The sequence below is a fragment of the Hyperolius riggenbachi genome, chromosome 8 (assembly GCF_040937935.1).
Source record: "Hyperolius riggenbachi isolate aHypRig1 chromosome 8, aHypRig1.pri, whole genome shotgun sequence".
Lineage (NCBI taxonomy): Eukaryota > Metazoa > Chordata > Amphibia > Anura > Hyperoliidae > Hyperolius > Hyperolius riggenbachi.
Window position 1 is genome coordinate 210,011,991 of NC_090653.1, and position 72,089 is coordinate 210,084,079.

A 72,089-nucleotide genomic window follows, 5' to 3' on the forward strand; every position below is an offset into this window, starting at 1 on the left:
TGCTTAACTATTGACTTTGCACATGACCTAACAAGCCCAGTCCCTGAGACCACTGAACATATTAGATTTTAAATCTCTAATTCTATCCTCCTACCTCGTACGTCCAGATCTGTGTCTCTCTGTGTTCCTAGACATATGAGGTATGTCCAGTGCAGAATGCCGCTATTCGAGTGGGAATGCAAGAACGACGGGCTTCGCACGTGCATGCATGGGACATGCATGCACGTGCGAAGCCCGTCGTTCTTGCATTCTTCTGATATGGAATGAGTGCTGTTACCAGCTACCTAACATAAAGTTAGGTGGAAAAAAAAGTTGTTGTTTTTTAAAGTGACAGTAAGCCCATTAAAAAATAGTGTTTTGTTTTTTTAAGTTTTAACCCCTACCAGACTAATAAACCACTTGTATCGTGTACATCTGAAAAGGGCTGCTGGAAAAAAGGGCTCCTGATATAGATGAAAAAAGCCAGATTAGGCTACAAAGGGTGCCTGGTGTAGCCCATATGCCAAATTCGGCTACAAAAGGCGCCTGGTGTAGGCGAAATGTCAAATTCGGCTACAAAGGGCGCCTGGTGTAGCCCATATGCCAAAGTGATTACTATGACCTAGCTTCTCCCTACTCTCACACAGATCCCTCCCCTGGTGGTGCCTAACCCTAAGACCCCCTCCCGGTGGTGCCTAACCCTAACCCCCCTGTTGGTGCCTAGCCCTAACCCTCCTTGGTGGTGCCTAACCCTAAGACCCCCTGGTGGTGCCTAACCCTAACCCTCCCAGGTGGTGCCTAACCCCTCCCTAGTGGTGCCTAACCCTAAGACAGCCCCTGGTGATTACTATGACCTAACTTCTCCCTACTCTCACACAGAACCCTCTCCTGACCCTTAACCCCCCCTCCTGTGGTGCCTAATACTAAGACTTCCTCTGGTGGTGCCTAACCCTAAGACTTTCCTGGTGGTGCCTAACCCTAAGACACCCCTGGTGGTGCCTATCCCTAACCCCCCTTGGTGGTGCCTAATCCCTCCCTGGTGGTGCCTAACCCTAAGACCCCCCTGGTGGTACCTAACGCTAAGACCTCCCTGGTGATTACTATGACCTAACGTCTCCCTACTCTCACACAGAATGCTCCCCTGGTGGTGCCTTACCCTAACCCCCCTGGCTGTCCCTAACCCACCCCTTGGTGCCTAACCCTATGAACGTGCCTGGTGGTGCCTAATGCTAAGACTCCCCTGATGGTGCCTAACAATAAGACCCCCTGCTGATTACTATGACCGAATGTCTTCCTACTCTCACACAGAACCCTCCCCTGGTGGTGCTTACCCTAAGACCCCCCCATTTGTGATGCCTAATCTAACCCCCCTTCCCCCCTCTTGCACCCCCGAATCAAAAATCTCGGCTATAAAAGGGCACCCTTTTGTAGCAGAATCAAAAACCTTGTAGCTGAATCAAAAATATAGGCTACAAAGGGGTGCTCATTTGTAGCCAAATCAAAAGATATGGACTACAAAGGAGCACCCATTTGTAGCCGAATCAAAAATATGGGTTACAAAGGGGCGCCCTTTTGTAGCTGAATCGAAAACCTTGTAGCCCTTTTCACCACCTTGTAGCTAGTGTTGGGCGAACACCTGGATGTTCGGGTTCGCGAACGTTCGCCGAATATGGCCGCGATGTTCGGGTGTTCGCGCCGAACTCCGAACATAATGGAAGTCAATGGGGACCCGAACTTTCGTGCTTTGTAAAGCTTCCTTACATGCTACATACCCCAAATTTGCAGGGTATGTGCACCTTGGGAGTGGGTACAAGAGGAAAAAAAATATTTGAAAAAGAGCTTATAGTTTTTGAGAAAATTGATTGTAAAGTTTCAAAGGAAAAAATGTCTTTTAACTGCGGAAAATGTCATTTTTCTTTGCACAGGTAACATGCTTTTTGTCGCCATGCAGTCATAAATGTAATACAGATAAGAGGTTCCAGGAAAAGGGACCGGTAACGCTAACCTAGCAGCAGCACACGTGATGGAACAGGAGGAGGCGCAGGAGGAGAAGGCCACGCTTTCAGGCGCAACCCAGGCCTTGCATGAGGACAAGAAGCGTGCGGATAGCAATGCATTTTGTCGCCATGCAGTCATAAATGTAATACAGATGAGAGGTTCAATAAACAGGGACCGGAAACGCTAACCCATCACAGATGTTCATTGTTCATGTTACTTGGTTGGGGTCCGGAAGTGTTGCGTAGTCGTTTCCAATCCAGGATTGATTTATTTTAATTTGAGTCAGATGGTCTGCATTTTCTGTGGAGAGGCGGATACGCCGATCTGTGACGATGCCTCCGGCAGCACTGAAACAGCGTTCCGACATAACGCTGGCTGCCGGGCAAGCCAGCACCTCTATTGCGTACATTGCCAGTTCGTGCCAGGTGTCTAGCTTCGATACCCAATAGTTGAAGGGTGCAGATGGATTGTTCAACACAGCTACGCCATCTGACATGTAGTCCTTGACCATCTTCTCCAGGCGATCGTTGTTGGAGGTGGATCTGCACGCTTGCTGTTCTGTGGGCTGCTGCATGGGTGTCAGAAAATGTTCCCACTCCAAGGACACTGCCGATACCATTCCCTTTTGGGCACTAGCTGCGGCTTGTGTTGTTTGCTGCCCTCCTGGTCGTCCTGGGTTTGCGGAATTCAGTCTGTCGGCGTACAACTGGCTAGAGGAGGGGGAGGATGTCATTCTCCTCTCTAAAGTCTCCACAAGGGCCTGCTGGTATTCTTCCATTTTGACCTGTCTGACTCTTTCTTCAAGCAGTTTTGGAACATTGTGTTTGTACCGTGGATCCAGAAGGGTATAAACCCAGTAATTGGTGTTGTCCAGAATGCGCACAATGCGTGGGTCGCGTTCAATGCAGTCTAGCATGAATTGAGCCATGTGTGCCAGAGTCCTGCCAGAATCCTCATCATCCTCTTGTGAGCGTTGTGATAGTTGATACCTTCTTCCTGGTCTGCTTCTGCTGACCATTCGCGCTGAATTGTGGAAGTCCAACGTGCACCGCTCTGGCCCTCGTCAGTGGTGGCATGAAATTCCTGCTCCAACTCCAGCTGTTCCTCCTCCTCTTCTTCGTCATAGCTGCTGAGGCCAGCGTTTCCTGAGGCAGATGGCCTGATGTTGGTATCATCACGCTGATCGTTTTCTCCTTCAGATTCCCCCAGTTGCATCATGACAGCTGTTTCCTTGATTTTCTACATTGACTTCTTCAGTAAACACAGCAGTGGTATGGTAATGCTGACTGAAGAGTTGTCACTGCTCACAAGCAACGTGGATTGCTCAAAATTTTGGAGGACTTTGGCAGAGGTCCAACATGTTGGCCCAATCGGATCCACGGAAGCTTGGCAGCTGTCCGGATGCGCCTCGGTACTGCACCGTCATGTACTGGACCACTGCACTCTTCTGCTCGCAAAAGCGGGCTAGCATGTGCAGCGTAGAATTCCAGCGCGTAGGGACATCACACAGCAAGCGATGGTGGGGGAGATTGAAGCGCTCCTGCATCTTGGCGAGTGCCCCCGAAGCAGTACTGGAATTTCTACAATGTTTGGCCACTCGTCGCACCTTCAACTGAAGATCGGCCACGCCTGGGTATGTCCTCAGGAACCGCTGAACTACTAGGTTCATCACGTGCGCCAGGCAAGGGATGTGTGTCAGCTTAGCCAACCTTAAAGCGCGAATGAGATTACTCCCATTATCACACACAACCATGCCCGGGTTTCAGGTCCAGCGGTACCAGCCACAAATCCGTCTGTTCCTTTATTCCCCTCCAAATTTCCTCCCCTGTGTGCTGCTTATCCCCAAGGCAGATCAGCTTCAGCAACGCTTGCTGACGCATGCCAACAGCTGTGCTGCACTGCTTCCACGATCCTACTGCTGCTGGGTTAGCGTTTCCGGATGAGGTACAGCTTTGAGATGCGTTGGAGGAGAAGGAGTCAGAGAGGTAGGTGCTGCTGTTGTTATCCAGTGGGAGGGACGGCGGTGCAGCTGTTTGCGGCATGGGCAACACCCGCGCCGTAGCAGGTGAGGAATCGCTGCCAGGCTCCACAAGGTTCACCCAGTGCGCGGTAAGGGAGATGTATCGACCCTGGCCGAACGCACTCGTCCAGGTGTCAGTGGTGAGGTGAACCTTGCAGGCAACGGCATTCTTCAAGCTTCGGGTTATTTTGCTGACCACGTGCTCATGCAACTCAGACACTGCAGAGCGCGCAAAGTGGTAGCGGCTGGGAACCACGTAACGTGGGATGGCCACTGACATCATGCCCTTGAAGCTGTTTGTCTCCACCACTCGATATGGCAGCATTTCGCAGGCCAGAAGCTTGGCTATGCTGGCTGTTAGGGGGTCATTTGCTGGCAATTTCCTCTTGCACTCAAACATCTTCGAGACAGACAACTGAACCGTAGGGCTGCACACTGAAGGGCTGTTGGTTGTTGTGTTTGATAAAGACTGGGAGACCTCAAGAGCACTATTCCGGAAAGTGACAGTGTCAGCGTCGTCTGATGTTTGTGAATGTTGTTGTGAACCACGCAATGGCTGGGCTACTGCTGCTGCTGAGGAGGGTCTGGTGGTGCGTCTGGTGACCCCAAGGGAGGCAGTGTTGCTGGTACTCTGTCCTGCCGCGTTTGCCCACAGAGTGGGATGTTTGGATACCATGTGGCGGGTCATGCTGGTGGTGGAGAGGTTGTTAATATTTTTCCCCCTGCTCAGGCGGGTCTTGCACACCTTGCAAATCACCATGGTACCATCCTCACTGTAGTCTTCAAAGAAAGGCCAGACTTTGGAGCACCTGCCTTGCTGGCGATTTCTGTTTGCGCCTCTTTTGCGTCTCATTTGAACTTCCACGCTTGTAGTGCCTGAAATTTCGCGCCGCCTACCTTGTGGCACAAGGCAAACTCGTGCAGCAGTGGGTTCTTCAACAGACTCATCTGTGCTGCTACGACGGCGATGTTCTCCTTCACATACAAAATCTGGGTCTCTGTCCACATTGTCCAAACCCTCCTCTTCCATCTCCTCAAACTCATCATATGTGATTGTGGGCCGCCGCCGTGGAGTAGAGCTCCTCAGAACAACCTCTGCGCAGCTCACTCCAACGTCGTCTTCCAGATCTTCTCGGCCGACCTCCTGCAATTAAAACCCCTCCTGCCCAACTTGCTCTGGGATTTGGGTTTCAAAGTCCTCGGACTCACCTTGCATTTCAGTGCGCGGTGCATTTCCCACAGTAAATGGTTGTGAACCCGGGCACAACATTTCTGGCTGTTCCATTGACCTTTGAAAGGTGGAAGTTTGTTGGGCTGGGAATAGCTCCTGCGAATACCCCATTGTGTCCTGAGGAAATTCTTCGGACTGGTTATTTGGCAGTTGTGTGCGTGGTGTCGCTTGCCGGTTGTGTCAGCTTTGTGCCCACTGGCTCCTTGTAACTGGCTGAGGACTCGGACCTCATGCGTGATGTGCTGGTGCTGCTTAACCCACTGCTGGACGCTTGAGAGGTCATCCAATTAATTATCTGGTCCTGTTCTTTTGGATTTGTGAGGGTTGTTGTCCTGGACAACATGGGCGGTATTGAGTGGGTTTTCTTCAGTGCTCCACTGTGGCCTGTACGTGAACCGTCAGGGGAAACACCTCTTCCCTTGCCCTGTCCCTCTTTCACAGGATTTCCTATACAGTGGTGGGTGAGCGGTGTACTACTATTCCCAGCAGCGACACAGAGCACATTGCTATTCAGTGGTGGGTGAGCGGTGTACTACTGTTCCCAGCAGCGACACAGAGCACAATGCTACACAGTGGTGGGTGAGCGGTGTACTACTATTCCCAGCAGCGACACAGAGCACAATGCTATACAGTGGTGGGTGAGCGGTGTACTACTGTTCCCAGCAGCGACACAGAGCACAATGCTATACAGTGGCGGGTGAGCGGTGTACCACTGTTCCCAGCAGAGACACAGAGTGGCAGTAAACACAATGCTATACAGTGGTGGGTGAGCGGAGTACACAGAGTGGCAGTAAACACAATGCTATATAGTGTGGGTGAGCGGTGTACTACTGTTCCCAGCAGCGACACAATGACTGGGGGGACCCTGGCTAGCCTGGCTGGAGAGAGAACTACCCTGCCTGCCTACCAAAAGCTAAACCCACAGACAAATGGCGGAGAAATGACGTGGATCGGGTATTTATTTACCCGAACCACATGACCCGTTCGGCCAATCAGAGCGCGTTTGTGTCCGAACCACGTGACCCGTTCGGCTAATCACAGCGCTAGCCGAACGTTCGGGGAACGTTCGGCCATGCGCTCTTAGTTCGGCCATATGGCCGAACGGTTTGGCCGAACACCATCAGGTGTTCGGTCGAACTCGAACATCACCCGAACAGGGTGATGTTCTGCAGAACCCGAACAGTGGCGAACACTGTTCGCCCAACACTACTTGTAGCCCATATTTGAAGAAATAACATTTATGTCTATGGAGGAGCCCTTTTAATACAGATGGCTGAGGAGCCCTTTTCAACTGATTCCCGTGTGTCACCTATACTTGCCACTAAGATTCATGGACATCTGTAATGGCGATCACTAGGGCGATAGCTTGGGACACAATGCTATATAGATGCATTGAAATGTTGTTGCCTAGTAATGCATCTGTGCGGTTCTGGGATCCCCAAACTGTGTGCCCTAGCAATTGCATGCAATCGCTACAGATGCACAGACTAGTGATAATGTTACGCTACATGCCCAACTAGTGATGAAATATGGCATGTACGGTATCGTTTTAACCGGGACGAGCCAAGTAATGTATTTGGAGGTGTTTTACAATTGTGGCACTTGTCATGTAAAAATTAGCAAAGGGGAACATGAAAAAATGTAGAATGTTTGTGTTGAAGCCTAATTTTCTTTGATTAAGGGCCTGTGATAGTAAAAAATACTTGGAAAAAAATATTACTGAAAGAAAGTCTAGTTTGTCCTGAGTAAACAATGTATGTATCAGTTTGTTGGTGTAGGTAATGAAAAGTTATTGCTGTATCACTAGTGACACAGCTGATTTTCCACAATTGTCAGGAACCTTAAGGGGTACAAACCCCTAAACCTAAAGTGGTTAAAATGTGCAGAGGGTATCACTTGTTTGTAACATGATGTGAGATGTGGGAGTGGAACCAATCAGAAGGAACTTCCTTTGAGGTTCCTGCAGGTCACAAATGACATCAGTCAAAAAGATTCTATCTGAAGAATTCAAGAATAGGAGGACAGAAATACCAAAGGACATCTATACACACTTTAGATTTGTGGTGAAAGATGATCAGAAACAATCATTTCAGATAAGAAAAGTGTGCACATAGCTTTAGCCCTGGTGGATGTTGGTTGGAGCCACATCTCAAATTTTATTACATCTCACGTTTACTACAATTTTTGCTTCTCTAGTACTTTTAAAACAATGTCAAGGATAGAGCTAATTGTGTCAAATCTTTAGTTCTCCCATTAATAACAGAGCACTGGCTGCAAAGTATATGACAATATCCCTGCAGTATTTAAAGCGGAATATAACCCAGAATTTTTTTCTTTGCTCTAAAAGATTATTTACAGCAAATAATATACTAACACAATGTGGTTTTTTTTTTTTTGTAAAACAGCATTCAAAGGGTTACATCACAGGGCTGACTCTTTCTTCTGCAGGGAGAACCCGCATCCAAATTGCTGTTAAGCTTATCTTGTGAACACATTCTTTACTTGATACATTTATGTAAACATTCTCTGGCTGCGCAGGACTTCAGCTGATGAGTCCTGGGGTGAAAAACAGATCAGAAATCGCTGGTGGCTGCATTCATAACAGAATTACAACAGTTATGAATAAAATGCACCAGCAGCTTTAAAAATAAATTAACTGAACTTTGGGAAGTTATAATGTCTAAATGAATAATAATACTTGTGCACAAAAGCAAATATGATAATTGGATGGGTTATAAAAAGTAGGAAAACACATTTTTGTTAAAAATTTTGTCAGAGTTTTAAACCGCTTTAATGTAGAAACTCCTCATTGAAAAAGGGAAACTTTTTAGCTCTCTAATCTATCATTATGTCTAAGAATATGAGACAGTGGAATGATGGGAGTAAAACCATGCAAATATTGAGGAAGCATGCAGCATTCATACAGTTGGTGTCTTGGCTGGGAAGAACCATGTATACTGGTGCTATTAGGCAAGAGTTCTATCTACTGTACTTAGAAATGGCCTCATGGTTCTATTGGCGCAAAAATAAAGCAATGTTTCCACACTGTGCATGAGCTGCTTTCTCATGCTATTCAGAGGCAGTCCGCTGTTCCATTCCTCCAGAGACAAAGTACTTCCAAGCAAATGTATTAAAAAAAAGGTGCACATCAGCAAAAGCTGGAGAATTGCTCTACGGGGAAGACAGCCATGTGCGAGTCTGTACATTTGCATATCAGGTCAAAACCTGCCTGCATTGTCATTCTTTCAAACATTTCAACATGACTAAAGCATGCTCTGTGAATATGATTTAAATAATTTTTATCATTTATTTTATAAAAATGTAAAGAAAAAATCTGGGTTACGTTAATAAAATATAACAGTGCTGATTATATTAGATCATAAGATCAGTAGGGAAAGTCCCCTTTCTCCTCCTATGCCACAGCTTGTAGAGTTTATGTACATAAGTTTGTCATCTTCAAATAATACATACAAACTAACAATGTAATGATCATTCTTAAAGGCAAATTTCACTTTTTGTTGGGAAAAGCAAAGTGCTTTCAGTTTGGCTCTATATGTTGCAAAGATTAACCACTTCACCCCAAGGCGGTTTTTACCCTAACGGACAAGAGTGATTTTCACCTTTCTCTGCTCATCCCTTTCATTTGCCAATAGCTTAATCACTACTAATCACAATGAAATGATCTATATCTTGTTTTTTTCACCACCAATTGGGCTTTTTGGGATTGATAATTATTATGTCCCTAGTACAAAGTATGGTGACAATATAGTATTTGGAAATAAAGGTGTATTTTTTTCTTTGGTGGTTTTTTTTTCCACTATTTTCACGTGCACATGCACGGGAATGCACGTACACATGTGGAAGCGCCCATGTGCATGCGCACAGCTGCAGCAGCAATGCCTGACTTCTAAAAATGTCCTGGAGCCATTAAGAGGCTCTAGCAGGACGTTTTTATAAGTCAGCATGTCATTAAGTGGTTAATTTAAAAACATAATCTTGATTAATTATTATGGGCATTTAAAGCAGTTCTCTTTGTTTTGCTTCTGTCCTGTGCAAGAGTTCAAGTCGCCTTTAAAGGATACCCGACGTGACATGTGACATGTGACATGATGAGATAGACATGTGCATGTACAGCGCCTAGCACACAAATAACTAGGCTGGGTTCCTTTTTTTCTTTTTCTGCCTGAAAGAGTTAAATATCAGGTATGTAAGTGGCTGACTCAGTCCTGACTCAGACAGGAAGTGAGTACAGTGTGACCCTCACTGATAAGAAATTCCAACCCAATTTCGTGCAGAAAATGGCTTTTGGGAGCAAGAAAGAGGTAAAAATGGGAATTTCTTATCAGTGAGGGTCACACTGTAGTCACTTCCTGTCTGAGTCAGGACTGAGTCAGCCACTTACATACCTGGTATTTAACTCTTTCAGGCAGAAAAAGAAAAAAAGGAACCCAGCCTAGTTATTTGTGTGCTAGGCACTGTACATACACATGTCTATCTCATCATGTCACATGTCACTTCGGGTATCCTTTAAAATAGTCATTCCACGGTGCATTCCAATGGGAAATAGGAGGGTCAAAGTTTCCAGCCAGTCAATGTATTAGGTATCAGGCATAGCAAATGAGTAGGGGTGGTAAATAAGATGCAAATATTTCTGAGCTGATGAAGGATTATGCAAATTCTGTATGGAAATTTATGAAGTTTTGGACCGATTGAATCCTGCTAATTGGTCTTGTTAGGAGTCGTAAATTGGCATTTCCAACTATCCATATCTGTCATCTCTCCTGCCCTCCTACACTGCACTCTAGTGGGAAAACACTCCTACACTTTCTCCTACATTGTCTACTACTTACATTATATTGCTGCAGCCCTTGAGATTAATGATTACTATACCATAGTTGATTTTGCAATATTGCACCCATTTTTCCATTCCGACGATTGCGTTTACAATTTTATTTGCGTTTTCCAGGCATGATTTTTCCTTTTTGTGTGTGTGTGTGTGTGTGTGTGTGATTTTGTAATTACAGCAAAACAGAATAGAATTAGCAATGGCATGGGGGGGGGGGGGGGGAAGCAGAAAGTTGCAGCAAAATGCATGATTTTAACATATATGCTACATAGACACAAGGAAATATCATCAATAAAAAATAACATTGTCTAAAATAAATCGGCCTGGAGCACTTACAAGCCAATCATTAAATTAAAAGGTAAAAGCCCAGTTCCCAATCCCAACACAGAAAAAATATGTAACCCCAATAACACAGTCAACCTCTACTATCCTTGACTGATTTATTATGCTCATTTAAAAAATGCAGAAAATAGCTTTAATAATTGTCAGTTAGAGATTGAATAGCCACATGGCCACTACATTTTAGTTGAGTTTAAGACAGCATTCCCTATCCGTGTCCTCAAAGCCTACCAACAGTGCGTGTTTTGCAGAAATCCGCAGCGGTAGTTAATCAGTAGTGTTGGTGATTGAATTCAGGACCATGTGGTTTGGAATCGAAACAGAGGCATTCAGCACCATTTCAGCACCGGACAGCAGAATGTGGAGCGTTTCATTTAGCTCTAATACTTCCTGATTCCAAGCTGGAAGGAGGAAGTATCAGCGCTAAATGGAACGCATCCAGCCCTACTGTCCGGTGCTGAATGTGGCTGTTCAGGTTCCAAACCACTTGTTCCCGAATTCGAACACCAACACTATTAATCAGCTCTGCTGGCACACTAATTACCTATGAATGTGTGTGTGGTTTCCTGCAAAACATGTACGTTTGGTGGGCCTTGAGGACAAGGTTTGGGAACTCTGGTTTAAGTTATGAAGATATATTTTCTTAGTAATGCTGGGAATACACGGCTCGATTCTGATCCATTTAGATGGCTCGATAGATCATTTCTGACATGTCCGATCTCCTGCCCGATCGTTTCCGCGCTCGATTCCCCATTGAGGTCAATGGAAAAAGATAAGAAAAATTAGTGGAAGATAAGAGAATCGCCTGCGGAATTGAGTGGGGAATCGATTGGGCAGGAGAATTGAGCAGCAAAATCAAGCCGTGTATGCCCAGCATAAGAAAGACAATGGCAAAGGGTAAGTGGGGTATGATATTTAATATTTACAGAGCTCAGTTTCACTGTATCATAAAAGGTATTTTTATTAAAAAATTATCTGATTGTCTGATAGGATTGCTGCCCAATACAGATTTAGGATTTTTTTTTGATTTGCATTTGGAATGTGACAGATTTAGTTATTTTCCATACAGCAGCTCCTCTTACTATACAACATAATACTGTATATTTTATATTTCTCCCTGTAATAGGCTACCAACAACCTCCCTTTTCAGCCAGTAGAGAAGATACAACCTCTCTCCAGCAGCACATCATGTTTTGGGTATAGGGAGAAAGGTAATATTTCTTGTGCTGTAATAAGCTTGCATGGTATGTTTTTCAGCAATTAAAGTCTGAATATAATAAAAAACAATAATAATGTTATGTCATGTGGTTCTCTCCCTAGGTAGCTGCTGGGATGTCTCATTTTCTAAACAATCCTTTGAATAATGCTCTGGGGTTTTGCATAATTATATAGTAGCAAAGGCATTCTGTATCAAAGACGCGGGGCCAAATTAAAATTCATAAATATTGACAATACTGAAAAAAATATGCTTGTTTGAGATCTCTCCTGTGTTACCTTTTCATTTCACAAGGACTGGGTTTAGCAAAAGCATATTTTACAGGGTTTGGGGGCATAGGGAATGGCTAGTTAAAGTAGAACCTTATTGGCAACAAAACCAGACACATGGAAGGTGTAAAGCTGTGTTTCTGTTAGTATATGGTCAAATGTATTTGAATAATAATGTTTTTCTTGCTGCTAGTATCAGCAAAAATATTTTTTCCTTCAAATGGTATCTCAAGGCAAAAACAATCATTTGAATAATATAGTCCTACTTTCAATCACTGACAAAAACACCATCCAGAAGGGGTAATATGTCCTCTCGGTGTCTAAGTTTTTTCTGAGGAGTCTGGATTCCATCCTAAAAGCAAATGGGCTTCCCTACATAGCATAACTGAATTCTCCCTATATTCAGTTGTAGCTGGTAATAGGGGCTCTAAATTGTAACCCCCTTTGAGGGACACTTGTGTTCAGTAATCACATATGCAGAATAACTAGAACTAGGTTTACTTACAAGTTACTGCAGTTCTTTACATCAAGCCATGCTGTGTTTAAATCTCCAGCACAGAGGTGGTCATAGGCCCATGCAGGCCTCACAGGGGCCCCATGTCCTCTAGGGCCCATGTAATTGCACCAGTTAGGGCCTGATTATCCTCTAGGCTTTTCTCTGTGTATTTCTCTCTGAAACTCAAGAAACACATTGATAATAAGTCAGTCAGATACAAGTTTAAAATGTGTGCTACATTAATACAGTGCCTGCAGAATGTGACCTAGGTTCATGTACTTTTATCATACTGGCAATGTTTGGATCCAACTATGATCTGTTATGACCACACCCACTCACATGGGACCCGCTTCATTTATTCTGCACAGGGGCCCATCGATGCCTTTGTCTGCCACTGTTCCATCACACACAGAGACAGAATCAGAATCAGAATCAGAATCAGAATCAGAATTTATTATCGCCAAGTACAACGGTGGATTGTACCCGGAATTGGTTTTGGCGCATACAGGGTCGTCGATGAAAAGAACAAGAAACAGCATACGGATAAACATGGTACATACATGGACAGGGGACAAGCATACATAGGACAACATTACAGCTTGTGCATACAATTAAGCAGAGTACAACATTGCATACAGTTAAGCATGGTACATACATGTAAACAATAAAAAGCAAAAATAAAAAGCAAAAACAGAGAGCATTACAGCATACATGTACAGTTAACATAATACGGACATAGCAAAACATACACTGATAGCAGGAACAGAAAGAGTGGGACTGGAGGAGCAGCCTGAGAGCTGATATGAGCGCTGCCATTTTCGGCACTGGACGCTACACAGCGACACGCTCCCAACAAGACAGGTGCTACCGATTGTCCACGGAAGTAGAGAGAAGGCTGAGAAAGCTGGGGGACATCATGATGGAGGCGGACAGCAGAGTTCACTCAGACCAGGTTGCCCGAGGAGTAGCACTCCGGATTTCAAGTCCGCACGGCTGGTAATGAGGGTGCAGACACATTGGGGGCCCTGTGGGGCCAGGAGGCACCTTTGCTGGGCCGCAGTGGTGGTGGACGTGGGGCCAGGGGCAGCAGTGGTGGACAGGCCAGGGGGGTTTACCTTGGTGGTGGCAGGACACTGGGAGTGGGGCAGCATCACCTCCTCTGTGGCTGTGATGGGGCAGCAAGCAAAAGTAGTGGACCTGGAAGCCAGTGGGAAATTTAGCCCCTGGCTTGTGGCCTAGTGCAGGTAGGATGTAGGTGGCCAGGAGGTCAGCAGCACAGACCTTGTGAGCACAGACCTTGTGAGACGATGGTGTGTGTCCGAGGGTGGTCTGGAGGGTCCAGCAGCAGCAGCGGTGGGCCAGTGCAGCTGCAGATGGATGGATGGATGGATGGAACCGGCAGTGGTGGTGGTGTGCTGGTGGATCCAGCAGCGGCAGACCTGCACTGAGGAGCAGAAGAGCCCGCTTCTCCCCAGCAGGCTGTGGCAGCAACGTTATGGCTGGCAGGCTCCCTTCCCAGCTTGGAGCACATGGCACTGCGGTGATCAGCTGACTGTCGGGCGCATCCCGGTCAGCTGATCCCGCGGCAGCCAGCAGTGGGCCAGGAACCGTAGTGTCGAAGGAGCCAGCGCTGCACCCGGCCGACACATGTGGCGATCGCGGGGCGTGGGCGCGATCAGCGGCAAGGTTCCCCAGGCTGTGCGACGGTGTCTCAGGCGGCTGGCTCACGATGGGCTGCTGAGAGTTCCCGCAGCAAGCTGAAGCCGAACACGTGGCTGATCAGCTGGCACTCCGCGGCCTGATCAGCTCAAAACCCGCTGGCTGGATGGGAGTCCGCATCTCACTCCCGCGACCTCCGCCATTCCCGCATCCTTCCCAGAGGGGGAGAGAGAGCAGGCGAGGGACCCAAGGGGGAGAAAGGAGAAAAAGACCGGAGCCCTGTGGCCGCGGCGTCCTGTCATGGCGCCATCTAAGACAGGCAGGACAGAAATCAAAAAGTCACTAGAACAGCATAGATAGATCCCATGAAATCATGCAACATTACACAAATATCACAGTGCCATCTACAGGCCAGAAGCACAAACACCACATTTCCCCTCTTGTTACAAAATCTTCTTTAAATGAAATGTCAAGTATGCAAATATTTATTTATAAAACAAAGCAATGCTATGCAAGTTAACTACATCACATAGTCCTTTGTCCACATAGGTGGTCTTCTGACTGTTTGAGTAGATCTGCTTAGTTCTGTCTCTGGTTCTCCAATTTGGTCATCGTCAGTCGCAGTTTGACCTTACCTTTCATCAAATTAAACACCGAACATGTCCTGCCTAACAGGTGCAAGCACTGCCAGATCTACCATGAAGTGACCTGAGGCAATATTTCAGAATGGCACAATCTAGAGGTTACGTAAAAATTAAGGGCCCATTAAAAAAACTGTCTGCATTCTGTACCAATGTTCTAATGACTGCATGTGCCCACCACACAGATAAGGAATTAAACAAATGTTGGAATGTGTACACTGTCCCTGCTCCTTGATGATGCATGGGGTAATTATTGCAGTTTATATGTGGGGTGATTGCTGTCAGGGATGGACCTAGACCAAGTTGCGCCTGGGGCAAGGTCAGGTTTTGGCGCCTAAAGGTCAGGCTTTGGCGCCTAAACTGCCATTCATTTTGCCCCTTTTTAAGAATTTAACAAACTGTGCCTGGGGCTAGAGACGGCCTGCCCCTCCTAAATCCATCCCTGATTGCTGTGTGTCATATGTGGGGTAACTACTGCATTTCAAATTTGTGGGGGCAGGATGGGGGGATGCACATCCTCATAATGTTTTCTTCAGGCAGCAAAAAGTCTAGAACCAGCCCTGGGTGCAAGATGACTGTCATTCCATATACGTCCATCAGTCAGTTCATAGGGGTAAGGTCCTTGTTGCCTTGTCACTCAGATTAGAAAATTTGTATTATCCCTGTTTCTATATTCTAGGGGGTTGATTCACTATAACAAATAGCGTGCCTTGTCAGAGTTAACATGCCTTATTAGAGTTAACATGCCTTTTCAGAGTAGCATAGCGCGTGCTGCGCACTTATGCCTGCTAATTGGCAATGACGAGAGCTCCACTCGTCCTGCCCTGAGCCCCTGCAGGTCCAAAGACTTTAAAGGACATTATCCCTGCACTTTGACCCATATACTAACCTTTAAAACAAAAAAAGAAATTCTTTGTCACAGCCGATACAAATCCTGTAATAAATCTACAGTGTGTCTATGTCCTCCTTTCATGGAAACAGACGTATTTTTAACATCCTGTGTTTACCAAATAGCTGCTCTGCCATGGAAATCAGCTGACACAGCTGTGTATACACACATACACACACATGTATGGTTAGATGAAAGGCTTTCAATTTTATACTACCTTTAAAGCAGACCTGAACTCAGAATGTCCTCTCTGCTCTTGAAGATACACAACACAATATCCTTTAAACAAAAAAAACATTTCTTTGTTACAGCTGATACAAATCCTAAAATAAATCTGCACTGTTTCTACTTCCTGATTCATGGAAGCAGACATATTGCCTGTGCTTTCAAATGTGCTTATCTGCCATCTCTGCCGTGGCAGTCATTTGACACAGGGGAGAGATCAAATTACAACTTGTGATTAGACACAAATGAGGGGGAATTAAACAGGCCAAGCTCTCTAAATACATACAGGGTGCATTTCTCTATGTTTTCCTTATGTTTTGTGCAAAAGTTCAGGTTCACTGAGTATATAACTCTATTGGTCAGGTGAGTATATAAATCTATTGCAAATACTCTGGCTTATGCCGGAATTAAGGAATTTTTTTTCTACACAAGCTGACCTGAATGAAAACTTTGCTTTACCAACTTGTTCTGCAACCAGGGCCGGATTTACCAAAAGGCCCTGTAGGCACGTGTCTACAGGCGCCTGATGATGGAAAGGCAGCTTACGCCTCTCCCCGAGTCCCTCCCTCCCTCCTTTCCTAGCTACCTAATACTTGGGGGCATCTATAGTTATTTAATATTAAGGGCACTTCTGGCTACCTAATACTAAGGGGGAAAGGAGAAGTGACAGCTGGGCCAGCCAGCATAATTGCTTTTGGCCCATGAAAGTTCGGTTGGGGGTTGGGGGTTCATGGAGGGTGAAATCTAAGCTTCCAGGACATCTGTGCCTATAGGCTCCTGTGAAGGTAAATCCAGGCCTGTCTGCAACCATTTTTCACACAGAAAAAGTCAATTTATTTCACCTCCCTCATCATGTTCTCCCGAAGCAGAAAGACACAACGCTGGAGTTTTGAAGGCTGTGTGAATCATATAGAATTGCAGGAATAACATGATGAATGCAAGAAGAGTCATGCATCTCTTGGTGAATAATCTATCTTCCCCACACATATGCACAATGACATGCACACAGTAAAACAGTCACACACTTTTTAGGGTGAGGGGTGCTTTTTTAAAATAAGTGTAAATAATGAAAATAGCATGGTTGTTATTTTTCTTCATGCAGTTTTTAAATAATACTTACAATGTTCTAAAACACTATAATCAGCACTTTTTGGCCACTAGATTCCATTCCTGATTGAGGTTCAGAAGTTTGAGTCATTGGAAAACAAAGTAATGTTTCTGAGATCACATCATGTGTCATCATGTTTTAATTACATTTAATGTTCATTACTGAGTTTCAGACCCTTAAGCCTGTTTTATGCAGTATCTTTGTAATAGAAACTCAGCATTGGGTTGGAAAATAACATTTGTTATCAATGTTAAAGTAGAGGAAGTTCTTGTTTTTTCAAATTCTCTGCATTCCTTAGATATTTCTAAGGAATACATGTTCACTTTAGTTCACCCGTTATGTCTAAGGCCTATAGTAGTGTATGAAAACTCTACATCACCAAAACATATGCTGGAGCAGGGGTAGGGAACCTATGGCTCTGGAGCCTGATGTGGCTCCTTTGATGGCTACATCTGGCTCACAGTTAGGGGTTGATTCACTAAGCTACACTGCTCAAGCAGCGCAGCAGAGTTTGGCAGCGCAAGTACAATTTTCAAAGAAGGCACACTACTGCTGTAGCATGCACTACTAACTTACTTGCACTCCCCCCAAAACTAACGGCCGCTCCATTTGTCCGACCCTGGATCCTGTCAGGTCCAGTGACTTTGTAGAGCGAGATCCCCACACTTTGATTGGCCCAATAGGCTGCCTGGCACTTGCCAAAAAGGTTCCTGACCCCTGTGTTTGAGTGTACACATGGCATGGGACACAGAAATACTGTGGTTAGGTTTCAGGGGAGGGTAGGACTGGGACCATTTGGCTTGGGGAACACACAAGAGTAGGCCTTGCATGTGTGAGAAGGGGTTAAAGAGTGTTTAAAGATGGGTCATGATGGTTTTTCATTGTTATTAAAAAAAAGTGGTAGGGGGGTGTAAAAAGAATTTACCTGCCTTGCCTTCATAGCTTTTATTAACCCTTTCTCACCCATGCAGGCTGGTATAGCAACCTGTTTAGTCAACCTGCATGGGGCTCTGCCATACTAAGCTATACCAGCCCACATGGTATGGGGGCTCTGTAAGAAAAGGGTAAAAACCTCCCCCCTCTCCAACAAAGCCCAGTCAATATCATGGACAAGAGGCCATCCCCACCTTCAGCACTAAAGGATAGGTCATGAAGGGATTTAAAGGACAACTGAAGTGAGAAGAATATGGAGGCTGCCATGTTTATTTCCTTTTAAACAACATTTATTATTTTGCCGTAGTAGTGTCTGAACATCAGAGACAAGAATGCAGCTAATATTGTCATTTCTGACAATAATGTCCGCGATATCTGATCTGCAGCATGTTTGTTCAGGGTCTACAGCAAAACATATTAGAGGAAGAGGAACATGAGGACTGCCAGGACTCTGGTACTGTTTAAAAATAAATAAATATGGCAGCTTCCATATCCCTCTCATTATATTTGCCCTTTAAGATGGAATTTAGGCATTCCAGAGCTCACCATTAGTTCCTGGTCTGAACCAATGAAAATCATTTATTAAACTGACCTATGAGAATCTTCCTCAGTGCATAAATATTTTAAGTTAGAGCTGGAGCTTGAAGCATTACAGGAGATTAAACTCACTGTACAAGGGTCATTTATCCTCCCTGCAATGTAAGTAAGTTAACAAGTGTTCTTAGATGTGTGGGTGCGATAGGTGAGGGCAGGCAGGGAGAACACCAGGAGTCGTGGTAGCAGCATCCACACAGGACAGGGGCTCTAACTGTACTAAGTATAGCTAAACTTCTTTAAAATTTAACCACTTAACGACCGCCTAACCCCGATAGGCGTCGGCAGGTCGCAAGTGGTTTTGCATGGAAACGGCCGCTCGTCCGAGCGGCCTTTCCATGTCAGTTCACGGAGGGTGTCTCCATGAACAACCTGCGAGCCGCCGATCGTGGCTCGCAGGCAAAATGTAAACACGCTGTTTACATCATACGGCGCTGCTGATTGGCCGGGGATCGCCGCAGTCTGATAGGCTGAAGCCTTGCCTAGGCGGCGCAGGACGGATCGCCGTCCTGTGCCGCCCACAGCAAGGAGGGGAGGGAGGGAAAGGGAGCGAGGGCGAAAAACGCCCCCGCAAGGCTGAGATAGCCGGCGGTGATCAGACCCCCCCAGCAGGACATCAACCTAGTGGGGAAAAAAAGGGGGGAAGTCTGGTCACCCTGGCTGAAATACGATCTGTGCTGTGGGCTGGAGAGCCCACGCACAGATCGTACCTTAAGTGGTGCAGGGCTCCCCACTGGTCCATTAACAGACCAATGGGAATCCCCCAGATTCCCATTGGTCTGTTGATGGACCAATAGGGAGCTCTGGAGGGAATTTTAAAGATGCTCTACCCTCTAGCTATATGTAGTATAGCTCATTTCACCTGGGGAAGAGCCAGAATCTGGGGGTAACCTTCTTAAAGGGGACTCCCAGATGCCACCATGAACCTTCCTCTGGATATTGACGGTCCCCACATCCTCCTAGGCTTTAGGGGGAGCAGGAGGCTTGGCCTCCCCTCTCTTCCAGAGCTCCCCCATGGTGTACTGGCACCAGGGCTTTTTGGTGTAGGGTGAGCCAAATGACTGCTCACCCTGCTGCTGCACAAATTCGGGGGGGGGGGGGGTTAAATACTATTACCCCTCCAAGTTGTTGCAACTCGGAGGGAGCAGTAATTCATGCTGGATCCCTGTATTACCCCGTGCGCGGGGGACGGATTAGAGCATTACTACTATAGCTGTGCCAAGCTTCGGCGCTGCGTGGTCTCGGAGCATGTACTGAAATGCCCTGCTTCAATACTATTGGCCATGCGGGCTAGTATAGCACAGGGTGAGGAGTCCTACATGGCTCAGCTTGCATGGGGGACAAGGGGTTGGATGGGGGAGGGACTCCGCATCATTTTTTTTTTAACATTGTTTAATTGTCCCAAAAAACAGATACCCCCTACATGCATGGCCGGTTCTCTCATAACACAAGGTGAAACATTTGCCTCAGGCGCAGAGATTACAGGGGCATCATGTTTGTACTGTGTTTACACTAACAGCAAGCAGTCAGAGAAGGAGGAGAAGCGAGAGGAGAGTGAGGTGAAGAGGTCATCATTGGGGAAAAGCAGCTTGTTGTGCTGTGTGAGGAGGAGTCTGACAGTGAGTGAGGAGGGGAAGGCAGAAAAGCAGAAGTGTCATTTGAGTAGCTCAGCAGAAGGGAGGAGGTGGCACTGCTGTCCTGACTGAGGAGGAATGGAGTGGCTGACGGTGAGCAGTTTCTTTGTTTGTTACAGACTCACAGCCAGCAAGTGTGTTATTTTGTTGAGCTGCAGAATATCATGTGAAAACATTAAATAAAGCAGAGTAAATTATTGGGTGATGTGCGATCATTCCAAACCGGGGGGGGAGGGGGGGATTCGCATTCTGACAAGTTTTCCTCAGGCAGCAAAAAGACTAAAACTGGCCCTACCTATATGCTAGATTCACCAAATGTGTAGGGTATGTTAAAGAGAATTGTAGGAACAAGGGAGACATGTTTTTTTTTTTTTTTTTCAAAAAGACCTTGTAGTTTTTAAGAAAAGTTTAAAGCTATAAAAGGAAAAAAGTATTTTTAAATGCGGTTAAATGAATGTGAAAAAAAGCTCTTATGTTTGACAAGGTGTGGTTTCAGTACAAAACATTTCCTACACTCAGCACATGAGAAGGGCTTTTCACCAGTGTGAGATCCCTTAAGCTATGTACGCACTACCCTTTGTCGCAGAGGCGTAACAATAGACCTTGTAAGGGATGCATCCACAGGGTGGCCCAGAAGCCACAGGGTGCCCCATCCTGAGAGACAACTAAGGGCGCAGAGAGAAAAAACGTTCTGCTCTCTGCACAATTGTTCTAATGACTTCATCTGCTCATTCACTGATAAGCAACCAATCAAAGTTTTGCAGACTAAAATTTGTAGATAGTCTCTATTCAGTGTTCAGCAGGCTCTATTGTACAGCAGTCATTCCCCAACCTCTCTACCCCTCCTCAAGTACTGTGTACTGTAGTGATGCTAGAGAAGGCTACAGAGTGAATGTAATAACCTGAGGCTGGGAGCACACTCACCTGTCAGTCTTCTGTATGTGTTTTTTGCACACCATATGTGTCAGTATGTGTGAAAGCATGTATGTTTGATCACAGAAGCTAATGTAATTCATAGAGAAAATGCATGCAGTGCTTCACTACTGTCTGTTTTCATCTGTGGGGGGGGAGGGGGGGGGGGGAGTTGGCAGGAGGGTGCCTCATCCATATTTTCACAGCGGGGGCCCATCAATTTCTAGTTATACCCCTGCTTTGATGAAGGTCATTAAGTGTCGCCTCTTTCTGCTCGCAACATCACGCAGAGTGCGAACGGGCAGTAAGTGATCACGGAACTTTGCACGGAGTCGTGGGGGATATTAACAATCCAATCCACCGTGTCCATTGGTTAACGGTTCGCGATTACCACGGGGCAATATCGTTCAACATGCTTATATGATACTATGTTGCACAATGTCGGCAGGCTGATAAGGCTGGTTTTCACTGATCCACTCAGCGGATCAGTCAAAACCAGCCTTATCAGCCTGCCGACAGACTGTGCACACGGGGAAACTGTCTTCAGAATGGCTGGATCGCGGGCGGGTCTGACGAAAAGTCGTTTGAAGAAATCAGGCATGTGTATATACGCCTTAAGAAGTTTCTGAATCAATTTGAAATAATACTTCAATTGCAATTGCAAAGCCAGTTCCCGTCCCTGCTATATTCTGTGCTCAGGAGATTTGTCATTTTTACAGATAAAGATGGGCAAAGACGAGTAGGATAACTGCATGGGCAATAAAGGTTAGGACTTAGGAGCATATGTTTTTTTTATGAAATGCTATACCAGATTCTAATTTCAGTTTAGAGCAAACCTGAAGTAAAAGTAAGAAGAGAAGATTAAATGAATGTGTTTTAATAAAGTGAAATATAAAATAGAACTGAGTTGCGTATTTTTTTAAATTTAGTTTAAAGACTTCAGTTTATGAATGAATTATAAACAGCCGCTTTGACAAATCTGTCTTACTGGCCTGAAAAGCAAACAGAAGTAATTACACTTTAAACTTTCCAGCATTTAAACCTTATATCACATGCATTTTCTTACTCAGAAACACTTTCTTGGCTTCCAATTACTTTTAAGGAAACAGGCTCAATTCGAAAAGCTGTTGGGCAAGTACATGTTATAGATAACAACCCTAGTTTTTTTAACACTTGCTATACTAGAAAACAGAAAGGGAATTCAGACATTTTTTGTAGAGCTAGTACTACATATATCTTTGTGTATCTCATCATGTCACTTCAGGTGTGCTTTATGTGTAATATTTCATACATTGCTAATTTAAGATTATTTTGTATTTGTCTTTGGCAGTGTTACCGTCAATAAATAAATTAATACAACATGTACATAAAAATGCAAGTTCCCTTTAAAAAGTGTGTGGTCTAAAATGGGCTTATTACAAGATGACATGTAGGCATATGTATAACATGAAACATACATCAAAAATTAGGGGAAGTTTGTTTTTTTAGCTATCTTTGATTTCCAAGTATATTGCCTCTTGTTTGATGTGGTTTAGCCTGCACATAAGAAAATCAAGATTAAGCAACAGATCTGTTGCTGCATTTAAATAGTGACAGCTCCCTTTCTCCGGCTCAGCAGTCAGACCGTGTGTCATGGAGAAGGATTATTGTTACAGTGCAAGTAACACGCTGAACTGTACAGAAACAAGCTCTTCCTCCTGGGAGATGCATTACAAGAACAGAGGCCATAAATTAACATTGCATGCCAAATATTCAGGCCGGGACAGTCAGCCACCAGTGTAAGTTCGTCCACAGCTTTCACAATTCAGCCTTTGTGAAGGAAGAAGAGGAAAAAAACCTGAAATCACTGCTGACATTTAGGCTATTTATATATTTAGAGCACACATATAATGAACACACCATATAATATATTTAGTTTGTATCTTAATTAGGCCCGGTTCACATGGCAGCTAAAACGGCCCATTTAGTAGACCCTAAGAAATGCAAATGGATCCAATGTTAACCTATGAATCCGTTCACGTTGATCCATTAGATCAGATCCGTTGGACACGTTCCACCGAATGGACTGCAAGTTTGGGGAGAATGCAATAATTCCGGAGTGATGGAGGGAACGCATTGACCGCTCAGTAATTGTAATGCTGGGGGGGCATACTTTCTGGCCACCCAGCGCAACAAGGCTAAGCAGATGGATAACGGAAGAGGCTACACAGGTTGTCCAGAGCAACTGCAGCTCGGGGTTTCCGATATCGCTACAAATAAGACACAATGGCAGCGCAGTGCGATATTGCACTGCCTATGGTCTGAGTAACCAGACAAAGAACGAACAGACAGACAGAATGCTAGCAAGACTAAGCGCTGCCCTAGCAATAGCAAGCATTCAGACAGATACAAGACAGGACTATAGATTGGAGTGTAACTAGTAGCAACCACTGCTCACAGTCACGTCCACAGAAGCAGAGCAAGCAGGTTAACAATCAGTCACCAGCAAGCATCCACACAGGCAAGACTACAGGAAAGAACGTAACTAATAGCAACTGCAGCCAATAGTTACGTTCCCAGAAACTAGAGTAGCAGGAATACTACTAGTCACCAACGTGGTGATGGCAGAATCCAAGCTATCAGGATAATAGACTTCACTGATCCACCGCGAATGCAGCGAACATCCATCAGGCATGGAAACAAGGCAATACACAATAATACAGAAAAATAACAAACGGCTCAACTAATGGATAAATATATATTAGCCATTCTGCATATATATCTATCAAGAAACTAGCTAAAGCACAAGTAATAAGGTTACACTGAACTACAATAACAGATCTATACAGAGTGACAAAGTGCCCAGCAGACCAGCGTACTGACCGCTATGTCGGGCAGAGTCTAAAATGGGAGGCAGACTTTTATGCCGGCATCAACCAATGGATGCAAGTATGCAAATTTCCACACAGCTGAATGGTAGTCATTCAATCCTGAGCTGGCTTGATTACCATTTGCTAGCTGGCTGTGAATGCAAAGGACTTTCATAAGAAATACATGCAGTATTATGTAACAACATACATGCAGGAAATCCAGGGATATCCGGTCGCAGCTCAGCTGCAGCAAGAAATTGGTGGAATGATGACAGCATCCTGAGCTGCCCAGAACTGCAGAGTGATTGAAAATGACAATGAGACTAACTGCGAATGCACAACCGAATGCAAGCAGATAAGCCAGAACTGTCAATTTTTTACATAGTTACATAGTTACATAGTTACATTGTTATTTTGGTTGAAAAAAGACATACGTCCATCGAGTTCAACCAGTATAAAGTACAACACCAGCCTGCTCCCTCACATATCCCTGTTGATCCAGAGGAAGGTGAAAAAACCCTTACAAGGCATGGTCCAATTAGCCCCTAAAGGGAAAAATTCCTTCCCGACTCCAGATGGCAATCAGATAAAATCCCTGGATCAACATCATTAGGCATTACCTAGTAATTGTAGCCATGGGTGTCTTTCAACGCAAGGAAAGCATCTAAGCCCCCTTTAAATGCAGGTATAGAGTTTGCCATAACGACTTCCTGTGGCAATGCATTCCACATCTTAATCACTCTTACTGTAAAGAACCCTTTCCTAAATAAATGGCTAAAACGTTTTTCCTCCATGCGCAGATCATGTCCTCTAGTCCTTTGATAAGGCCTAGGGACAAAAAGCTCATCCGCCCTCTGATGTATTTATACATGTTAATTAGATCCCCTCTAAGGCGTCTTTTCTCTAGACTAAATAAACCCAGTTTATCTAACCTTTCTCGATAAGTGAGACCTTCCATCCCACGCATCAATTTTGTTGCTCGTCTCTGCACCTGCTCTAAAACTGCAATATCTTTTTTGTAATGTGGTGCCCAGAACTGAATTCCATATTCCAGATGTGGCCTTACTAGAGAGTTAAACAGGGGCAATATTATGCTAGCATCTCGAGTTTTTATTTCCCTTTTAATGCATCCCAAAATTTTGTTAGCTTTAGCTGCAGCTGCTTGGCATTGAGTACGATTATTTAACTTGTTGTCAATGAGTACTCCTAAGTCCTTCTCCAAGTTTGATGTCCCCAACTGTATCCCATTTATTTTGTATGGTGCTAGACCATTAGTACGTCCAAAATGCATGACCTTACATTTGTCAACATTGAATTTCATCTGCCATGTATGTGCCCATATAGCCATCCTATCCAGATCCTGTTGCAATATGACACTATCTTCCTGAGAGTTAATGATTCTGCACAATTTTGTATCATCTGCAAAAATAGCAACATTGCTCACTACTGCATCTACTAGGTCATTAATAAATAAATTGAAGAGCACTGGACCCAGAACAGACCCCTGTGGGACCCCACTGCTAACAGTCTCCCATTTTGAGTATGATCCATTGACCACAACTCTTTGTTTTCTGTCCATTAGCCAGTTCCCTATCCATGAACACAGACTCTTCCCCAGTCCTTGCATCCTCAACTTTTGCACCAGACTTTTGTGGGGAACAGTGTCGAAGGCCTTTGCAAAGTCCAAGTATATCACATCTACAGCATTCCCAATATCCATATTAGCATTCACTACCTCATAAAAGCTGAGCATGTTAGTCAAACAGGACCTGTCTTTAGTAAACCCATGTTGATGCTGAGTAATAAGATTATTTTCTACTATGAAGTCATGTATAGTATCTCTTAGTAACCCCTCAAATAGTTTGCATACAACTGATGTTAAACTTACAGGTCTATAATTTCCTGGATCAGATTTTTTGCCCTTCTTAAATAATGGGAAAACGTGGGCTGCACGCCAATCCACTGGGACTCTGCCAGTTGCAAGAGAGTCACAAAAGATAAGATAAAGGGGTTTATCTATAACTGAACTTAATTCCCTTAGGACCCGAGGATGCATGCCATCCGGGCCAGGTGCCTTGTCTATTTTTAATTTATTTAGTCTTGCCTTCACTTCTTCCTGCGTTAAGTATTTAATATTACAGTTAGAAGATTGAGACTCTTCCGCCTCTGTAGTTTGCAACAGTGCTGTTTCTTTTGTGAAGACAGAAGCAAAGAAAGCATTTAATAACTCTGCCTTACCTTGGTCATCCACCATTAAGTTCCCATCCTCATCCTTTAGGAGTCCTATACAGTCAACCTTTCTTTTTTTAGAGTTAATGTACTTGTAAAACTTTTTTGGGTTAGATTTGATATCCTTAGCGATTTGTTTTTCAGCTTCAATCTTTGCCTGCCTAATTTCTTTTTTACAATTTTTATTGCACTCCTTATAATTGCTTAGTGCAGCCTCTGTCCCCTCCTGTTTTAAGACCTTATAGGCATTGTTTTTCCTCTTCATTTTATCTTTAACCTTTCTATTCATCCATAGAGGCCTTTTTTTATTCCTAGACATTTTGTTTCCATATGGGATATACATACTACAGTATTGATTGAGTATAAGTTTAACCACTTGAGGACCTAGGGCTTTCTACCCCTTAAGGACCGGCCACTTTTTTTCCATTCAGACCACTGCAGCTTTCACGGTTTATTGCTCGCTCATACAACCTACCACCTAAATGAATTTTGGCTCCTTTTCTTGTCACTAATAAAGCTTTCTTTTAGTGCTATTTGATTGCTCCTGCGATTTTTACTTTTTATTATATTCAGCAAAAAAGACATGAATTTTGGCAAAAAAATGATTTTTTTAACTTTCTGTGCTGACAGTTTTCAAATAAAGTAAAATTTCTGTATACATGCAGCGCGAAAAATGTGGACAAACATGTTTTTGATAAAAAAAACCCATTCAGTGTATATTTATTGGTTTGGGTAAAAGTTATAGCGTTTACAAACTATGGTGCAAAAAGTGAATTTTCCCATTTTCAAGCATCTCTGACTTTTCTGACCCTCTGTCATGTTTCATGAGGGGCTAGAATTCCAGGATAGTATAAATACCCCCCAAATGACCCCATTTTGGAAAGAAGACATCCCAAAGTATTCACTGAGAGGCATAGTGAGTTCATAGAAGATATTATTTTTTGTCACAAGTAAGCGGAAAATGACACTTTGTGAAAAAAAAAAAAAAAAAAAAAAAGTTTCCATTTCTTCTAACTTGCGACAAAAAAAAATGAAATCTGCCACGGACTCACCATGCTCCTCTCTGAATACCTTGAAGTGTCTACTTTCCAAAATGGGGTCATTTGTGGGGTGTGTTTACTGTCCTGACATTTTGGGGGGTGCTAAATTGTAAGCACCCCTGTAAAGCCTGAAGGTGCTCATTGGACTTTGGACCCCTTAGCGCAGTTAGGGTGCAAAAAAGTGCCACACATGTGGTATTGCCGTACTCAGGAGAAGTAGTATAATGTGTTTTGGGGTGTATTTTTACACATACCCATGCTGGGTGGGAGAAATATCTCTGTAAATGACAATTTGTTAATTTTTTTTACACACAATTGTCCATTTACAGAGATCTTTCTCCCACTCAGCATGGGTATGTGTAAAAATACACCACAAAACACATTATACTACTTCTCCTGAGTACGGCGATACCACATGTGTGGCACTTTTTTGCACCCTAACTGCGCTAAAGGGCCCAAAGTCCAATGAGTACCTTTAGAATTTCACAGGTCATTTTGAGAAATTTCGTTTCAAGACTACTCCTCACGGTTTAGGGCCCCTAAAATGCCAGGGCAGTATAGGAACCCCACAAATGACCCCATTTTAGAAAGAAGACACCCCAAGGTATTCCGTTAGGAGTATAGTGAGTTCATAGAAGATTTTATTTTTTTGTCAAAAGTTAGCGGAAATTGATTTTAATTGTGTTTTTTCACAAAGTGTCATTTTCCACTAACTTTTGACAAAAAATAAAATCTTCTATGAACTCACCATACTCCTAACGGAATACCTTGGGGTGTCTTCTTTCTAAAATGGGGTCATTTGTGGGGTTCCTATACTGCCCTGGCATTTTAGGGGCCCTAAACCGTGAGGAGTAGTCTTGAAACGAAATTTCTCAAAATGACCTGTGAAATTCTAAAGGTACTCATTGGACTTTGGGCCCTTTAGCGCAGTTAGGGTGCAAAAAAGTGCCACACATGTGGTATCGCCGTACTCAGGAGAAGTAGTACAATGTGTTTTGGGGTGTATTTTTACACATACCCATGCTGGGTGGGAGAAATACCTCTGTAAATGGACAATTGTGTGTAAAAAAATCAAAAGATTGTCATTTACAGAGGTATTTCTCCCACCCAGCATGGGTATGTGTAAAAATACACCCCAAAACACATTATACTACTTCTCCCGAGTACGGCGATACCACATGTGTGGCACTTTTTTGCACCCTAACTGCACTAAGGGGCCCAAAGTGCAATGAGTACCTTTAGGATTTCACAGGTCATTTTTGTTTCAAGACTACTCCTCACGGTTTAGGGCCCCTAAAATGCCAGGGCAGTATAGGAACCCCACTAATGACCCCATTTTAGAAAGAAGACACCCCAAGGTATTCCGTTAGGAGTATGGTGAGTTCATAGAAGTTTTTATTTTTTTGTCACAAGTTAGCGGAAATTGATTTTAATAGTTTTCTTTCACAAAGTGTCATTTTCCGCTAACTTGTGACAAAAAATAAAATCTTCTATGAACTCACCATACTCCGTACGGAATACCTTTGGGTGTCTTCTTTCTAGAATGGGGTCATTTGTGGGGTTCCTATACTGCCCTGGCATTTTAGGGGCCCTAAACCGTGAGGAGTAGTCTTGAAACCAAATGTCGCAAAATGACCTGTGAAATCCTAAAGGTACTCATTGGACTTTGGGCCCCTTAGCGTACTTAGGGTGTAAAAAAGTGTCACACATGTGGTACCGCCGTACTCAGGAGAAGTAGTATAATGCGTTTTGGGGTGTATTTTTACACATACCCATGCTAAGTGGGAGAAATATCTCTGTAAATGACAATTGTTTGATTTTTTTACACACAATTGTCCATTTACATAGAAATTTCTCCCATCCAGCATGGGTATGTGTAAAAATACACCCCAAAACACATTATACTACTTTTCCTGAGTACAGCGGTACCACATGTGTGACAATTTTTTGCAGCCTAGGTGCGCTAAGGGGCCCAACGTCCTATTCACAGGTCATTTTGAAGCATTTGTTTTCTAGACTACTCCTCGCGGTTTAGGGCCCCTAAAATGCCAGGGCAGTATAGGAACCCCACAAGTGACCCCATTTTAGAAAGAAGACACCCCAAGGTATTCCGTTAGGTGTATGGCGAGTTCATAGAAGATTTTATTTTTTGTCACAAGTTAGTGAAAAATGACACTTTGTGAAAAAAAAACAATAAAAATTAATTTCCGCTAACTTTTGACAAAAATAAAATCTTCTATGAACTCGTCATACACCTAACAGAATACCTTGGGGTGTCTTTTTTTCTAAAATAGGGTCACTTGTGGGGTTCCTATACCGCCCTGGCATTTTACAGGCCCAAAACCGTGAGTAGTCTGGAAACCAAATGTCTCAAAATGACTGTTCAGGGGTATAAGCATCTGCAAATTTTGATGACAGGTGGTCTATGAGGGGGCGAATTTTGTGGAACCGGTCATAAGCAGGGTGGCCTTTTAGATGACAGGTTGTATTGGGCCTGATCTGATGGATAGGAGTGCTAGGGGGGTGACAGGAGGTGATTGATGGGTGTTTCAGGGGGTGGTTAGAGGGGAAAATAGATGCAATCAATGCACTGGGGAGGTGATCGGAAGGGGGTCTGAGGGGGATCTGAGGGATTGGCCGAGTGATCAGGAGCCCACACGGGGCAAATTGGGGCCTGATCTGATGGGTAGGTGTGCTAGGGGGTGACAGGAGGTGATTGATGGGTGTCTCAAGGTGTGATTAGAGGGGGGAATAGATGCAAGCAATGCACTGGCGAGGTGATCAGGGCTGGGGTCTGAGGGCATTCTGAGGGTGTGGGCGGGTGATTGAGTGCCCTAGGGGCAGATAGGGGTCTAATCTGATAGGTAGCAGTGACAGGGGGTGATTGATGGGTAATTAGTGGGTGTTTAGGGTAGAGAATAGATAGAAACACTGCGCTTGGGTGGTGATCTGATGTCGGATCTGCGGGCGATCTATTGGTGTGGGTGGGTGATCAGTTTGCCCGCAAGGGGCAGGTTAGGGGCTGATTGATGGGTGGCAGTGACAGCGGGTGATTGATGGGTGGAAGTGACAGGGGGTGATTGATGGGTGGCAGTGACAGGGGGTGATTGATGGGTGATTGATAGGTGATTGACAGGTAATCAGTGGGTTATTACAGGGGAGAACAGATGTAAATATTGCACTGGCGAATTGATAAGGGGGGGTCTGAGGGCAATCTGAGCGTGTAGGCGGGCGATTGGGTGCCCGCAAGGGGCAGATTAGGGTCTGATCTGATGGGTAACAGTGACAGGTGGTGATAGGGGGTGATTGATGGGTAATTAGTGGGTGTTTAGAGGAGAGAATAGATGTAAACGCTGCGCTTGGGTGGTGATCTGATGTCGGATCTGCGGGCGATCTATTGGTGTGGGTGGGTGATCAGATTGCCCGCAAGGGGCAGGTTAGGGGCTGATTGTTGGGTGGCAGTGACGGGGTGATTGATGGGTGATAGGTGATTGGCAGGTGATTGACAGGTGGTCAGTGGGTTATTACAGGGAAGGACAGATGTAATTAATGCACTGGCGAATTGATAAGGGGGGGGTCTGAGGGCAATCTGAGCGTGTGGGCGGGTGATTGGGTGCCCGCAAGGGGCAGATTAGGGTCTGATCTGATAGGTAACAGTGACAGGTGGTGATAGCGGGTGATTGATGGGTGATTGATGGGTAATTAGTGGGTGTTTAGAGAAGATAACAGATGTAAACAATACATTTGGGAGGTAATCTGACGGCGGGTTTGCGGGCGATCTAATGGTGTGGGTGGGTGATCAGATTGCCCGCAAGGGGCAGGTTAGGGGCTGATTGATGGGTGGCAGTGACAGGGGGTGATTGATGGGTGATAGGTGATTGGCAGGTGATTGACAGGTGATCAGTGGGTTATTACAGGGAAGAACAGATGTAATTAATGCACTGGTGAATTGATAAGGGGGGGTCAGAGGGCAATCTGAGCGTGTGGGCGGGTGATTGGGTGCCCGCAAGGGGCAGATTAGGGTCTGATCTGATAGGTAAAAGTGACAGGTGGTGATAGGGGGTGATTGATGGGTGATTGATGGGTAATTAGTGTGTGTTTAGAGGAGAGAATAGATGTAAACAATGGATTTGGGAGGTGATCTGATGTCGGATCTGCGGGCGATCTATTGGTGTGGGGGGGTGATCAGATTGCCCGCAAGGGGCAGGTTAGGGGCTGGCTGATGGGTGGCAGTGACAGGGGGTGATTGATGGGTGATTGACAGGTGATTGACAGGTGATTGACAGGTGATTGACAGGTGATCAGGGGGATAGATGCATACAGTAAACAGGGGGGGGTGGTCTGGGGGGGGGGTCTGGGGAGAATCTGAGGGGTGGGGGGTGATCAGGAGGGGGCAGGGAGCAGGGTGGGGGATAAAAAAAAAATAGCGTTGACAGATAGTGACAGGGAGTGATTGATGGGTGATTAGGGGGGTGATTGGGTGCAAACAGGGGTCTGGGGGGTGGGCAGGGGGGGGTCTGATGGGTGCTGTGGGCGATCTGGGGCAGGGGGGGGGGAAAAATCAGTGTGCTTGGTGCAGACTAGGGTGGCTGCAGCCTGCCCTGGTGGTCCCTCGGACACTGGGACCACCAGGGCAGGAGGCAGCCTGTATAATACACTTTGTAAACATTACAAAGTGTATTATACACTTTGTATGCGGCGATCGCGGGGTTAACATCCCGCCGGCGCTTCCGTATGGCCGGCGGGATGTTGCGGCGGGTGAGCGGCGCCAGGCGGAGGCGGAGGATCGCGTCACTGATGACGCGATCGCTCCGCCCATGCCCCTACAAGGACCGCCGCCAATTGTCAATACGGCGGTCCTTGCGGGGTGCACTTCCCGGCCGCCAATTGTACATACGGCGGTCGGGAAGTGGTTAAAAGCTTGCCATTTCCCTTCAGTGTCTTCCCCTTGTAGTACATTATCCCAGTTCACCAAACTTAGTGCCTGCCTAATTTGAGTGAACTTTGCTTTTCTAAAGTTCATAGTTTTAGTGGTCCCGCTGCCCCGTGGCCTATAAGTCACCAGCTCAAACGTTATCATGTTGTGATCGCTATTTCCCAAATGTTCTTGAACCTGCACATTTGATACATTATCTGGTCTATTAGAAATGATCAGATCCAGTAACGCATTCCCCCTAGTTGGTTCAGTTACCATTTGAGTCAAGTAATTGTCCTGTAGTGCTGCCAGAAATCTGCTGCTTTTACCAGAATGGGTAGCCTCAATACTCCAGTCAATGTCTGGAAAGTTGAAGTCGCCCATAATTATGACCTCATTTTTACCTGCAGCTTTTTCAATCTGCTGTAGTAATCGCAGTTCTGCAGCTTCATTAATAAGAGGTGGCCTGTAGCATACCCCAATAAGCAATTGGCAACTTTTATTTCCACCATGAATATTTACCCAAACGGACTCCACATCTTCGCAATCTTCCTCCATCTCATCGTTGAGGACAGCTGTAAGAGAATTTTTAACAAAGAGACAAACCCCTCCACCTTTTTTCCCTGTTCTATCCCTCCTAAACACATTGTATCCTTTTAAATTAGCTATCCAGTCATGGCTTTCATCCATCCATGTCTCGGTTATTCCCACAATGTCATAGCCTTTGTCATTCAGAATGAACTCTAGTTCGTCTATTTTATTTGCAAGGCTCCGAGCATTGGTTACCAAGCACTTTATATTTTTACCACCACATTTACCAATTTTGTTTACATGAAATTGGCTACTTGAATTTTTACCAACCTCCTTAATCTTTACACTGTCCCCACCCCCCTCTCCACCCTCCATAATGATAGGTTCCCACTGTCTTTTTACCTCATCTTGTCTATGTATTGAGACTTTATCCTCCCGCCTCCCCCCAGATCCTAGTTTAAAATCTCCTCCAACCGTTTAGCCATCTTCTCCCCCAATGCAGCTGCACCCTCCCCATTAAGGTGCAGCCCATCCCTGCTGTAGAACCTGTAGCCGACTGCAAAGTCTGCCCAGTTCTCCAGGAACCCAAGATTACCCTATCTGTGCGCCTAATAATTGAATCCCCTACCACCAGTACCTGTCTAGCCTTAGCTGCACTCCTATTCCCTTTCTCGTTACAGCAGTCTGCCCCTTGGTTGCTAAGGAGCACATCCTGCTGCAGCATTGCTACTCCTGAATCATCCTCCCCAATATTACGCAAACAAGCATACTTTTTAGTGAGGGACAACTCGGGACTAGCCTCCCTGCCACTTTTTCCCCTACCCCTTCTAACTGTGACCCAACTAGCGGCTGCCTCAGCTTCTTGGTCCGGCTGTACTCCACCCTCCTCATCTTCAACGGTTCCATCCAGTGTCTGGATCGTGAGATCCAAGCTCTTCTCCATGTTGTGTATGCTTCTCAGTGTTGCGAGATGCTTATTTAGCTCTGCGACTTCCGCCTCTAACTGAGCAACACGCACACACCCAGGGCAACAGTAAACACCCTCAATCCGCTGATCAAGGCATGCATACATGTTGCAGGATGTACACTGTACAGCATAGTCCAACATGATGACTTTTGTGTGGGGAAAAATTATTTAAAGTAAACTGTGGTGGTAAAAGATGAAATGGGAGAGTGAGTGTAGCTGGGGAGGAGGAAAGGGAGAGTAAGTGAAGTTGGGGAGTGAGTGAAGAGGGGGGCGGGGGGAGGGGAGGAGGGGGAGGGGGGGGAGGAGGAGGGGCGGGAGGGGGGGAGGAGTGGAGGTGGAGTGAGTGAAGTTGGGGTGGAGTCCTCAAAATTTAAAGACTACACCACAACGTGCCTAGCACATTCTAACCAATGCAAAAAACCACAATATTGATTGAAGGGTTTTTTTTTTTTTTTTGTCCTTACCTACTTCCTCTCACCACTCTCTTTGTGCCTGTGTTGTAACGTCTGTTTTTAACGCCTATGCCACTTGTGTCGCAGCCACTTAGTGAGCAAGCCACAGACTGAGCAAGCTCAGTACTGAGTCCTGAAGCTGACCAAATACCTCCTGTTGCAGCTAGTCCCTCCCCCTAGCCAATTGCCTGCTGCAAAACAAACTAGAGGGAAAAGAAAAAAAAAATTGTACTTTTAAAAATTTGCAGCTCCATTGCAATGGACAGAACATGCTACAGGAGGTATCCTGACAGTAATGGAGCAGATCAAAAACTGATGTCAAATAAAAGCTAATAAAAGGATCCGTTTTTGATTCATCCAGTGTGAACCGGGCCTAACATAACAATTAGGCCTAGTGCACACCAGAGCGGTTCTGCTGCGGTTTGCGATCCGCTTGCGGGTGCGGATCTGCTAGGGTAATGTATTTCAATGGGCTGGTGCACACCAGAGCGGGAGGCGTTTTGCAGAAACGCTTACTCCCGGGCTGCTGCAGATTTTGGATTGCGGATGCGTTTCTGCCTCAATGTGAAGTATAGGAAAAACGCAAACCGCTCTGAAAAAGGGCACTTCAGAGCGGTTTGCCAGGCGTTTTTTGTTGCAGTAGCTGTTCAGTACAGCTTTACTGTAACAATACATGAAATCTACTACACCAAAAACGCTTCACAAAACTGCAAAATGCTAGCTGAAACGCTGCAGAAAAAGAAGAAAAAGCGATTCAAAATCTGCTAGCATTTTGCGGATCTGCTAGCGGTTTTTGGTGTGCACTAGGTCTTATTTCTGTGTTTTCTTTGTGAAAAGTTTAAATTTTGTAATGTAAGTGAGGCTTCTTTTACACTGTAAATTGCATTGCAATTCCTTTCAGATTCCAGTGTGATTTCCACTAGAGGCTAGGAACACAAGGAGAAAACAAAAGAAACAGCATGCAGGACTTTTGAAATCCACGTCTGAATCACATCTAAATCAAATTGCAGCAAAATCACGTGTAATGTAAAAGAGCCCTTATTCTGATTTTAATACAACTTTATTACAAACATTTCTGAACTTGCATCTTCTTAAATAACATTATAAACCACAGTAATTGATCCCAAAATACTATGTTGTCAACCAAAATCTTTTCTGTATGTCCACTCAAAAAAAAAAAAAACATGCAAAATACACCTTACAGTAACAGCATCAGAGGGCCACTATGTACTAGTATTTCGTTACGCCAATAATGCTACATAATTACCATTTAAAGGGTACCTGAAATGACGTAGCATAATTAAATAAACATATAAACATGCAGTACCAGTCATACTTAGGACTTGCTTTTGATCACTTTGTATTATTTTCCATTTTAAGGGTTAATAAACCAGACCTTTTTCTATGCAGTCAGAGCAGTCTCCTGAACATTAATTACAGGCCATAAAACCTCTGTGTGGATGTAAAAACATTGAACTTGATTAAAAATTAAATTGGTTATCTTGTCTCTGTGTGGGAACTGAATAAGTATGGCGTTCGAGGAGCGTTCTCTTGATGATTAGTTCTACAGATATAATTGCTTGTTTTAAAAATGTATATTCACATCTGGATTGCTTTGAATTACATTTCCAATTTTGTTTAGGAACAAGCAGTTCTTTCAGTTCTGCTCTATACATTTCCCAAATTAGTCACAAACACTATTTCAGCTTGCTTACTATCCTTTTATACATATAAAGCACACCCATTCCACAGTGCTCCAAACAGAGAGTTTTATAGTGCAGTGGTAGGCCTGGGACCCGCCGGCAACATTTTAAACACGTTTGTTCCACAATTTGGTACATTGCAGGCTCTCTTGCCAATTACTGAATTCCAAATACGAGAACTTCCCAGCATGGATATGCGCTGAACAACATTTAGGGCAACAATTAGCAACAATTATGAAATTATGGAATACACTAAAGAAAACATCCAGGTGATTACAACTAATTATTTTTCTTTTTTGGGGGGTGGGGGTGAGGGGGAGTTCAGACGGCCTCTTGTTAAGGGACCACTATTGTGAAAAATGTTTAAATTTAAAATACATGTAAACACATACAAATAAGAAGGAGGTTTCTTCCAGAGCAAATGAGTCATAAATTGCTTTTCTCCTATGTTGCTGTTGCTTACAGTGGGTAGTGGAAATCTGACGGAACTGACAGATTTTGACTAGTCCATCTCTTCGTGGGGGATTCTCAGTATGGCCTTTATTCTTAATAAAGACAATTCCTGAAAAGCATTTATACGCCCGCTGGACACTTTTTCTTTTTTTGGCAGTTGGATGGTGCAACTGCCATTCCCTAAGTGCTTTTGAAAATAAATAATAAAACCATGAGAATTACCTATGAGGAGATAGGCTAGTCCAAAACCAAGGTCGGTTCTGTCAGACCTTTACTACCTATTGCAAGTGACAGAATCATATGAGAAAAGTAATTTATCGCTCATTTTACTCTGGAAGAGACATACTTATTTGTATGTTTTACATGTATTTAAAATGTTGCGATTTTCACGTTAGTGATCCTTTAATTCCTGACATATTTTATTTGCTAGAAGAGCCTGTGTTTAACCAGTTAATGGCATACTAACTTATTAAAACGTCCTGCTTGAGCCTGTTAACAGCAACAGGACGTTTCAATAAGTTGCTCGTTCCCACCGCCGCTCCACACGTCTGTGCGCTGCTTCCGCCGCTGTTTCCAACGGGACTCTGCGTTTCATGATTGGGGAAGAGGACCGAGCAGTCCTCTACCCAATCGCAATGCCTGGAATCAATGGACATGACCACGATCAGCGGCCACGTCCATTCATAAAACAGGAAAGTGTAGTTAAATGTAAAAAAAAAAGTGAACACTACCTATAAAACAGGGGAGTGTTCACTAGCGCCATCTTGTGGCCAAAAAAGTAAAATTACACATACAGGCACATACATACACACACAATATTAATAAAATTGATAACATACACTTCCAAAGCCCCCCCCCCCCCCCCCCCCCCCCCCAAAAAAATAAAAACCACTTGTAAAAAAAAAATCAGTTAAAAAAAATACATAAACAGTTGCCTTAGGGATTAAGCTTTTTTAATCTATATTTTAGGAGGGAGACAAAACAGAAAAATAACACCTATATTTCCAAATATTATATTGTCGCCATACATTGTAATAGGGACATAAATTAAATGTTTTAATAATCGGGACAACTGGACAAATAAAATATGTTGGTTTTATCCACAGGAGAATGTTTAATTTTAAAAATATAATGGCCGAAAACTGAGAAATAATGAATTTTTTCCATTATTTTTGGATTTTTCCTGTTAAAACGGATTTAGAATAAAAAAATTCTTAGCAAAATGTACTACCCACAGAAAGCCTAATTGGTGGCGAAAAAAACGAGGTATAGATCATTTTGTTGTGATACGTAATATTAAAGTTATTAGGGAATAAAAGGGAGGAGCACTGACAAGTGAAAATTGCTCTGGTCCGTTAGCGTAAAAACCCTTGGGGTGAACTGGTTAAGTATAACGGAATAGGAGAAGTTAGGACCATTGGCACACACAGCAACAGCAACTTTATAAGTTCTCCCACAGCTTAAAGAGAAACTGTAACCAAGAATTGAACTTCATCCCAATCAGCAGCTGATACCCCCTTTCCCATGAGAAATCTTTTCCTTTTCTCAAACGGAACAAAAGGGGGCTCTGTATGGCTGATTTTGTGGTGAAACCCCTTCCACAGTGTGATGTCAGTGCCTCACAGCTCTGAGGTACTGACCTCACACTGTACTAGCCTCCTTGCATTGTGGTAAATAACAGCTGTTTCCAACTGCCAAAAAAGCAAGCAGCATCTCCTTCCAGTGACATCACCAGCAGTAAAAATGTCACTATTTGATAAGTGTCAGAATGTAAATAAGGGAGAGGAAAGATTTTAAGCAAACACTGACTAAATCATTTATACATAATTATTGTAAAAATTAAGCACTTTATTACAATATTTCCACTGGACTTCCTCTTTAAACATGTATCTGCAGATACCTGCACATAGTTCCTGTGTTTTTTTCCAATCTGTAGTGACAGAATTAGTAGTAACTGGCAGGGAGCTGCCTTGTTTAACGATGCTTAACAGTAACCAGTCTTTTGAATGATCAGCAGTACTAACTTTTCCCATATGTTCTGCTTAACCATAACTGATCATGCTCGACTAATCTACGTTTTATCTTAATGCTACCTAAATACTCATAATAACCCTCACCTAGCTCTAACCTCACCTGACTTTACTTATGCTAAAACTAGTCATGCAAAGGAAGAGCTTCACTATATAACGTCTTCCCTTCTGGAAAGGGGAAGCGGGAAATTTGGGCGCATGAGGCAAGTGAACAAAAAGGGCGTTTGATGGGTGCCCAACAGGAAACTTGGGCTCCCGGTGACTAATAACGTTTTCAATGGGCGCTCGGTGAATAAAAACATTTACAAACATACTTACCATAGTTATCGCTTTTATCTACATAAGGTTTTATAACTAAAACGATATTTAGTGGAATAGTGGAAAATCCTAAATTCCTCAAATAACTAAATACACTGATTTAAGAAATAATTTGATAAACGATATGGGAGTTTTTGAGTTAGGCACTATTAGGGGAGTTTATAACTAAATATATAGATATTGGAGTTTTAGGGTTAGGCACCACCAGGGGGATTTAGGGTTAGGCACCACTAGGGGGGGGTCTTAGGGTTAGGCACCACCACGGGGGTTCTAAGAGTTAGGCACCACTAGGGGGGGGGGTCTTAGGGTTAGGCACCACCAGGGGTAATTTAGGGTTAGGCACCACCAGAGGGGTCTTAGGTTTAGGCACCACCAGGGGGGTCTTAGGGTTAGGCACCACCAGGGGGGTCTTAGGGTAAGGCACCACCAGGGGGGTCTAAGGGTTAGGGATAGGTAGAGGGAGGATTCTGTGTGAGAGTAGGGTTATGTTGTAGTAAAATGTTAGTAATATTTACTGTTTTACTACAGTTATAACAAGCGTACTTATATTTTTTTCATTGTTATAAATGAGCTTTCAAGATTTTATTACATGAAGAAAAGATAAATGAAGGTTATACACAATATTATACTATTATAACGATTATACATATATTATCGCTTTCAGTGTTATAAATGATATTTTCAGATTTGAATTACAACAAACGATAAAATATGGTTATTGACAGAATCATTAAATTTTGTCTACACCACACGCCCTTTTTTACAGGCGCCCTTTTTTTTATGTACGCCTGGCAAGGCCTCTAATTCATATCTTCATTAATCATTGCTAGTCATGCTGTAATGCTGGGAATATACAGTTCATTTTTTAGCTGATTAGATGGTGTGGTAGATCATTTCCGACATGTCCCCTTTCGATTCCTTGGCCGCTCGTTTTCTGATAGAAGTGAATGGAAAAAAAGAAGAAAAACGAGCGGAAGATAAGAGAATCGACTGCAGAATGGAGCGGCAAAAACGATCGAGAGCAGAAACGCACGGCAGAAACGAACCATGTATTCCCAGCAATAGTTTCTCCTCTTCTACAAAAGCCACCTGACTTTATCTTGCAAAACCCAGAAATATCAATAACTTGGATCACTGCTCTGCCCTTTGCTATGGTCAGCAGCAATGCAAGCCAATCCCATTCCCACGCTCTTACAATATCTCTTTTGTAAATCTGATTGTGTACTTTGTTAAGTAAAGCTCCTGATGTTCAGTTACTAGGTCAATACAAGTAAAATATTCTACTTGGAATTGGAAAACAAGCCACCCATTTAGTATATCAGTGAATTTGTCTCTTGTTTGCCAAGTCAGCTGCAACTTCTGATATCCCACAGGAGCATGAGCGGTTGCACACAAACAACACTGCCCTTGGGATTTTCCCCAGACAATGTAAAATAATACCAATAATAACAACACTTTTAATTTCTGCTAAATCCTTAGAAGGCAAGGGAGACATGGAAGTGTCAAAAAAAAATAAAATGATTAAACAGCATGTTAGAGAGAAACTGTTAGTCTGGCATCACGCTGCAACAATGTACACTGAAAACTCAGTTTCTGGAAACTAGTTAAAATATAGCTATTCAAAGGTCTATCAAATAAACTCTCGGGAAACACAGCATGACTGCCTTACAGTCAAATAGAGAAACAAGATTATTACATTAAATTGCATTCACTCACAGCATTGATCAGCTTTTAGTTTTAAGGGTTGTTTGTAAAAATTTTCAGTGACCAAGCCAAGCAACAGGTTTATGTATGTCCAACTGGTGGTGATCAGAGATGGTAAAGTTCTCCTACATAAATTCTGTCCTCACAAGGAGAACTTATAAACAAGCGATGCTGATGACTTCATAATGAGGTTAAGTTGCCATGGGGATCATTGTGGAACTTGCTATGGACACCACATTTTGGATATATGGTTTGGGCTTGGTTTTGCTTTTGGCTGTATGTTGATGTATTCATCAGACGTTTTGATGTTTGCCCATGAAGTTAGACACCTACCCCTAATCTTCCAACTTAATGAAAATCCCCCTCTTGACATCTAATCCTCACATTCAACCTTGATGAAATTCTCCCTCCTGGGCCCATATGCAATAACATTTTTCTCCTGCGTTTTCTCCAAGGTGGTATTTTCAAAATTGTCAATAAATGCATTTTTAACCACTGCAAGCAAGAAAATACTCAAAATAGGTTTGATAGTACTTTTTCACCTATTGTTTGGTACTTTTCAGTGGCAGAGTGTTGAAACGTTATTTTAACCACTTCCCGACCGCCGTATATACAATTGGCGGCCGGGAAGTGGACGCCGCAAGGACCGCCGTATTGACAATTGGCGGCGGTCCTTGTATGGGCATGGGCGGAGCGATCGCGTCATCTGTGACGCGATCCTCCGCCTCCGCCTGGCGCCGCTCACCCGCCGCAACATCCCGCCGGCCATACGGAAGCGCCGGCGGGATGTTAACCCGACGATCGCCGCATACAAAGTGTATAATACACTTTGTAATGTTTACAAAGTGTATTATACAGGCTGCCTCCTGCCCTGGTGGTCCCAATGTCCGAGGGACCACCAGGGCAGGCTGCAGCCACCCTAGTCTGCACCAAGCACACTGATTTCCCCCCCCCCCCCCCTGCCCCAGATCGCCCACAGCACCCATCAGACCCCCCCCCTGCCCACCCCCAGACCCCTGTTTGCACCCAATCACCCCCCTAATCACCCATCAATCACTCCCTGTCACTATCTGTCAACGCAATTTTTTTTTTTATCCCCCCCTGCCCCCCGCTCCCTCCTGATCACCCCCCACCCCTCAGATTCTCCCCAGACCCCCCCCCCCCCAGAACCCCCCCCATGTACTGTATGCATCTATCCCCCCTGATCACCTGTCAATCACCTGTCAATCACCCGTCAATCACCCGTCAATCACCCCCTGTCACTGCCACCCATCAATCAGCCCCTAACCTGCCCCTTGCGGGCAATCTGATTACCCCCCCACACCAATAGATCGCCCGCAGATCCGACATCAGATCACCTCCCAAATCCATTGTTTACATCTATTCTCTCCTCTAAACACCCACTAATTACCCATCAATCACCCATCAATCACCCCCTATCACCACCTGTCACTTTTACCTATCAGATCAGACCCTAATCTGCCCCTTGCGGGCACCCAATCACCCGCCCACATGCTCAGATTGCCCTCTGACCCCCCCTTATCAATTCACCAGTGCATTAATTACATCTGTTCTTCCCTGTAATAACCCACTGATCACCTGTCAATCACCTGCCAATCACCTATCACCCATCAATCACCCCCTGTCACCCCCTGTCACTGCCACCCATCAATCAGTCCCTAACCTGCCCCTTGCGGGCAATCTGATCACCCACCCACACCATTAGATCGCCCGCAAACCCGCCGTCAGATTACCTCCCAAATGTATTGTTTACATCTGTTATCTTCTCTAAACACCCACTAATTACCCATCAATCACCCATCAATCACCCCCTATCACCAACCGTCACTGTTACCTATCAGATCAGACCCTAATCTGCCCCTTGCGGGCACCCAATCACCCGCCCACACGCTCAGATTGCCCTCAGACCCCCCCTTATAAATTCGCCAGTGCATTAATTACATCTGGCCTTCCCTGTAATAACCCACTGATCACCTGTCAATCACCTGCCAATCACCTATCACCCATCAATCACCCCCAGTCACTGCCACCCAACAATCAGCCCCTAACCTGCCCCTTGCGGGCAAACTGATCACCCACCCACACCAATAGATCGCCCGCAGATCCGACATCAGATCACCTCCCAAATCCATTGTTTACATCTATTCTCTCCTCTAAACACCCACTAATTACCCATCAATCACCCATCAATCACCCCCTATCACCACCTGTCACTTTTACCTATCAGATCAGACCCTAATCTGCCCCTTGCGGGCACCCAATCACCCACCCACACGCTCAGATTGCCCTCTGACCCCCCCCCCTTATCAATTCACCAGTGCATTAATTACATCTGTTCTTCCCTGTAATAACCCACTGATCACCTGTCAATCACCTGCCAATCACCTATCACCCATCAATCACCCCCTGTCACCCCCTGTCACTGCCACCCATCAATCAGCCCCTAATCTGCCCCTTTGCGGGCAATCTGATCACCCACCCACACCATTAGATCGCCCGCAAACCCGCCGTCAGATTACCTCCCAAATGTATTGTTTACATCTGTTATCTTCTCTAAACACCCACTAATTACCCATCAATCACCCATCAATCACCCCCTATCACCAACCGTCACTGTTACCTATCAGATCAGACCCTAATCTGCCCCTTGCGGGCACCCAATCACCCGCCCACACGCTCAGATTGCCCTCAGACCCCCCCTTATAAATTCGCCAGTGCATTAATTACATCTGGCCTTCCCTGTAATAACCCACTGATCACCTGTCAATCACCTGCCAATCACCTATCACCCATCAATCACCCCCTGTCACTGCCACCCAACAATCAGCCCCTAACCTGCCCCTTGCGGGAAAACTGATCACCCACCCACACCAATAGATCAACCCCAGATCCGACATCAGATCACCACCCAAGCGCAGTGTTTCCATCTATTCTCTCCTCTAAACACCCACTAATTACCCATCAATCACCCATCAATCACCCCCTATCACCACCTGTCACTGTTACCCATCAGATCAGACCCTAATCTGCCCCTTGCGGGCACCCAATCGCCCGCCTACACGCTCAGATTGCCCTCAGACCCCCCCTTATCAATTCGCCAGTGCAATATTTACATCTGTTCTCCCCTGTAATAACCCACTGATTACCTGTCAATCACCTATCAATCACCCATCAATCACCCCCTGTCACTGCCACCCATCAATCACCCCCTGTCACTGCCGCCCATCAATCACCCGCTGTCACTGCCACCCATCAATCAGCCCCTAACCTGCCCCTTGCGGGCAATCTGATCACCCACCCACACCAATAGATCGCCCGCAGATCCGACGTCCGATCACCTCCCAAGTGCAGTGTTTACATCTGTTCTCTACCCTAAACACCCACTAATTACCCATCAATCACCCCCTGTCACTGCTACCTATCAGATTAGACCCCAATCTGCCCCTAGGGCACTCAATCACCCGCCCACACCCTCAGAATGCCCTCAGACCCCAGCCCTGATCACCAAGCCAGTGCATTGCTTGCATCTATTCCCCCCTCTAATCACACCTTGAGACACCCATCAATCACCTCCTGTCACCCCCTAGCACACCTACCCATCAGATCAGGCCCCAATTTGCCCCGTGTGGGCTCCTGATCACTCGGCCAAACCCTCAGATCCCCCTCAGACCCCCTTCCGATCACCTCCCCAGTGCATTGATTGCATCTATTTTCCCCTCTAACCACCCCCTGAGACACCCATCAATCACCTCCTGTCACCCCCCTAGCACTCCTATCCATCAGATCAGGCCCAATACAACCTGTCATCTAAAACAGAGGTCCCCAACCTGGGGGCCGCGGCCCCCTGGGGGTCCGTTGGCAGATTTCTGGGGGGCCGCGGCGGATCTGGCCTTTCTCCCTCTCCCCCCAGCGGCCGCCGTTCCTGATACCTTATGAGCGGCGGCCGCTTTCTTCCTTATATTCCCCATGGCCCCTCTCGCATCTCGTATTACAGCAGCGCTTGCTGTGCGACTGCTGTAAGGAGGGAAGGAGGCGGGGCAGCGTTCCCATGGTAACGGCGATCGCCGCTACAGGAAGCCGCTGCCCTATTTCCTACCCTTCCTACAGCAGCCGCGCGGGAAGCGCTGCTGTAATACGAGGTGCTGCAAGAGGAGAGGAGCTATGGGGAACATAAGGAAGCGACTGCCCGCTCGTAAGGTAACAGGAGCGGCGGCCGCGCGGGGGGAAGAGAGGAGAGGCTACACTGGGCTAACTGTACTGGCGACACTGGGGCAGCGATACTGGGCTAACTATGCTTGCTATTCTGGGCTAACTATACTTGCTATTCTGGGCTAACTATACCTGCTATACTGGGCTAACTATACCTGCTATACTGGGCTAACTATACCTGCTATACTGGGCTAACTATACCTGCTATACTGGGCTAACTATACCTGCTATACTGGGCTAACTATACCTGCTATACTGGGCTAACTATACCTGCTATACTGGGCTAACTATACTTGCTATTCTGGGCTAACTATACTTGCTATACTGGGCTAACTATACTTGCTATTCTGGGCTAACTATACTTGCTATTCTGAGCTAACTATACCTGCTATACTGGGCTAACTATACCTGCTATACTGGGCTAACTATACCTGCTATTCTGGGCTAACTATACCTGCTATACTGGGCTAACTATACCTGCTATACTGGGCTAACTATACCTGCTATACTGGGCTAACTATACCTGCTATACTGGGCTAACTATACCTGCTATACTGGGCTAACTATACCTGCTATACTGGGCTAACTATACTTGCTATTCTGGGCTAACTGGGCTAACTATACCTGCTATACTGGGCTAACTATACCTGCTATACTGGGCTAACTATACTTGCTATTCTGGGCTAACTATACTTGCTATACTGGGCTAACTATACTTGCTATTCTGGGCTAACTATACTTGCTATACTGGGCTAACTACTGGCTATACTGGGGTAACTACTGGCTATACTGGGCTAACTATACTTGCTATACTGGGCTAACTGTACTTGCTATAGTGTGGTAACTGTACTTGCTATACTGGGGTAACTATACTTGCTATACTAGGCTAACTGTACTTGCTATACTGTGGTAACTGTACTTGCTATACTGGGGTAGCTATACGTGCTATACTAGGCTAACTGTACTTGCTATACTGGGGTAACTACTGGCTATACTGGGGTAGCTATACTTGCTATACTAGGCTAACTGTACTTGCTATACTGGGGTAACTACTGGCTATACTGGGGTAACTGTACTTGCTATACTAGGCTAACTGTACTTGGTTTAGTGTGGTAACTGTACTTGCTATACTGGGATAACTGTACTTGCTATACTGTGGTAACTGTACTTGCTATACTAGGCTAACTGTACGTGCTATACTAGGCTAACTGTACTTGCTATACTGTGGTAACTGTACTTGCTATACTGGGGTAACTATACTGGCTATACTGTGGTAACTGTACTTGCTATACTGGGGTAACTGTACTTGCTATACTGTGGTAACTGGACTTGCTATACTGTGGAAACTGTACTTGCTATACTGTAGAATCTGGGAAAAAAGGGGGGGGGCTGCTGCCACCTGTCATCAAAATTTGCAGATGCTTATACCCCTGAACAGTCATTTTGAGACATTTGGTTTCCAGACTACTCACGGTTTTGGGCCTGTAAAATGCCAGGGCGGTATAGGAACCCCACAAGTGACCCCATTTTAGAAAAAAAGACACCCCAAGGTATTCTGTTAGGTGTATGACGAGTTCATAGAAGATTTTATTTTTTGTCAAAAGTTAGCGGAAATTGATTTTTATTGGCTTTTTTTCACAAAGTGTCATTTTTCACTAACTTGTGACAAAAAATAAAATCTTCTATGAACTCGCCATACACCTAACGGAATACCTTGGGGTGTCTTCTTTCTAAAATGGGGTCACTTGTGGGGTTCCTATACTGCCCTTGCATTTTAGGGGCCCTAAACCGCGAGGAGTAGTCTAGAAAACAAATGCCTCAAAATGACCTGTGAATAGGACGTTGGGCCCCTTAGCGCACCTAGGCTGCAAAAAAGTGTCACACATGTGGTACCGCCGTACTCAGGAAAAGTAGTATAATGTGTTTTGGGGTGTATTTTTACACATACCCATGCTGGGTGGGAGAAATCTCTCTGTAAATGGACAATTGTGTGTAAAAAAATCAAACAATTGTCATTTACAGAGATATTTCTCCCACTTAGCATGGGTATGTGTAAAAATACACCCCAAAACGCATTATACTACTTCTCCTGAGTACGGCGGTACCACATGTGTGGCACTTTTTTTTACACCCTAAGTACGCTAAGGGGCCCAAAGTCCAATGAGTACCTTTAGGATTTCGCAGGTCATTTTGCGACATTTGGTTTCAAGACTACTCCTCACGGTTTAGGGCCCCTAAAATGCCAGGGCAGTATAGGAACCCCACAAATGACCCCATTCTAGAAAGAAGACACCCAAAGGTATTCCGTACGGAGTATGGTGAGTTCATAGAAGATTTTATTTTTTGTCACAAGTTAGCGGAAAATGACTCTTTGTGAAAAAAAACAATTAAAATCAATTTCCGCAAAAATTCCTTGAATGTAATCTATATCCAACTTTGGAAGCCATTGAATCCAAACTAAAAAACTGGATCTCCTTTCCACTTAATCTGTGTGGAAGAGTCTGTATAATTAAGATGATAGTCGCCCCAAAAATCCTCTATATTCTCCAGATGGCTCCCTCCTGGATACATAGGAAAATATTTCGCCGTATTGATTCTCTAATCATTTCATTTATTTGGGCAAATTCAATCCCCAAAATATCCCTATCCACATTGCAACTACCCACTTCCCAAGGTGGTCTTGCAGTGCCCAATTTCTTCTTATACTACTTGGCCTTCCAGCTGGTATCTATAGCATACTGGTTGAGCGACGTCAGACAGGACTCTACCTTGGCACTTGAAGCCGATATTGCGTCTTCGTATGAGTCCCTGTGTGGAGCCATCTACAGATATGGAGTCCCTAATACAAAAGGGGGAATCTCACTCATACAAAATACAATTAAAATTTACAAAACCGCTCGTAAATTCCTGGGTGAACCATTGACCCCTATGTCCTATAGCTCCCCTTTATGGCACAATAACAACCTTCCTGAGCTCCTCACGGTCCCTGATCCGCAATTCTGGTCCCACCATAACATAAAATATATGCACCAACTATTTTCTGAAGGGAAGTTTAGAGACTTTTCGGAGCTCCGAGGGGAGTTTGGACTACCTAGGCATGCTCTCTTCAGGTACTTCCAACTTAGACATGCTATGAGGGCCCAGGTTGGCCTGACAGAACTGGACCTGAACCCTTTGGGACTGGAGACACTCCTGTTACATCATGATAGATCCAAACAGATCTCGAAATATTATAACTTTTTATTAAGTTCCCAAACAACACCCAAATTCGAGTCTATAAAAAAGAGATGGTCTGATGCGGTAGATGAGATACTGGAGGGGGATTGGTTGGATATAGTAGATAACTACCATAAAACCACTATTGCAGCCTATGATAAGATGATAGGTCTGAAATGGCTGCATCAAGCGTATTTGTCGCCTATTCGACTATCTCGGATGGCGCCTTGTCATGATGGCCGTTGCTTTAAATGTGGACAGGATCGGGCCGATTTTCTACATTGCGTCTGGTTCTGTCCTCAAGTTAATGATTATTGGAAGTCAGTTATCCATTTTCTAAGAGATGTTCTGGATCTTCCCATAATTCAATCATTCAAAGTGTGTATGCTGGGGATGATACAAGATATACATTGTAGTGCAGGGAAAAAAACACTTATTAGGATTTTACTATTCTACGCCAGAAAATCTATTACACTAAAATGGAAAAACAGTAATCCCCCTAATCTAACCGAATGGAAGAAACTGATCAACCAGGCTCTTCCACTGTATAAACTTACTTACCAGTCCCGCAACCAACCAAAAAAATTCACTAAAATATGGTCATCATGGGTTGACTCTATGGATACGGTAATTCCGAATTTGGATATTAATATATCGGTTCAGGATCTGAACCTGGTTTAATCTAGGAATATAGTTAACCTCCTGAGCGGTATGGACGAGCTCAGCTCGTCCATCACCGCCGGAGGCTGCCGCTCAGGCCCTGCTGGGCCGATTTTCTTCAAATAAAGTGCAGCACACGCAGCCGGCACTTTGCCAGCCGCGTGTGCTGCCTGATCGCCGCCGCTCTGCGGCGATCCGCCGCGAGCAGCGGCGAAAGAGGGTCCCCCCAGCCGCCTGAGCCCAGCGTAGCCGGAACAAAAAGTTCCGGCCAGCGCTAAGGGCTGGATCGGAGGCGGCTGACGTCAGGACGTCGGCTGACGTCCATGACGTCACTCCGCTCGTCGCTATGGCGACGATCTAAGCAAAACAAGGAAGGCCGCTCATTGCGGCCTTCCTTGTTTATTCTGGGCGCCGGAGGCGATCGGAAGAACGCCTCCGGAGCGCCCTCTAGTGGGCTTTCATGCAGCCAACTTTCAGTTGGCTGCATGAAATAGTTTTTTTTTTATTAAAAAAAAACCCTCCCGCAGCCTCCCTGGCGATCTCAATAGAACGCCGGGGAGGTTAAGGCCCCATTTCCTGCTCGCCTTTTACATTAAGATTCACCCTGTAATGTTTTGTTAATCCTGTTACTGTTCATGACAATATTCTATGCTCTCTATACTATATGATTATGGTTCTCGCTCCTGCCAATCATTGTATTGTAACTAGAACTGCATTGTTTCTGGGAAATGTTTGTTTTTTGTTACGCTCTATTATGAGCTGTCTGTTGAAAATCAATAAAAATTCTCTTTAAAAAAAAAAAAATCAATTTCCGCTAACTTGTGACAAAAAAATAAAAACTTCTATGAACTCACCATACTCCTAACGGAATACCTTGGGGTGTCTTCTTTCTAAAATGGGGTCATTAGTGGGGTTCCTATACTGCCCTGGCATTTTAGGGGCCCTAAACCGTGAGGAGTAGTCTTGAAACAAAAATGACCTGTGAAATCCTAAAGGTACTCATTGGACTTTGGGCCCCTTAGTGCAGTTAGGGTGCAAAAAAGTGCCACACATGTGGTATCGCCGTACTCGGGAGAAGTAGTATAATGTGTTTTGGGGTGTATTTTTACACATACCCATGCTGGGTGGGAGAAATACTTCTGTAAATGACAATCTTTTGATTTTGTTACACACAATTGTCCATTTACACAGGTATTTCTCCCCCCCCAGCATGGGTATGTGTAAAAATACACCCCAAAACACATTGTACTACTTCTCCCGAGTATGGCGATACCACATGTGTGGCTCTTTTTTGCACCCTAACTGCGCTAAAGGGCCCAAAGTCCAATGAGTACCTTTAGGATTTCACAGGTCATTTTGAGAAATTTCGTTTCAAGACTACTCCTCACGGTTTAGGGCCCCTAAAATGCCAGGGCAGTATAGGAACCCCACAAATGACCCCATTTTAGAAAGAAGACACCCCAAGGTATTCCGTTAGTAGTATGGTGAGTTCATAGAAGATTTTATTTTTTGTCACAAGTTAGCGGAAATTGATTTTAATTGTGTTTTTTCACAAAGTGTCATTTTCCGCTAACTTTTGACAAAAAATAAAGTCTTCTATGAACTCACCATACTCCTAACGGAATACCTTGGGGTGTCTTCTTTCTAAAATGGGGTCATTTGTGGGGTTCCTATACTGCCCTGGCATTTTAGGGGCCCTAAACCGTGAGGAGTAGTCTTGAAACGAAATTTCTCAAAATGACCTGTGAAATCCTAAAGGTACTCATTGGACTTTGGGCCCTTTAGCGCAGTTAGGGTGCAAAAAAGTGCCACACATGTGGTATCGCCGTACTCAGGAGAAGTAGTATAATGTGTTTTGTGGTGTATTTTTACACATACCCATGCTGAGTGGGAGAAAGATCTCTGTAAATGGATAATTGTGTGTAAAAAAAAATAACAAATTGTCATTTACAGAGATATTTCTCCCACCCAGCATGGGTATGTGTAAAAATACACCCCAAAACACATTATAATACTTCTCCTGAGTACGGCAATACCACATGTGTGGCACTTTTTTGCAGCCTAACTGCGCTAAGGGGTCCAAAGTCCAATGAGCACCTTTAGGCTTTACAGGGGTGCTTACAATTTAGCACCCCCCAAAATGTCAGGACAGTAAACACACCCCACAAATTACCCCATTTTGGAAAGTAGACCCTTCAAGGTATTCAGAGAGGGGCATGGTGAGTCCGTGGAAGATTTCATTTTTTTTTTTTTGTCGCACGTTAGAAGAAATGGAAACTTTTTTTTTTTTCTCACAAAGTGTCATTTTCCGCTTACTTGTGACAAAAAATAATATCTTCTATGAACTCACTATGCCTCTCAGTGAATACTTTGGGATGTCTTCTTTCCAAAATGGGGTAATTTGGGGGGTATTTATACTATCCTGGAATTCTAGCCCCTCATGAAACATGACAGGGGGTCAGAAAAGTCATAGATGCTTGAAAATGAGAAAATTCACTTTTTGCACCATAGTTTGTAAACGCTATAACTTTTACCCAAACCAATAAATATACACTGAATGGGTTTTTTTTTTATCAAAAACATGTTTGTCCACATTTTTCGCGCTGCATGTATACAGAAATTTTACTTTATTTGAAAAATGTCAGCACAGAAAGTTAAAAAAATCATTTTTTTGCCAAAATGCATGTCTTTTTTGATGAATATAATAAAAAGTAAAAATCGCAGGAGCAATCAAATAGCACCAAAAGAAAGCTTTATTAGTGACAAGAAAAGGAGCCAAAATTCATTTAGGTGGTAGGTTGTATGAGCGAGCAATAAACCGTGAAAGCTGCAGTGGTCTGAATGGAAAAAAAGTGGCCGGTCCTTAAGGGGTAGAAAGCCCTAGGTCCTCAAGTGGTTAAATAGAAAATGAAAAATTATCTCCTAGAAGAACACTGAGGAGAAACGGTTAATTGCATATGTGCCCTGATGTCTGATTTGAACTACCCACCTTAAAGCAAACCAGAAGTTAAAAATAAACCATTGAGTATCTATGCTCCTATTCCTAAATGGGACTTTCATGGAATCCCATAATAATCTTATTTTGCATTTAAAGGTTCAAAATAAAGATATAAATGTTTTGGTCATCTCAAGTACATGAAAGTAGTTTTAATGGTATTCAGATCCCATACAAATAATGAAGTTTGTATCTGTTCCCCCCCAATTAATTATCAGTGGGTGTTTCAACTGGCCAACTCCTGCAAATCTGTCAGATAGAGGCCTGGACTCTTAACTCCTACGCAGTGAATGAAAAAAAGGAACACAAGTGTCCTTTAACTACATTCCTTCCTGAAGCCTAACCTTAATTGTGTCCCAATGTTTCTACAGGACTAACTAGTCCAACTCAGGAACTCAGGAATAACTCAGGAATAAGAATGTGTGGGCTGGAGCCTGGAGGCAGAGTGTTCAACCGCATATGCCAAGGCAGTCTATAATGATAGTCTCAAGCCCTGTTCACAGTGTTCAGTTGCTTTCCAGAATAATTCTGCATTACAACTCACTGCCCACTCAATTCTATGGGGTTGTTCACAGGACTGGGTTGTAACTGATCATGTTATTCTAACTCTCTGCATGCAGGCTTTGTAATAAAGTCTATTTCCAGTCTTCATTGCGGTTCACACTCATTATAACGCGCAGGGCTGGATTTAGGCCAAGACCACACAGGCCATGGCCTAGGGCACCACAGAAGCAAGGGCGGGTGAGCAGCAGGCTAAACTGGTGCAGCATTTGCAAGCTTGCAAATGCTGCAGTGCAGGGAGATCAGGCAAGCGCCTGACTGCAGTGGCTGATGGAGACATAAGGGGAAGAGGAGGCTTCTGCGCTGGAGACACTCAGAGATGTCAGTGACACTGATGGCTGCTGCTTTGTGGAGGTGAGCTGGCTACCTATACTGGAGGGAAGGGGGGTCTTCTCGCTATCTATACTGAAGGGGGGCGGCTGGTGACAGAGGCCTTGGGCGGTAAAGAGTACAAATCCGTCCCTGATATTAACGCGTGTGTTCTGTAACTGATCACTGTGAACCCAGCCTCAGGCTTTTTTGTGTTTTATTTAGGTAACTATAGGGAAGGTGGGGGGTGTTAAAGTGGCAGAAGGGGTTAAAAACCATAGGGGAGATTATTTGTAATGTATTTTTACTTTAATTTTGCTTTTTGTCCACTAGATGGTGATAAACACATTATTCGGTGTTCAAGGGAAGTGTGAAATTTTATTTACTACAATTTTTACTTTTATTTTTATGAATTAACATGGCTTTCAATTGAAGCCATGCTCATTCATACACAGGCACTTTGATTGACTCATGAAACATATGTTCACGTTCACCAATCACCCATGAGTAAGTCTCTGCACTAATTTACATATGACGCGTATATACCTCCAGTTTGTGTTAAGTGGTTAAGATAACGTTTTCCATGGGTGTATGCATGGCACTGCAACAGCACAATTAAGATAATTTAAAAAAAAATCCTGTCTGCTTTTCCAACTTAGTAAAGCATCTTTTATGTTTCCAGGAACTGCTGGTTACTCTGAATTTGGGGGTCTTATGACAGTATCATAGTCTGCCATGGATACAGTGTTACACCCTGACATTTTTCACCTAAGTACATATGTTTTTGTAGTCTCACCTAGATATCATATTATTAAATAGACCTATCAGTAGTTAGTATGTTTAGGGAATATATGTCATAATTTTGTACAACCTTAAATATCTTTACTCATTTAGTTCTACAAATGAATGCAAGGAGAAATGTTGAATGTGTCCTATACCCAGCAAAGCAAAAATTGTCGTAGGTTTAATGATGCCTTAACAAAGTTTGTCTGAACTATTTTTACATGATGATGACAAGCATTCCGTGAGGACTGTTTCCTTTATCCAGGCTGAAAACCCAGAGCTCAAGAAAGCCTTCCAAAGAGCATATTTTAAGATGAACCGAGCAAGAAGACAAAAGTGCCCCTCTTGACCAAGAATCTTTAAATCTTCTGGAAATCTGACTTTCCATCTGGCACAAAAATAACTAAAATTACAGTGGTCCAATATTTTAATCATTCAGTTTAATGGTGGACACAATTTAATAAAACCTCTAGGACTCATTAGACCAAAGTCTAGACCCACAATGTCCACAGACAGACCTACAAAATAAAGAAGAATCTTTTCAAAAGATTTCTCTTTATCAAAGGGAAACATTTACCCGCAGACTCAAAGTGGGATACTCAGAGGTATTGCTTGATTCAGCGGCGATAAAGATTATGACAAAGAGACAGAACATTCTGCAGTACTGAAAACGAGAATGGAAAGATCAGACTGCAGCGAGGCAATGAATGTGTTCAATCTCCGAACAATGGCCCTCGAAATATCAAACTTTTCCTGTGATGTATTCAGCAGTTGTAAATAGAACTCACACTCTATAAATGTACAATCTGAAAGTGAGGAACTGTATCTTTGTCTGTAGTCACTGTACAATAGACTTTTGGGGAATGGAGTGTGTGCTCTGTACTGCAGAAGACTGAAGAGCTCTTATCCCAGGAGCTCACATGAGATAGAAATAGTTTAGTTATGTCCTAAAACGTAGTTGGGTCTGGAAAAGACTAGTTGCAGTTGTCCTTTTCTAAGCTTCATGTCTGTCAGTCTACAACACTTTACTAAAAGGGAACCTAAAGCGAGAGATATATGGAGGCTGCCATATTTACAGTATTTGCTTTTAAACAATACTAGTTGGCTGGCTGTTTCGCTGATCTCTTGTCAGATTTTCTCAGAAACACCTGATCTACCTACTTGTTCAGGGGCTATGGCTAAAAGTATCAAAGACAGAGGATCAGCAGCACTGCCAGGCAATTGGTATTGTTCAAAAACAAATAAATATGTCAGCCTTTAAATATGTCAGCCTCACTTAAAGAGGAACTGTAACGAAAAAACGGCCCCTGGGGGGTACTCACCTCGGGTGGGGGAAGCCTCAGGATCCTAATGAGGCTTCCCACGCCGTCCTGCGTCCCTCGGGGGTCTCGCTGTAGCCCTCCGTACAGCGGTGACGTAATATTTACCTTTGCAGGCTCCTGCGCAGGCGCTCTGGCTGCTTTCGCTCCGAAGGAGGCGGAAATACCCGATCGCCGTCGGGTCCGCTCTACTGCGCAGGCGCAAGTCTCCGGCGCCTGCGCAGTAGAGCGGACCCGACTGAGATCGGGTATTTCCGCCTCCTTCGGAGCGAAAGCAGCCACAGCGCCCCCGCTGGAGCCTGCAAAGGTAAATATTGAATTGAACAGTCGGCACAGTCGCCGGCTGTTCGGAGGGCTGCAGCGAGACCTCCGTGGGACAGAGGACGGCGTGGGAAGCCTCATTAGGATCCTGAGGCTTCCCCCACCCGAGGTGAGTACCCCCCAGGGGATCTTTTTGTTGTTACAGAGTCTCTTTAAGGTTCCTTCCTTTTAACCTCACCTCACCACACTGAACTGTTGCTCTTATTAGTTATCAGGTAGTAGTCGGCATGCACGTAAAAAGGGTAGTTTAACCACTTGACCACTGAGGAGTTTTTCCCCTCATGGCCCAGAGCAATTTTCACCTTTCCGTTCTCCTTCCATTTATTTGCCAATCCATTTATTTGCCACTACTTATCACAAGAAAATGATGTATATCTAGTTTTTTTTGCCACCAATTAGGCTTTCTTTGGGTGGTATATTTTGCCAAGAATTATTTTATTCTAAATGCATTTTAATGGAAATAATAAGAAAAAAAATAGAAAAAGATCATTATTTCTCAGTTTTCGCCCATTATAGTTGTAAAGTAATACATGCTACCATAATTAAAACTCACATACTTTATTTGCCCATTTGTCCCGGTTATTACAGTTTAAATTATGTCCATATCACAATGTATGGCGCCAATATTTTATCTGGAAATAAAAGTGCATTTTTTTCAGTTTTGTGTCCATCACTATTTACAAGCCCATATTTAAAAAAAACAACAGTAATATACCCTCTTGACATACATATTAAAAAAGTTCAGTCCCTAAGGTAACTATTTATCTATTTTTTTTAAATGTCATTTTTTTATCCAAAAGTTTTATTTGGGTATTTGTGGGAGAGTGTGGGAGAAAAGGAGTTCATTTTAAATTATTTGTAGGTCTTTTTTATTGAAATGAAATAAATGTACAGGTAGTCCCTGGTTAATGAATGAGATAGGGACTGTAGGTTTGTGCTTAACCTGAATCTGTTCTTAAGTCAGAACATTGTGCCATCTCTGTCCCCTGTACCACCTCTATGCCCCCCTGTGCCTCCAGTGTCCCCCTCTGTGTCACCTCTGCCCTTTGTACCTGTTTATACAAGTTTAAAAGCCATTTTTTCAAAATGAAAAAAACATTTTTGACTTGTTCCCATTGAAATGCATAATCCATGTGGTTCGTAGGGGCGGGTCGTTTGTAAGTCGGGCATTCGTAAGTCGGGGACTACCTGTATGTAGGTGTAATTTTACTATTTAGCCACAAGATGTCCTCACTCATTACTTTCCTGAGCATATTATAAGTAGGCAAACAGGAAGTAATGCGTGCATGTGTAATTCGGTTTGTTACAATGACCACAGCCATCTCATTGATGCCGACAATTATTGACACGAGGATTTGAATCGTGTGTTCCCATTCGCTGATCTCCCTACTATGGATGGTCGGAAATGTCAATTTCTGGTTCCACAGAAATTCCGATTTCCACCAATGTAGATTACCGATTACATTTTTTGCATTCTCTGATTGGTCCATTGATTTTGAATTGTGTAATTGGGCTAAAATTACTGAATTGCAGTAAGGCTCCCTGCACACTAGATGCGATTACGATTTTTGATCATGTTTTACATGTGATTCCGATTTTTAATCGTTACTGCATGCTGTTTTTTTCTGCGTTTTTCTGTTGATAGCATTCAGGGAAAATTGGAATTGCAAATCAGAATCAAAATCGGAATCGCAAATCGGATTTGCAGTGTGCAGGGAGCCTAATGCAGTATTTCTGCAGAAATCTGATTACCGAGTTCCGTTTTCTGATCGGAAATTCAGATTTCCGTTTGGAAATTTCAATTCCGCGAAATCCGAATGAGCATCCCTACTCCCAGTCCCTACTAACTGGCAGAGACGAAAATGAGCAAGGGAGTGCGCACAGGAGACAGCGGGGAGCGCGCACAGAGGTGGAGGGGTTTATCTACGCCCCTGGTATGGGAACAGTCCTCCCGCAGGGTGTAAATAAAAACAATAAAGTGGTTAGAAAGTAGTTGCAAGTGGTTAAAAACAATAAGTGTTTGCTCTATCCACCTGTGTGGAACTTATTCTAGGTACACACGGTGCAATTTTATGACAGATTTGCCATCAGATCGATTTATTTCTTACATGTCCAATCTGATTTTTGATCATTTTTTCAAACAATATTTCATAGAAGTAAATGGAAAATCTGTCAGAATATTGCATTGTGTGTACCTAGCATAACACTCAGGGCCGGCGCTACCATAGAGGCAAAGGGGGCAATTGCCTCAGAGCCCCAGAGCCTATAAGGGCCCCCCAAGGTGTTTCCCCACCAACTTAATTGTGCTCCCCTGCCACATCTTTGAAAGAGTAGCATCTCACAGAGGAGCATGCCCACCAGGACAGGTGAGATCTACTCTGTGAAAGACATTGCAGGGGCCCTGGGGAGCATAGTGTAGTTGGGGAGGTGAGTGAGGAGGGGACGCAGCTGGCTTAGGGGCCCTGTGGGGAAATATGGCTGCAACAAAGGGACCCTAATGCAGCTTTATGGTCGGGGTGTCTGTCCTGGGGCCCCTGGATTTATTTTGCCCTAGGGCCCCATTGTTATTAGGACCGGCCCATAACAGACTAGAATTTTAACTTTAAACAATGACCTTAATCTCTATGGAAAGAGTATGAGGAATAAGCGGCAAGGTACCAGCTTCTAATGTCACTTATCTCAGTGAGAAAAATAGTGACTGGACAGGCATGCCCAGGCTCCAGATTTTGATCATCCAACAGTAGTTTTCTGCCCTCATACAGATTTGATGATTGTCTGTAACATTTCAGATTGGTCACATGAGGCTAGGTTCACAGTGGTCAGTTGCATAACGCACGTGTTATAATGCATTATAACGCGTGTATAAGATGAGCTCTGCACATCTATTGCAGGTAGTCAATTCGGGTGCAGCCTCTGTTTTGAAGTGCTGCCAATGTCTCCTGCTGTACAATACTCATGTAAGTATACTTATGGCTAGCTGCATCCATGTGCATCAATTTGCATTCAAATTATAGATTAGGACTAGTACATGATTTGCATCTGATTTGCATTCAAGGCATGTATTTAGCCCTGTGGGGCTCTGCATGCCTCTGTTGGTCTACAATTCAGTTGCAGCCTATGAGCGCTGTCATTTGTTTGATGTCTGTTTGAGAGAAATGTGTATACCATTTTATGACTAGCAGCACTAGGAAAAAATCGTGTTTTTATCGTTAGACTAGCAGTAGGTCTTCCCCGAGAGGACCCGTCACCGCCGTGGGGAAGTCTAGTAACGAATAATTTGTGCACATATTATTTATACTGAAGCTAACGTCCTCCTTTGTTGTACCTGTTTTGAATGCATGTTGTGTATTTTAGTCCACAATTGTGGAGCTCTGTACATCTATTGCAGGTACTCAATTTGGGTGCAGCCTCTGTTTGGAAGTGCTGCCAATGTCTCCTGCTGTGCTATGGAGACTAGACATAGACTTTAATACAAAGCCTGCATGCAGCGAGTTGGAATAACGTGATCAGTTACAACGCAATACTGTGAACAGCAGGTGTGTAACTAGAAATCACTGGACTCCCTGCAAAAATTTGGATGGGGGACCCCACCCCAGATATAGGTGCCGAAGCAGTTGTTTTTGGCTCACGGAGCTCACCGCCAGGTGCCCCAGTACAGATAGCCAGGTATAGGTGCCCTTCCCCAGTATAGGCAGGTATATGTGCCAGTCCCCAGTATAGCCAGGTATAGGTGCCCATCCCCAGTATAGCTAGGTATAAGTGCCCCCAGTATAGAGAGTTATAGGTGCCCTCATTTATAGCCACCCCCAGTATAGCCAGGTATAGGTGCCTACAGTATAACTAGGTTTAGGTGCCCCCAGTATTGCCAGGTTTAGGTGCCCTCAGTATAGCCAGGCCTAGGTGCCCACAGTATAGCTAGTCATGGGTGCCCTCAGTATAGCCAGGTATAGGTTTCCCCAGTATAGCCAGGCATAGGTGACTTTAGTATAGCCAGGCATGGGTGCCCACAGTATAGCCAGGCATGTGTCCCATGAAGCTACATCTCTCCTCCAGAATACTTTGGGACCCTGACCACAAGTGCCAATATGATTCCATTATCAGCAATAGAATCATATTGGCACTTCTGATGTTTTCCAACATTAAGTGAGCATAAGGGGATGTTTTGGGAAGTCACTTTTGTTTTTTTGGTGTTTTTTTTTTGGGGGGGGGGGGGGCATGGGATGGTGCAAAAACAGGTATTAAGTGTCTTAATATTGGTTTAGTAGTAAAATAAAAATAAAAATAAATTCTACCTCTTAAGCAGGTCTGGGTCTTCTGTCACGGAGACTGTGCTTTTCTCTGACAAACTTACAGTATCTTGAGTTAACAGAGTCTCGCCCCTCCCATTTGTATGATTAGCTGACAAGTCCAGAAATGTATCTAGATCTCTCCTAGCTGTGGCTGTACCTGGATTTCTGGAAATGTAATAGAAAAACATTTATTTGCTGTGACTTTTCTACAAAATAGTAGCAGTAGGGTATTGTACCGTGTTAGCCATCAGTAAAAGCAAGAAGTTTTAAATCGGGATGATACCATTTATTGGCTAACTAAAAATGAATAAAAATAAGCAAGCTTTCGGCCTTGCAGCCTTCGTCGGGCTTCAATCCTGTTTGCTTGCAGGCTGAAGAAACTGTGTGAGAAACTGGACAAACTCTGCACAAACGTATGAATGTACACAGGCACGTGGGAGAAACTGGACAAACTCTGCGCAAACGTATGAATGGACACAGGCACACTATTAACGATACCAAATCTGAACTCCCAGTTGCTACACACTTTCGGTCCAACAGACACAGCATGGATGATCTTCGTGTCACTGCCCTGAAGGGTGGCTTCAAAACGTCAAATGATTGATTAATAGCAGAAACAAAATTTATAAATTGGTTCAAAGCTGTGAAGAAGGGTTTGAATAAGGACAAAAACTTTTTATATTGGTATGAGGCTGATGATATTTGAACTTTCTCAGCCATTATAGCTGAACTTGTGAACTAAGAATTTACGATACCTCTGGGTCAATCCTAATCCTAGATCTTTGAGCATTGAGTAAACAAGGATCCTTATCTCAGCTAACAACCTCTAACCCCATTTAGATTTGTTTGAATGAAGGCATCTTAATGACATGTATTTATGCTTGAAAAAAATATCTGTTTTCCCTTTTGATGTTGCATGTGTACAGCTGTCTGTACCATCAGCCTGCAAGCAAACAGGATTGAAGCCCGACAAAGGCTGCAAGGTCGAAAGCTTGCTTATTTTTATTCATTTTTAGTTAACCAATAAATGGTATCATCCTGATTTAAAACTTCTTGCTGTTCTACAAAATGCAGTATCCTGGAAGTGAATAATTACAGATAAAGGTGTTCATTTTTAGTTCAGGGGATTAATAGCTACATGAATGAGTGTGTAACATATTGTTTGTAAATTTTGAATTAGCTTAGATCTATTAGGAATACATCAACAAAGCTCAAATTTAATAGTAAAGTTTGACAAACATACTGTACCTGAAATGTTACTCCTACCATTCAGTTGTAATAATAATGGTAATCTGTTGATATGATAAATACCATATTCATTTGCTCACATTGTGCTGAGAGCCCTTCAAACTCACAATGTCCTCACTGATATCCCCTTTGCTTTCACATGCAAATCATATGGGAACCTTGTACAGTTATGCAAATTTTATCAGAACGCATAATGCCATGGTTGGGTTGTGATAAATCCCTGGCTTCCAATTAAACAAAATCTCATGATACCAACACATGGGTCAACTCATGCATGACTGCTCTATTTTTAGGATTCATATAGAAAAATAAACATTGTTTGTAAAGGGGGCAAAAGTTGTTCACTTAAATTAGGTGCATCCCACATTTCATTCTGTTTTCATCTTCCATTCTATGATACAACAAAAAGGTGTGGCGTCTGCAACAACTATGGCCCCTGGTTCTGCCTGAAGATCCCAGCCATAGCCCTTACTGAAGGCATGAAATAGTACCTAAATATTCATATTACATTATGTCTTTCCAAATATGTGCAATAATTGGTGCACTACGTCCCTATGGAAAATATTTTTTTATAGATCTGTTAAATACTGTTAAAAGTATGTTATAATAAGCACTCACCCAGGAGGACTCTACAACGCAGGTGTCAAACACAAGCCCCGCGGGCCGAATCTGGCCCTCCGCATCATTTTATGTGGCCCTCAAGAGCTTCAAATCTGCATGATTGAAAGAAGGAAATGAATCCTTGCTGTATACTTGTGTTTGTACCGGCAATCTTTGACATTTCCAAGAATACGGCGGGCCATTGCAGATGCATGTACACACACATAATTATTTGGCTTGTGCATAGTTGTACCATTTTGTCTTTTTTCATTAGTTTTCTGGAAGAGTGATAATATTCTGTATTTAAGTGACAGTGCCCATCCTTATAAATATATATTTTTTACTGTTTTCTGAAATTATAAGCACCCCCCCCCCCCCCATCTCCTCTTGTAATTTGTCAAATAGGTCTACTCTTTGCACACATTTATTTGCATGCATTTAAAGGTTTGGCATATTTGGCCATACTGCCCATACTACCAAAAAACATTCTTTTTAGGTGAGACAGCTGTCAGCTGTTTGGCCTGGGTGTCCCACAGTACACATTCAACTTTTGGTTTTCTGTGAGCAGATTTGTGGAATACAGTTTACAGCACAGGTTGCTGCTCACCATTGTCACCTTTCTTATACTGTAGATGCCAGCCATGACAGCAAGCTGCCTTTTCATCAGGAGTAGCATTTATCACTGGTGGTGAGCTCTTTAGTTCTGCCAGGTGGTTTTACAGAATGTTTGTTACTGAGAGTTATATGCACAGAGGGAGATTCTGCTTAGTTGGCATTTGGAAAAAGGGTAGCAGGAAAAAAAGGCGCCGGCTGAGGGTGGACAAAAAGGGCACCACCATAGACTTTAATGCAATTATCGTTAATACGGGGGAAAAAAAGCATGAAAAAAGGGTACTGCAAAAAATTTAGTTAATAACATAGTTTTTGAGGTAGTTATTGTTTTAGAAGTTTACAACGGTATAGTTTTTGTCATATTTCATTAATAAGTACAGATTTTACGTTTTCCAAAGTTATTAACGTTAATATATGTAAAAGGGTGTTTCTGCAGAGGGAGTGGTTAGGCTTAGGCACCACCAAGGGGAGTGGTTAGGGTTAGGCACCAACTGGGCGTCGTTTAGTTTTAGGCACCACCAGGGAAGGTGGTTAGGGTTAGGCACCACAAGGCATGTGGTTAGGGTTAGGCACCACCGGGGGGTGGTTAGGGTTAGGCACCACCGGGGAGTGGTTCGTTTTAGGCATCACCAGGGGAGGGTTCTGTGTGAGGGTAGGGTTGGGTTAAGCAGCATTGACGGAAAACGTTACGACATTTAATGTTAATATTTATTCGTTATTATTTCTCGTTTGTTTTTGCAATAGTAATTATTGTTTATAAAGCTTGACAACGATGATTCTTGTTAGCAAATTTTGTTAATACCTGACGCCAAATTCGTTAATAACCCGGGCCCTTTTTTTAACGGTTCCCTTTTTCATGCAAGCGGAAAAAGGCGTTATTTCCCACAATGTTCATAGACAGGGAACTGTCAGGACCTTGGTCATGACATTACACTGTGGGAGGGGTTTTAACACAATATCAGCCATACAGACTCCCCTTAGGATCTATTTGAGAAAAGGTAAAGATTTAACTTTGGAAATGGGGTATCAGCTACTGATTGCAATGAAGTTCAATCCTTGGTTAAAGTTCCTCTTTAACCACTTCAGCCCGCAGGTGTTTTCAATTTCAGGACAGAAGCAATTTTCCCCTGTCAGCGCTCCTCCTATTCATTCACCAATAACTTTATCACTACTCATCACACGTAAATGATCTATATCTTGTTTTTTTCACCACAAATTAAGGTTTTTGTGAGCAATACTTGTTTTCAGCAATTACTTTGTTTTCTATGCATTTTGAAGGCAAATACACACAATAAAAGAGAAGATACACTATTTCTCCAATTCCACCCCCTCTAGTTTTAAAATAAGCAATGCTGTAAATAAAACCCACCCATTGTATTTGCCCATTAATCCCGGCTATCACAACATTTAAATTATGTTCCTAGTACAATGTATGGTGACAATACATTATTTGGAAATAAAGGTGTATTTTTTCTGTGTTTATTTATTTATTTATTTGTGGCCCATCAATTTTAAGCCCTTGTCTACTAAAATTAGTATAATTAAATCACTTCCAAAGCCCCCTCCCCCAGTTACTAAGCAAACAATATAAAATATTAAAATATATAAAAAAAAACCATTAATAGTTGCCTTAGGGATTTATCTTTTTTTTTTTAATATGTATGTCATGTGGGTATTTACTGTTTTGTTTTTTAATACAAAATCTGTGCAGGGTAATTTTACTTTTCGCCACTACATGGTGATAAATACTCCTTAGTTTACAGGGCAGTGTTTTAGCATTAATAAAGTTTAAAAAAAAAGTTACATTCTTATGAATGGACATGGCCTCTGATCAGGGTAATGCCCTTTCATCACAGGCATTGCGATTGGTTCAGAGAAGCTTTCTTTCTCTTCCCAAATTGCTGGCATGGAAAACCACCCGGATGCACGGGCCGCAGCCCGCACACCCCAGCAGTACCGCTGTTTGCAAACTGGACGAGAATTCTCGTCCAGTTTGCCTTTAGCTGCGCCTATCTGGACAAAAATACTCGTCCAGATAGGCTTAAGTGGTTAAATGAGACTAGCACCCCTTGAGTCAGGTATATAATATGCTGATACTGCTATGCTGATATATCTGTGCAAAGTATTCAAATCTGAATGGCTCACAGAGAAGCCTTTCTCCTCACAGAGTGCAGGTGCATGGGTTTACATGACGAAGACTATACAAAGACAGGATCATGTATTTATGGGGGCTGCTTTGCACAGCCACCATCAGCCGGAATACACTAACTATTTAAAAGACATCTGAAGTGAGAGGTAGTGTTGGGCGAACATCTAGATGTTCGGGTTCGGGCCGAACAGGCCGAACATGGCCGCGATGTTCGGGTGTTCGACCCGAACTCCGAACATAATGGAAGTCAATGGGGACCCGAACTTTTGTGGTTTGTAAAGCCTCCTTACATGCTACATACCCCAAATTTACAGGGTATGTGCACCTTGGGAGTGGGTACAAGAGGAAAAAAATTTTTAGCAAAAAGAGCTTATAGTTTTTGAGAAAATCGATTTTAAAGTTTCAAAGGGAAAACTGTCTTTTAAATGCGGGAAATGTCTGTTTTCTTTGCACAAGTAACATGTTTTTTGTCGGCATGCAGTCATAAATGTAATACATATAAGAGGTTCCAGGAAAAGGGACCGGTAACGCTAACCCAGCAGCAGCACACGTGATGGAACAGGAGGAGGCGCAGGAGGAGAAGGCCACGCTTTGTGAGACACAACAACCCAGGCCTTGCATGAGGACAAGAAGCGTGCGGATAGCATGCTTTGTACCGCCATGCAGTCATAAATGTAATAAAGATAAGTGGTTCAATAAACAGGGACCACGCGGCAACGCTAACCCAGCAGCAGCAGACGTGATGGAACAGGGGGAGGCGCAGGAGGAGAAGGCCACGCTTTGTGAGACACAACAACCCAGGCCTTGCATGAGGGCAAGAAGCGTGCGGATAGCATGCTTTGTACCGCCATGCAGTCATAAATGTAATAAAGATAAGTGGTTCAATAAACAGGGACCACGCGGCAACGATAACCCAGCAGCAGCAGACGTGATGGAACAGGAGGAGGCGCAGAAGGAGAAGGCCACGCTTTGTGAGACACAACAACCCAGGCCTTGCATGAGGGCAAGAAGCGTGCGGATAGCATGCTTTGTACCGCCATGCAGTCATAAATGTAATAAAGATAAGTGGTTCAATAAACAGGGACCACGCGGCAACGCTAACCCAGCAGCAGCAGACGTGATGGAACAGGAGGAGGCGCAGGAGGAGAAGGCCACGCTTTGTGAGACACAACAACCCAGGCCTTGCATGAGGGCAAGAAGCGTGCGGATAGCATGCTTTGTACCGCCATGCAGTCATAAATGTAATAAAGATAAGTGGTTCAATAAACAGGGACCACGCGGCAACGCTAACCCAGCAGCAGCAGACGTGATGGAACAGGAGGAGGCGCAGGAGGAGAAGGCCACGCTTTGTGAGACACAACAACCCAGGCCTTGCATGAGGGCAAGAAGCGTGCGGATAGCATGCTTTGTACCGCCATGCAGTCATAAATGTAATAAAGATAAGTGGTTCAATAAACAGGGACCACGCAGCAACGCTAACCCAGCAGCAGCAGACGTGATGGAACAGGAGGAGGCGCAGGAGGAGAAGGCCACGCTTTGTGAGACACAACAACCCAGGCCTTGCATGAGGGCAAGAAGCGTGCGGATAGCATGCTTTGTACCGCCATGCAGTCATAAATGTAATAAAGATAAGTGGTTCAATAAACAGGGACCACGCGGCAACGCTAACCCAGCAGCAGCAGACGTGATGGAACAGGAGCAGGCGCAGGAGGAGAAGGCCACGCTTTGTGAGACACAGCAACCCAGGCCTTGCATGAGGGCAAGAAGCGTGCGGATAGCATGCTTTGTACTGCCATGCAGTCATAAATGTAATAAAGATAAGTGGTTCAATAAACAGGGACCATGCGGCAACGCTAACCCAGCAGCAGCAGATGTGATGGAACAGGAGGAGGCGCAGGAGGAGAAGGCCACGCTTTGTAAGACACAACAACCCAGGCCTTGCATGAGGGCAAGAAGCGTGCGGATATAGCAGCAATGCTTTTTGCCGCCATGCAGTCATAAATGTAATACAGATGAGGGGTTCAATAAACAGGGACCGGAAACGCTACACCATCCCAGATGTTCATTGGTCATGTTACTTGGTTGGGGTCCTGGAGTGTTGCGTAGTCATTTCCAATCCAGGATTGATTCATTTTAATTTGAGTCAGACGGTCTGCATTTTCTGTGGAGAGGCGGATACGCCGATCTGTGACGATGCCTCCGGCAGCACTGAAACAGCGTTCCGACATAACGCTGGCTGCCGGGCAAGCCAGCACCTCTATTGCGTACATTGCCAGTTCGTGCCAGGTGTCTAGCTTCGATACCCAATAGTTGAAGGGTGCAGATGGATTGTTCGACACAGCTACGTCATCTGACATGTAGTCCTTGACCATCTTCTCCAGGCGATCGGTGTTGGAGGTGGATCTGCACGCTTGCTGTTCAGTGGGCTGCTGCTGCATGGGTGTCAGAAAATTTTCCCACTCCAAGGACACTGCCGATACCATTCCCTTTTGGGCACTAGCTGCGGCTTGCGTTGTTTGCTGCCCTCCTGGTCGTCCTGGGTTTGCGGAAGTCAGTCTGTCTGCGTACAACTGGCTAGAGGAGGGGGAGGATGTCAATCTCCTCTCTAAAGTCTCCACAAGGGCCTGCTGGTATTCTTCCATTTTGACCTGTCTGACTCTTTCTTCAAGCAGTTTTGGAACATTGTGTTTGTACCGTGGATCCAGAAGGGTATAAACCCAGTAATTGGTGTTGTCCAGAATGCGCACAATGCGTGGGTCACGTTCAATGCAGTCTAGCATGAATTGAGCCATGTGTGCCAGAGTCCTACCAGAATCCTCATCATCCTCTTGTGAGCGTTGTGATAGTTGTTGTGATGCATCATAGTCGTCACCTTCTTCCTGGTCTGCTTCTGCTGACCATTCGCGTTGAATTGTGGAAGTCCAACGTGCACCGCTCTGGCCCTCGTCAGTGGTGGCATGAAATTCCTGCTCCAACTCCAGCTGTTCCTCCTCCTCTTCTTCGTCATAGCTGCTGGGGCCAGCGTTCCCTGAGGCGAATGGCCTGATGTTGGTACCATCACGCTGATCGTTTTCTCCTTCAGATTCCCCCAGTTGCATCATGACAGCTGTTTCCTTGATTTTCAACATTGACCTCTTCAGTAAACACAGCAGTGGTATGGTAATGCTGACTGAAGAGTTGTCACTGCTCACAAGCAACGTGGATTGCTCAAAATTTTGGAGGACTTGGCAGAGGTCCAACATGTTGGCCCAATCGGATCCACAGAAGCTTGGCAGCTGTCCGGATGCGCCTCGGTACTGCGCCGTCATGTACTGGACCACTGCACTCTTCTGCTCGCAAAAGCGTGCTAGCATGTGCAGCGTAGAATTCCAGCGCGTAGGGACATCACACAGCAAGCGATGGTGGGGGAGATTGAAGCGCTCCTGCATCTTGGCGAGTGCCCCCGAAGCAGTACTGGAATTTCTACAATGTTTGGCCACTCGACGCACCTTCAACAGAAGATCGGCCACGCCTGGGTATGTCCTCAGGAACCGCTGAACTACTAGGTTCATCACGTGCGCCAGGCAAGGGATGTGTGTCAGCTTAGCCAACCTTAAAGCGCGAATGAGATTACTCCCATTATCACACACAACCATGCCCGGTTTCAAGTCCAGCGGTGCCAGCCACAAATCCGTCTGTTCCTTTATTCCCTTCCAAATTTCCTCCCCTGTGTGCTGCTTATCCCCAAGGCAGATCAGCTTCAGCAACGCTTGCTGACGCATGCCAACAGCTGTGCTGCACTGCTTCCACGATCCTACTGCTGCTGGGTTAGCGTTTCCGGATGAGGTACAGCTTTGAGATGCGTTGGAGGAGAAGGAGTCAGAGAGGTAGGTGCTGCTGTTGTTATCCAGTGGGAGGGACGGCGGTGCAGCTGTTTGCGGCGTGGGCAACACCCGCGCTGTAGCAGGTGAGGAATCGCTGCCAGGCTCCACAAGGTTCACCCAGTGCGCGGTAAGGGAGATGTATCGACCCTGGCCGAACGCACTCGTCCAAGTGTCAGTGGTGAGGTGAACCTTGCAGGCAACGGCATTCTTCAAGCTTCGGGTTATTTTGCTGACCACGTGCTCATGCAACTCAGGCACTGCAGAGCGCGCAAAGTGGTAGCGGCTGGGAACCACGTAACGTGGGATGGCCACTGACATCATGCCCTTGAAGCTGTTTGTCTCCACCACTCGATATGGCAGCATTTCGCAGGCCAGAAGCTTGGCTATGCTGGCTGTTACTGCCACGGCCCGGGGGTCATTTGCTGGCAATTTCCTCTTGCGCTCAAACATCTCCGACACAGACAACTGAACCGTAGCGCTGCACACGGAAGGGCTGTTGGTTGTTGTGTTTGATGAACACTGGGAGACCTCAAGAGCACTACTCCGGAAAGTGACAGTGTCAGCGTCGTCTGATGTTTGTGAATGTTGTGAACCACGCAATGGCTGGGCTACTGCTGCTGCTGAGGCGGGTCTGGTGGTGAGTCTGGTGAACCCAAGGGAGGCAGTGTTGCTGGTACCCTGTCCTGCCGCGTTTGCCCACAGAGTGGGATGTTTGGATAGCATGTGGCGGCTCATGCTGGTGGTGGAGAGGTTGTTAATACTTTTCCCCCTGCTCAGGCGAGTCTTGCACACCTTGCAAATCGCCATGGTAACATCCTCAGTGCAGTCTTCAAAGAAAGCCCAGACTTTGGAGCACCTGCCTCCTTGCTGGCGATTTCTGTTTCCTCCTCTTTTGCCTCTCACTCTAACTTCCACGCTTGTGGTGCCTGAAATTGCGCGCCGCCTACCTTGTGGCACAAGGCGAACTCGTGCAGCAGTGGGTTCTTCAACAGACTCATCTGTGCTGCTGCTACGACGGCGATGTTCTCGTTCACAAATAAAATCTGGGTCTCTGTCCACATTGTCCATACCCTCCTCTTCCATCTCCTCAAACTCGTCATATGTCATTGTGGGGGGCCGCCGCCGTGGAGTAGAGCTCCCCAGAACAACCTCTGCGCAGCTCACTCCAACGTCGTCTTCCAGATCTTGTCGGCCGACCTCCTGCAATTGCAACCCCTCCTGCCCAACTTGCTCTGGGATTTGGGTTTCCGAGTCCTCCTCGGACTCGCCTTGTATTTCAGTGCGCGGTGCATTTCCCACAGTTAATGGTTGTGAATCCGGGCACAACATTTCTGGCTGTTCCTCCATTGACCTTTCATAGGTGGAAGTTTGTTGGGCTGGGAATAGCTCCTGCGAATACCCCATTGTGTCCTGAGGTAATTCATAGGACTGGTTATCTGGCAGTTGTGTGCGTGGTGTCGCTGCCGGTTGTGTCAGCTTTGTGCCCACTGGCTCCTTGTAAATGGCTGAGGACTCGGACCTCGTGCGTGATGTGCTGGTGCTGCTTAACCCACTGCTGGACGCTTGAGAGGTCATCCAAGTAATTATCTGGTCCTGTTCTTTTGGATTTGTGAGGGTTGTTGTCCTGGACAACATGGGCGGTATTGAGTGGGTTTTCTTGGGTGCTCCCCTGTGGCCTGTACGTGAACCGTCAGGGGAAACACCTCTTCCCTTGCCCCTTCCTCTTTCACCGGATTTCTTCCTCATTTCACTTATCCTTACAGTACACGCTGACTGGCAGCAGTACAGTGGCAGTACAGAAATGCTATACAGTACCACTATTCCCAGCAGCGACACAGAGCACAATGCTATACAGTGGCGGGTGAGCGGTGTACTACTGTTCCCAGGCCCAGCAGACACAGAGTGGAAGTAAACACAATGCTATATAGTCTGGCTGAGCGGTGTACACAGAGTGGCAGTACACACAATGCTATATAGTCTGGCTGAGCGGTGTACACAGAGTGGCAGTAAACACAATGCTATATATAGCGTGGCTGAGCGAGGTGCACAGTGGCAGTACACACAATGCTATATTAGTCAGGCTAAGCCGTGTACACAGAGTGTCAGTAAACAATGGTATATAGTCTGGCTGAGCGGTGTACACAGAGTGTCAGTAAACAACGGTATATAGTCTAGCTGAGCGGTGTACACAGAGTGGCAGTAAACACAATGCTATATATAGCGTGGCTGAGCGAGGTGCACAGTGGCAGTACACACAATGCTATATATAGCGTGGCTGAGCGAGGTGCACAGTGGCAGTACACACAATGCTATATATAGCGTGGCTGAGCGAGGTGCACAGTGGCAGTACACACAATGCTATATATAGCGTGGCTGAGCGAGGTGCACAGTGGCAGTACACACAATGCTATATATAGCGTGGCTGTGCGAGGTGCACAGTGGCAGTACACACAATGCTATATATAGCGTGGCTGAGCGAGGTGCACAGTGGCAGTACACACAATGCTATATATAGCGTGGCTGAGCGAGGTGCACAGTGGCAGTACACACAATGCTATATATAGCGTGGCTGAGCGAGGTGCACAGTGGCAGTACACACAATGCTATATTAGTCAGGCTAAGCCGTGTACACAGAGTGTCAGAAAACACAATACTATATATATAGCGTGGCTGAGCGAGGTGCACAGTGGCAGTACACACAATGCTATATATAGCGTGGCTGAGCGAGGTGCACAGTGGCAGTACACACAATGCTATATATAGCGTGGCTGAGCGAGGTGCACAGTGGCAGTACACACAATGCTATATATAGCGTGGCTGAGCGAGGTGCACAGTGGCAGTACACACAATGCTATATATAGCGTGGCTGAGCGAGGTGCACAGTGGCAGTACACACAATGCTATATAAGTCAGGCTAAGCCGTGTACACAGAGTGTCAGAAAACACAATGCTATATATATAGCGTGGCTGAGCGAGGTGCACAGTGGCAGTACACACAATGCTATATATAGCGTGGCTGAGCGAGGTGCACAGTGGCAGTACACACAATGCTATATATAGCGTGGCTGAGCGAGGTGCACAGTGGCAGTACACACAATGCTATATATAGCGTGGCTGAGCGAGGTGCACAGTGGCAGTACACACAATGCTATATATAGCGTGGCTGAGCGAGGTGCACAGTGGCAGTACACACAATGCTATATTAGTCAGGCTAAGCCGTGTACACAGAGTGTCAGAAAACACAATGCTATATATATAGCGTGGCTGAGCGAGGTGCACAGTGGCAGTACACACAATGCTATATATAGCGTGGCTGAGCGAGGTGCACAGTGGCAGTACACACAATGCTATATATAGCGTAGCTGAGCGAGGTGCACAGTGGCAGTACACACAATGCTATATATAGCGTGGCTGAGCGAGGTGCACAGTGGCAGTACACACAATGCTATATTAGTCAGGCTAAGCCGTGTACACAGAGTGTCAGAAAACACAATGCTATATATATAGCATGGCTGAGCGAGGTGCACAGTGGCAGTACACACAATGCTATATATAGCGTGGCTGAGCGAGGTGCACAGTGGCAGTACACACAATGCTATATATAGCGTGGCTGAGCGAGGTGCACAGTGGCAGTACACACAATGCTATATATAGCGTGGCTGAGCGAGGTGCACAGTGGCAGTACACACAATGCTATATATAGCGTGGCTGAGCGAGGTGCACAGTGGCAGTACACACAATGCTATATTAGTCAGGCTAAGCCGTGTACACAGAGTGTCAGAAAACACAATGCTATATATATAGCGTGGCTGAGCGAGGTGCACAGTGGCAGTACACACAATGCTATATATAGCGTGGCTGAGCGAGGTGCACAGTGGCAGTACACACAATGCTATATATAGCGTGGCTGAGCGAGGTGCACAGTGGCAGTACACACAATGCTATATATAGCGTGGCTGAGCGAGGTGCACAGTGGCAGTACACACAATGCTATATTAGTCAGGCTAAGCCGTGTACACAGAGTGTCAGAAAACACAATGCTATATATATAGCGTGGCTGAGCGAGGTGCACAGTGGCAGTACACACAATGCTATATATAGCGTGGCTGAGCGAGGTGCACAGTGGCAGTACACACAATGCTATATATAGCGTGGCTGAGCGAGGTGCACAGTGGCAGTACACACAATGCTATATATAGCGTGGCTGAGCGAGGTGCACAGTGGCAGTACACACAATGCTATATTAGTCAGGCTAAGCCGTGTACACAGAGTGTCAGAAAACACAATGCTATATATATAGCGTGGCTGAGCGAGGTGCACAGTGGCAGTACACACAATGCTATATATAGCGTGGCTGAGCGAGGTGCACAGTGGCAGTACACACAATGCTATATATAGCGTGGCTGAGCGAGGTGCACAGTGGCAGTACACACAATGCTATATATAGCGTGGCTGAGCGAGGTGCACAGTGGCAGTACACACAATGCTATATTAGTCAGGCTAAGCCGTGTACACAGAGTGTCAGAAAACACAATGCTATATATATAGCGTGGCTGAGCGAGGTACACAGTGGCAGTAAACAATGCTATATATAGTGTGGCTGAGCGAGCGGTGTACTACTGTTCCCAGCAGCGACACACAATGACTGGGGGGGACCCTGGCTAGCGTGGCTGGAGAGCGAACTACCCTGCCTGCCTACCCAAAGCTAAACCCACAGACAAATGGCGGAGATATGACGTGGTTCGGGTATTTAT